This window comes from Oryza brachyantha, chromosome 1 (genome assembly GCF_000231095.2).
Source record: "Oryza brachyantha chromosome 1, ObraRS2, whole genome shotgun sequence".
NCBI classification, from domain to species: Eukaryota; Viridiplantae; Streptophyta; class Magnoliopsida; order Poales; family Poaceae; genus Oryza; species Oryza brachyantha.
In genome coordinates this window covers 29235796-29297671 of record NC_023163.2, presented here as the reverse complement: position 1 = coordinate 29297671, position 61876 = coordinate 29235796, and the positions used below count along the sequence as shown (strand labels likewise).

Here is a 61876-nt window from a genome sequence, read left to right as displayed (position 1 = left end):
TAGGTTTGTTTAAATTTATCTATATATTAATGTATATGTTTAATAATAGTTAAAACCATTCACGGTGCACCACCTTCAGTAGTGTGCCGTCAGTTCGGTGGGAGCATGACCAAACCTTAGAGCCACTTTGGGACAGGGCACACAATAGTTTGCTAGGCGTGTAGCCCCCCTGCCTAGCCAGGGAGCATATGTAGCAACGTGTCTAACTCAGAAACACGCGATGGCGCCGAAAACCGAAGACCTACTACCACCAGATGGTGCGTTAGCCAGCAACGTCCCTGCTGCGGGAAAAGGTACTACTAAAGAGGGGCCGGCCTCTGCAGTGCACGTCACCGCCCGACTCACCGTTCGCGGTCGCGGGCGCCGCCCATGCCGACGTGAGCTATGAGCTCTGTAGAGCGTAGACACCACGGAAGTTAGGCCCGTTTAGTTCCTAAAAATTTTTAGAACGTGGATTATATCGGCGCATACGGTTATATATTTAAAGTATTAAATGTAGTCTAATTATAATTTTAGATTTTGTCGGAACCGCGAGACAAATCTTTTGAGTCTAATTAATTCGTCATTAGCACATGTTGGTTACTGTAACACTTATGGCTAATCATGCACTAGTTAGGCTTAAAAGATTTATCTCACGATTTTCCCTATAACTGTGTAATTAGTTTTAATTTTTATCAATATTTAATGCTCAATTTTAATGTCCAAAGATTCGATGTGATGTTTTTGGAAAATGATTTTAGGAAATAAACAAGGCCTTATAGGATATGTGTCTCGATCCTGTTTAGTTATTCACGGTACGGCGTACTATGCGAGGAGTCTCACTACATCATGTCCGTCATTGATCATCGTGACGGAAAGAGTTGATGGACCGTGGAGCCTCACCATGCCACTTGTGTCTTCTGCAGGACGCGAGTACCTCAACAGAGGTTGGCGCAAGGGCATGACGTTGTGGAGGTCGTATCTCTGCCTCTGCTCACCCTGGCGTGGGCCCTACTGTCTACGAGTAGAGAAAGGAGAGAGAGGGAGGTGGCTGGAGTTGGCAAGGTAGAGGAGAAGGAGCGGTTTGGAGCTCACCCATTCTCCGTCATCAGAGCCATGCCGCACAATAGGAGATGTGTCGTGCCGCCTGAGCTCATCTCGACATCCGTCCGGCTGAAGCCGCGCCACCGGAGCTTCGTCTCGGCCGTGTTGTAGCCTCCGTCGCCCCAACCTTTGCCCACGGTTGCTGCCTTCGCCATTGGATCCGTGTAGAGAGAGATGGGAGAGGAGAGAAGGGGTGGGATTTGTTTTTTCTGGTTGGAAATGTGTTAGGGTAAAATATTATACTACTTCATAAATTGAAAAACCGTGAGAACTAAAGTATAATATGTTAGGGGCTGATATAAAATTTTAAAACCACTTCTAGAGCCATCTGCTTTTGTGAGTAAAACAAGTTCCGGATATATGGTCTCATTTGACATGATACTCTGAGGCCATTGGTCTCATTGGTAGCAGCATCTTTCACTGTGAATGCCCGCCTCCACCAGGCGTCGGTGCGTGACAGGTGAAAGGCGAAGAAAGCAATTCACGGAAAACGAAAGGAGTGAAGAATGAAAGAAAGAGAGAGGAGAGCGCGCTCGGCTCAACGCCGGCGTCCCTGCTCTGCTCATCCGCCACCGATGTACTACTGTACTGATGTGCAGCACCCCACGATCGATCGAGCAATAAAATACACTAGATTTTGCTGACAATGCCTGGACGAGCTGTCCGTTCCCGGCCCCCGGTGAAGGCTGCATCCTGCCTTCGCCATGACAAAACGTAAATTAAAGCTAGCTTTTACTATGCTACAGTGCTCAAGACAGATTTATGTTACCTCCGTCTCATAATGTGTATATTAACACGGTTTACGTTCAATCTTTGATCGTCTCCCTTATTTAAAAAAATTAACGTTGGATACGGAATTTAGAAATACAGTTATATTGGTATTTGGACGGAGGTAGTATCGTGCTAGCTCGTACTCGTAGACAGAAGACTTGTCCCGTGGCACCCAAGCCTCTTCCTACGTTCCTTCGTGATCCTCCGAGCTATGAGGTGAGATCAATGCAGCTTATTCTGTCCCGGGCACTGGCGTACTATCTTTATTCAAAGAGTATAGTAATTTTATAGTCATGAATAGATACTGAAAGTGTAAAATTTAGTATCTTTAGTAACTAGTTATCAACAGATGTCAAAATTTTACAATGAAATTATGGTACCTCCTGGTAACTTCTCAAGAACCGTAAAATTGCTCTCGTTCAAAATCAAGTGCGGCTCTATTATTCAAATTTAAATTAGACTGCTTACTATAGAACAGAGACGGAGGTAATACTTACTCCCTCCGTCCCTCCCTGAAAAAATCAATCTTTCGATTTCCGTATCGAGTGTTTGACCATCTATCTTATTTGGAAATTTTTTATTTTTTTAAAATTAGTCACAAATAAAGTACTATTCATATTTTATCATTTAATAAAAACAAAATTTTTAATCGTAATTTTATTTTAAATAAGACAAGAGTCAAACATTGTATCTAAAAAACTGAAAAATTGATTTGTTTTGAGAAAAGGGAGTATGTGCAAGGCAGCAAATATAGATGGCGATTTTCACTCTCATCTTTCCACTTCTGCTCCATAGAAAGTAAGATAAATTATTTTTCGCTTACAAATCACCTCTTCGATGGCAATCTATCGTCACACGCATGAGCAGAACGTAGATGACGACGGCGACAAATGGGCAAACAACACGTACCATCGGCGCTCGTGTTCTGCATTGACGTAAAACGAAGGCGTTTGAGTCTGACGTGTGAAGGTGGCAGCCTGTGCGCCTGGCTTGGGTCGACCGGCCGGTGGCGCAGCCGATCGGTCACTCCGTAGGATCACGTTGCCACGGCGGCCATCGCGCGCGGTTGCAATCTTGCAGAGACGCACGCGTGCTAGCTAGCGCGCGCCCCCCGCCCCTGCGCCGCGGTCGCGCGCGTGGCTGTCGCCGCACGCAGCACGTTTTGACCGGAGGCGTCACGGCGCACGCGCTCGGCGAACCGAGCGGAGCGGAGCCGCCGGCCGGGACACATACGGTGCGCATGCTACGCCGCGGCTGGAAGTCGTACCGTACCAGGCCAGGCCAGCCGATTCGCCTGGTCGGCGTATGGGCCGTGAACTTTGCGGCCTCCTGGAGGATGGACTCACGAATCACGATGGGTTTGGTGTTCCTTTTGGGCTGGCTGAGAAAATGAATAATAGAAGTCTACATTTGGTTCTACCACTATTGCTCGAGTTTGATTTTAATCCATCAATCGTAAAACAACGATGGAACCACTCCCTCAACTATTAAAATCAGCTCGCTTTGACTCATAGGTGATGGCTCGCTTTGACTCACAGGTGATTTGTGGATGGTTTTTTTCTACGTGATACATTGATCTTTATCCATGTGGCACCTATATGGAAACTTACATGGCGTGCAGTTAGCAACAAGATTAAGAAAACCTAGTGGACTCCGCATATAACTGATTCTATTTCATTTTCCCCCACATATATCTTCTCTCCTCACGGATCGATACATCTTTCTCTCGCTTGCGCTAACTCTCTCACATACTTACATACTCATGTGGAACTCTCCTTCTACGCGCGCGGCACATGAGCCAACTAGAGCACCAGGCGACAATGACATACGTAAAGTGGTAGAACTGAGTAACCATGAAGGCTACGGTAGACTCGAGAAGCTAAACGCAATAACAGTCTCATGCTTTCTTGATCTTGTTAGGAAACGATAGGCAAATGGAGACAGTAGTGATTAAATACTAAGTATTATACATGCCCTTACGGGTTATCAGGATTTTCCAGGGGTTAACCGTTTAAACCGGTGACTTGTTTAGAACAAGGGAGTTTCCAAATTGTTTTGGAATTTGAATTGTTTTTCTCGTGAAACGCCCTTTTTTAAACAATCGTGAGCTTTGCTGTCTGTTGCTTAACTTTACTGAATCATACTTGGCTAGTTGACTACACCTTTAAAAAAAAATTTGGAGCTCACATTGCGAAGCTCAAGCCTCTTGGACCATATATAGATACATATATACTGCTTTGATTGCCTACAGCTCCGTGTTGACCTGGGAGGTGACACCGCGCGCAAATTTCTCATCTTATTTCCAGCCATGTCCGACGGGCAGGGCACCACGAGAGCGTTCTTCCTCCTCCTTGCCGGCCGGTACACCGTCACGAAATGCCTTCATCGCTCTCAATCTCAAATCCGGCGACGAGTAACATGGCGTGCAGGCCTCAGCTTGCCAGCTTTCGCACATACCAATTTCACCGGTGATGAGACGAGACGGTTGGGTTGCCTACACCGGCGAATGCCACGCGATGTTGACACACCCGCGAGTGCCATGCAAGCATGGAACGCGCGGGCAAAGCTTAAGCTAGCTAGCTAGCAACCAACCGGGACAGGACAGGACGTACGTCTCCATCTATATCCAACAACTCTTGTCAGTCTCTCCTGCGTTTATTATTTACAGCGCGATTCAATCAGCAACAGGATCGATCCATCGATCGATTAACAATCTGACAGCGTGTGTCTAACATGTGTCCATTGCATAATTGCATTGTGGAGATTAAAGCGTTGGCTTGGTCATGGTGGCATGTAGGAATGGTGGTGGTGGTCGTCGTCGTCGTGTGGCGGCCAGCGCACCCCTTCCCTGGGGCACGGCGGCGGCAGCGGCAGCGGCGACGGCTGCGCCAGGTACGTCGGGTACCGCTGCCCCGGCATCAGCACGGACAGGTCCGCCGCCTGCAGCACCGTCTCCACCTGAAAACATTTCAGAGCAGTAAACACCTCAAGACCACGTCGATCGATCGCGTGTACACAGCGCAATCACGCAAAAATGGATGGTGCAACAAACGCGCGCGCGGCAATTAACAGTACCATGGGCGGGCTCCGGAGCTTGCCGGGAGAGAGGCCGTGCCGGCGGCGGGCGGGGCGGAGGGCGGCGCCGGCGAGGGAGCCGTCCGGCGGGAACACGTGGGGCTTGATGAGGTGCTCGAAGATGGCCATGAGGAGGAACATGGAGATGAGGATGGCCGTGGCCGCGAACCCGAAGGAGATGGCGTCCATCGACGTGCCGAAGTCCCTGAGCGTCGTCGACGCCTCGCCGCCCGCGTCAGCCGCCGCGGCGACCGGCGACGGCTCCCCTGGCCAGGGCCTCGACCTCTGCCCAAACCCGCTCATGGCTGCCTGCCTCCGCTTCTTGGCCGCTCGCAACCAAGACGTCTCCTCTCTGCACACCATGTATATATGCATGTATTCCTCGTCAGGAAACTGTGACAAATTCAGGGGCTACAATTAAACGTTGACATCTTTTGAATTGCAGCTAGCTACTTCATGCATGACAGATGGATGACTCATGAAGAATCAAGAATCACATGAGAGAACAGGTTGGTGAGCTGTGTACACTTGTAAACCGGCACACCAACTTTATTTCAGCATCTTCACTAGGAAAGCTGAAAAAGCAACGCGAAAGGGTGGAGAAACAACAGGAGGGAGGAACAGAAGAAAAACACAGCCCAAACAGCTCATTCAGAAGCGCCAAGCATGCACATTGCATGCAAAAAAGAGGCTGCACACACCTTGAAGAGTTCAGGTTTAAGCACCGGGCACTCCTGCAGCTGTCGACCTCCCTGAATTTGAATGCAGAAACTAGCAGCCGTCTTGCTTTGCATCAGCTGATGGAATCATGGGGCCTCGCCGCAGTTTGTGACCTGTTGACGAACGCCAAGAACGGGAGCACACACAGGAAGATCTCAGCTGGGCTGCTCTCTAGTTAAAGACGGTCGCCGAATCAAAAGTGAGATCTCAGCTGATTTTGTGGTGGCAATGTGGAGCGAAGGAGAGAAAACTACAGGAAAAGCTTGGAGTAACAAAAAGGAGTGCTGAGAGAAAGGCTGCCACACTTGGCACACCTATAGAAATAAACTAGCAGATGGATGATAGGGGAGAGTGGATGGGAATGCAAAGGCTGCAAGATTGGTACAAAAAATAATCTTGGAATCATGTTTGGGCACATCAAAAGAGTGGCTCCCCACTCCCATGCATGCAGCCTCACACTGTAGCAGCAGCCCACATGATCCTCACAATTCAAAGAGGCTATAGCCAAGGCCAATCCAAAGGGAAAAGCAAAAGAAATGCGCAATGCAAGAGGGAAAAGCAGCTCGTGGAAAGGAGGGAAGTTTTGTGAGGCCTTTGTGCAGGGACCAATCAGCCTCTGATGGGCATCACGGTGCAATGTCAGTTAACTGGCTGCTCACAAGAAGTTTAGCCATTTCTAGTACAGCACCTTCGCATGTGAATTGTGATGCGATGTGTGTGTGTTTGCGCTCCTCGATGATTAGGATCAGCAGATGAATGCAATGCAAGCTTAATTACGCTGTTAAGCACATGCGTATAAAGGAAATAGACTCTCTCTCTTTTTTTTTTCTTGCGAAACAAAGGAAATGGACCTTGGTACTACTGTTTTAGTAGTGTTTTTGCTTCTAAGTCAGACTATTCTTCTGCTTGTTGTACCTGTGACAGGGAAGAAGAAAGATGATTATATCATGGCAAGTGTGTGACTGTAGACGATGCGAGGCCCCTACTGCCGGACGGCCGTGGATCGTCTGTGCCCACACAAAAATAAGATATTTGGCAAAGACGACATGCCGTTGCCTGTTCTTGTTGCATGTCCATATATGCTCGCCTCTCTGATATGTCTAAGTGCGACAGTGTGGTGATGAAGAGAGATAGCGTGAGACAAGTCATTTTGTTCTCCTTTGTACGCATCGCTGTGTACAGATAACTCCGTAAGAAATGGCCGCTTGTCTTTTCAGGAAAATGGGCAGCATGCATCAGCCACCTATTGACGCACGTACTAAGTGGAAATTAGGGTCTACCGTCAGCGGTAATACGCGAATACTGTTGTACGGAATTATCCTGCAAGTGTTTGTCAAAACGATTCAGGTTTCTCTTTTCAAAAATGAATCTCTTTTACAACGATTCAGGATAAATTCAGAAGAACTGGCTTGTCACAAGTGGCAGAAAAGATGGAGAATCCAATCCAGCAACATGCTGATAACAATGTGTGTGGAGGCAATGGAATGCTGGCCTCAATGCTTAACCTACAAAAAATTTGTGTAGCTGATCTAGAGAATACTACTAATAGCCATTAGGTTACAGTTCCCATGGTGAACACTAGGACATTAGGAGTAAGAAATGTAAGATACTGATCCTCAGTTCACATTTGTGTGTGCAGTAAAATCCCCTCTTAGGTGCTACTAAGATCCCCTTAGGAAACTACAGAGTTAACTAACCTTCCAAAAGTTGCGTGTCAGCATCAGTAGACTGACTAGTTTAAGCTCTTTTTTTCTTCTTTCTGTTACTGATAGTCTGGAACAGAAAAACTGCATGTGTATTCTGGTTTCTGAATTTCTGACCAGATGATGTTCAGAGGCATGGGCCTTCATTTTACCTAGGCAATACTAAGTTACTAACCTAGTTACTACTAGTAGTAAAAATTAGTAACTGATGATTACACATATGAATAAATTAACTCCTTTCTCAGGTAGTCCTCAACGCGTCATGTATGGAATATGGATTATCTTTGTCCTGGACTCCTTCCCCAAATCATCTTGTCTCCTTGCCTTGAGCAAGCATCAATCCGAGCTAAAGAGAAGGCTATTAAAATCACTAATGCTTGCTTCCAAAGTAAGTACTTGGTACCTGTGAGTTGGGAGCCAACTAATAAAGTGGCATCTAACATTACTTAATTCTGAGCATCATCGCCAGTGGCTGGCAAGGAGGAGAGCATCAACGAGGGCCATGAATTGTTATTAGCTTCACTTTTTTTTTTCATCCCCACAACATATAATTCTGTGCATTTTGTTTACAAACTATAATTCACACTTCCATTCTTGGTATGCATAGAACCCACATGAGTGCTAGAGAGGCAAGGACATACTTAGGAAGGAGAGAAAGGGGCCAAATTATGAAAAGGAAATTAATCTTAATTTGGACTTCTTGCTCCTGCTTTAAGTTGCAGCGTTGCCCCAACTGAAGCTGTCATCCAAAGGAAAACAAAGATGAAAAGCATGAAGTAGTAGTAGAAAGCAGAACACAAGCTAAGAAAACTAATCACCTAGCTATGACCATTATTCTGAAGAAAAAGAAAAGCGAATGTTCGCAGTAGACGAGATCGGTTTAACAATGACAATGCGACGCATGAAAGATTAGTGGGGTGATAGGAAAAGCATAGACCACATGAAACCAGCCCAAAATAGAGAATACCTTGAAAGGTTAACCAGACTGCATGAAAGATAATTGTAATACCGAATGATCCGTACGGCGCAGCTGCATACTGTTAGATAATCGCATCGCTATTTGGCGAGGTCTATCATTGTAAAGCGTACATCGAAGGAGGAGCAGTTGATGATAGCTAGGCAACCTAAAAAGAGGAAATGAGAAAAAAGGCCTTTTTTTTCCCGAACTGAAGACCACATGCTTGTGGAGGGGCTCACATGTCCCCTTCTTCCTCAGCTCAGAGGAAGAAGACCAATGAGATGAAATAGGGTGTGCGCTGGTGCAATCTGGCTCAGATCAGAACATCGGCACCAACGCCCTTGTTGCAAATATAAACGAGATCCGAATCTAAGGAAAAGAAAATTTTACAGAGAAATGTAAAGGAGCAAACCTATCCATGCCTAGCATCATCTTCTTTTCGCTTCACTTACGTTTATAAACCAAAGTTTAAATTTTAACTTTAAATTTAAAGTTTTTTTATCGTAGTTTATTTTTCACCATTTGATCTTATATATATCTCAAAGAACATGCATATAAAAGTTTTATTTATAAATTATTTTTTATTTATAAATATGTTATTTGTTTTTTCTAAAAAAACCAAATAATCACCCCCTATAGCTGAGATGATAAGCCAATATATTGAGTATTATAAATATACGTGGAGTAAAGATTAAAAAAAATGATGATATCGACTCTCATTTGAAAGCTAGCTTCACGTGTGCTCTAAAATAAATACATTCAATAAATAAGAGCACGTATAATAGTATACTATAAACTGATGTGAAAGAGTAAGGTAATACTCTCTCTATCCTATAATATAAAGCACAAGTACTACTAACACAAAACCAAGAAAGAGTTATAATTACATTATTGTTTAGATCAACTAGGTGCATATAATGTGGCTGGGCGTTTTAATGGTGAAAGTTTTAAAATAAACCAAATTTAGAGAAAATATATGTGCTAGTTAATGCATGATTGCATGCACACCTTATATTATGAGATATAGAAGAAAAGTAGCTATGTCTTATGTCTTATATTATGGGATGGGGGAGTAAAAAGGAAGTGGTGTTAGATCTAATGCAATAGTTAGCTCACCACATGCTCGAAGAAAACATATTAAATGCATAGGTGAGAGAAAATGATAGGAGATTAAAAAATAGAGCCAATTCGATAGTTATTAATCTATTTATATGTGTTGATTATAGTGTAAATTTATAGCTAGTAAGTTGGCTATACTATTAAAAGTGAGGTGAAGGAAGGAGTGGGTGGAAAAAGTGAGGTAAGCTCTCAGAGCATCTTCAAGAGAATGGCTAAATTTTAACTATCTAAATCGAAATTTAGTTATTTATTTTAGTTTTGGCAACTCGAATTCTGAGAGCATCTTCAAGAGACTCTTCATCCCTACTCTCTGAATCCTGGCAAGTGGAAGATGACAAGGGGTCCCACCCACGTGGGACCTAGGGATAACAATTTTGCTAATGGGGGAATGAGTTGCCAGATTTGGTTATTGAAGACTCAAGTTTAGTCATTCAAATGGCATGGCAAGTCAAATAGTCACTGTCTTGGAGGATATTTATTGTGTAAAATTATCAAATTTAAGTATGGCAAATGAGATGGTAATTCTCTTAGAGATGCTCTCATACAAGAGCTAAATATACTATAAGAAAAATATATTAAATGCATAGGTGAGAGAAGAGATAGGAAATAAAAATATAGCCAACCTTTATAGCATACATAACATATGTTTGTATTCTAATATGAGCTTATAATAGCTCATAAATTAGTTTTAATATTAAAATTGCTCCTAAAGTGAGTGTAATAAGATAAAGTGTAAGTACAATATATAGCATGCTACAAGCCAACAATAAGCCTATGCAAAAGAGACAAAATAGAAATGGCGGGTGTTGGCTCTCATGCTACATTCTAGCTCTACACATGTTCTATGATGGATACATTAAATATATAAGTGGAAGAAAATGATTGAAAAATATTGAAGAGTTATTATATATGTTAGCTCTAATAAACTTATAGCTAATAATTTGCTCTACTATTAAACTTGCTGTAATGATGTGGGCAACAAGAATTGACACAAGAGATTTGTGTTTAGGTGGAGGAGAGAAAAAAAAAAGAAAAACAGGCTATATTTTGTAGCTATCTGCGGAACTCCAACAATTTGTATGAGACATATAGGTGAGTCATGTATTTATGTTATATATACTTATTTTACCTATGTATTTATGTTATATATACTTATTTTACCTATGGTATGAGTTGACTATTAGATTGACTATAGATTTATGTCATATATATTTATTCTAACAATTTGTATCACCTTTATTTTGCTGCTTCTGCTTATGTTTATAAACAAAAATTTGAGTTTTCAATTTTAAATTTGGAGTTAATTTTAAGGGGTTTTCCATTGTAATTTATTTTATAGCCTTTGATCTTAGAGATATATATATATATAATTTATTTATATATATATATACACATAAAAGTTTTACTCGCCAACTATTTTTTATAAATATACCATTTTGTTTTTTTTCTAAACAGACAAATGTTTGGATGAAATAATTAGCTCTAGTGTTAAACTTTGTTCTAACACGAACGAGAAGTTACGAATACCATAGCATTACCTGCTAGCAGTAGACCATAGTAACTGGTACATGACTTGACTTCACCCGAAAAAGGAAAAAGTTAGTACATGGCATTGCATTCAGAACCACGGGCCTAGAAGGCTTCGTTGCCACCATATATGCATGGACTGATGGCCTGATGCTGTCACTCCATGGTTCCCGTTGGGCCGATCGCTTCCTGCACGGAATTTCGCCCCGCTCTCTCGTGACGCCAACAACGTAGGAGTAGTAATGTACTCCGCAGTCCGTACTAGTACTGTAGTACTACGAGCTCCCCCGATCACCGACAGAAAAACAAGGAAACACAACAAATAAGACCCTGTTTGATAGCAGGGACTTTTTTTCCCATCACATCGAATGTTGGATACTAATTAAAAGTGTTAAATATAAACTATTAATAAAACTCACTTTATACTCTGGACTATTTTGCGAGACGAATTTATTGAGCCTAATTAGTCCATAATTAGTGAATATGATGCTATAGTAAATATTTGCTAATTGTGGCTTAATTAGGCTTAAAAATTTGTCTAATGAAATAGTCTTTATTTATACAATTAGTTTTGTTATCAGTCTATATTTAATACTCATAATTAACGTTCAAACATCCGATGTGACAAGAGACTAAAAAAGTCTCTAAATCCAAACAGCCTCTAAGTTTCATTTCAGGTGTTCATAATGCCCGTACACTCGAAGACTATCTATTATCGAAAAAATAATTAACTATAAGTATAAGCATATATTTAACTCCATGTAAGCAGGTTCCTTGACCACAACAAAGCCTAACCAGTTTAACTAGCTCCACTTCGTACAACAAATAAGTTGGTAACACATCATGCCCCAGGCCCCAGAAGTCCAGATGCGTTCATTCGATTTCCCTGGAGCCGAATCATCAAACCAACGTGGACGCTGATACATTCGATTCTCCTGTGTCCGAACACTGTGACGTGCAGTGCGCCCGTGGAAGCGAAACTGGACACTTCCACTGCCCCCAGTCCCCACCCACTCGACGTCCCATGATTTCGCTCCACAAACCCAACACCACCACCGCCACCACCGAGGACGCGTTCCGTGATTTGGATCTCGTCACGGCCACCGTCTTCGCCACTCGCGGACAGAAGCACAGCCGGTGATTCGGACCGGCTCATGTCGCGTGCAGGTCTCTCGCTCACCTCACCACGCTCTCTCGTGCTCGCGCGTGCAGGTCTCCGATTCGATCCGCTCCCGACGCGCGCGGCATCATCAACTCCACTTCTGACTTTCTCGCGACGCCTGCAGAATCCAAACGCGAACAACTCCACCGACCGCGGCCATCCTCCCATTCCCATATCAATAGCAATTATAGCAGCGCCTTGGTGTACAGGAGGGAGGTAGCGTCGTACAGAGATGGATGGCTACTGCAACCTCGTCTCGTCGCCTCGGGTTGCCAGCGGCGCCGTGGAGGAGAGCAAATGGGAGGGGGTGGCCGTCGGGGCGGCGGCGCTGGTGAGGAACCTGTCGTCGGCGTCCCAGAGGTTCAGGGCCGTGGAGAGGAGCAGGTCGACGTCCGGCGGCGGCGGCGGGCTGCAGGCCGTGGTGCGGAGGGCGTTCTCCATGAGGAGGCAGCCGTCCAGCTTCACGGACGGGTACTGGAGGATCCACGACGACATGGACGGCGACGCAGCTGGCGAGCATCAGGAACACGCGGCGTACGAGGAAGCGGAGCAGAAAAGAGTGGGCGAGCAGAATCACGCGACGAGCAAGAAGGACAGGACCACGAAGAAGAAAGGCAGGATCTTCAAGGCGTGCAGGAAGCTTCTTGGATTCTGATTAACCCATTGAGATCAAGGATATTAATCTCCTGGAGCAGAAAAAGAAACATGTTAGTACGAGCGAAGCGATGGTGAAAGTACTGTACTTGTTCTTGCATCCCTTTTTCTTTTTGGTCTCTCTGTTTTTGTCATGTTCTTCGTTTCGAGTAAATAAGACTTGATTTCATTAACAAGAACATGGGATGGTTCTGTTGCCTGCATGTGTGTTTGCGCCTTTGCGGTTTGCCTCACGCCCTCACGTGGCTAACTAGATCTTGACGAGTTCCAGTGGACTTCGCAGCATGCATGTGGCCTGGTGAGTCTACAGCATGTTTACACATGCGACCTGTATAGTTAAACATCTCTCTGAAGCGGTTTGCCGAACCCGGTGAAATGCAAGCAAAGTATGCCAACGATTTGAATCTTAATCTGAAATTTTGTGATTTTGGCATGTTTATAAAACGGTTTGTGAATGTGGATATGCTCGATAAGGGGTTACGCATGCAGTAGCGCACAGGATTTTCTTCTCTCTGTTCAGTGCAAATTAAAACAGGTACAACCAGCGCCAGCAGGGTCAATGCTGGCTGAAAATGTACAGTCCTCGGCATACCAAAAATACACCCTTATTTTTTAGATTATGCTTACGATTATTATAAGGTAAATTTTAAATTTTTAAATTTAAATTTAGAGTTGATTTTATGGTTTTCATTAATTTTTTATACCATTGACTTTATATCTTTATGAATACACATATAAAATTTTCATTCCTAAATCACTTTCGTTTATAATTAGGGTTAATTAGATCCATGTCATTATAAATTTGTTAGTTTTGAAATATGTCATTACTATTCAACTAATTGTAAAGATGCTATTATAATTTTAGAACTATTCCAAATATACCACTACATACCCTTTCTGTGTATTTTTTTAAAAAAATTGGACCATAATTTCCTTCTACTGTTTACTCGCCATTTGTATGTGCAAAGGACAATTTGGTTCAAAAATGACATATCTGAAATAGTACTAAAATTATAATGACATCCTTACAATTAATCAAATAGTAATGATATATTTTAAAAATAATAAATTTAATAATGGTATGAATCTGGTTTGCTTTTTCTTAAAAAAAGCAAACAATCCCCGTAGAACGGTCCGCCTGCTCGGTGGCCAGAACCTTGGCTTTGCTGGCCGCGTTACGGCCTACGTACTGACATGAGTCCCAAGTACGAGTCGGCGATGCGTCCAGTCGACGGATTTCCGGTGGAGCTGAAGGCCCCAAGGACTCCCCGCGCATGATCTCAGCTCTGCTTTGCAACTGGGTTCTTGAAGGACCATCAACAATGAGGTGTCATGTTCACGGCAGCAAGCTCTTGTGATCTGTCTGTGTACGTAATGGAGTATAGGCACGTAAGTACTGGTAGCTGCTGCTGTAAGCGAACGTGGTGCCAGCCGGCGACGCCGCCGCGACACTTGAGGATACGGTCGTTGGAGACGCCATTGTAATACGGCACGTCATCGCCGTGGAATGCTGAGGATATCTTACCCGAATGGAGTGCTGGTGTCACCTAGCTGCAGATGAACGCTCGGACGAGTAGGAGTGTGTGTCGGTGACTTACTTGATGTATCAACCAGGTCAGCCCGGCGAAGGTGGCAGATTCACGAAGAGCAAGAGCTGACACCAAAGGTTTTTGCACTCCATGTATCTACTCTGCTCTCTTTTGCTGAGATTGGCGGTGACATTGGATAGTGTTATCATCCTTGTTATTTTAAACAGGAGAAGCACGGGAAGGGATGTCGTGTGTCCACGGGGGAGTTATAAAAAGCCATGTCCTTGCACCGTGTTTGTGCCTCCACGCGCTGGGAGAAGACGATGAGGTTGAGCGTGCGTCCATATCCAGCACCATGTTCTTACCACCGCGTGCCAAGAGAAGCCACATTGGTTTTGCGTGCATCCTCTTCGACGAACTCTCTCTTCACCATCGCGCGATAAGTCATCGGCACAAACTGCCACAGACGTTGCTTGCTGAGATAACATGACTCAGTGACTTTTGGCGAAGTACCAGGCTTCACCCGTTAGAATCATGTGAGTGATAGCATGTGATACTAATTGATATTATTGATATCCGGTAACATCAATATCATCTGCTAGTAGCAGCGTGAAGGGACAAGGGCAGAGCCAATGCAGGCAGGCGCCGGCGCGCTAAGCCAATGAGGAGAAGCACGGATGGTTGGAGCCTGGGAGGGGTGGAGGCGGGGCATCATGGGGGAAGCCGGCGAAGTAGCATGAAGGGTGTCACGTTTGTTCATTAAAACAAAAGTGGTGTTATAGTTGTTTAATGCCCGTTATAAACTGTAATTGTTATGCCAGACTTGTTGAATGACTGTTATAAACTGTAATTTATCCAATTCGACAAGGAAAATAATTATCGCATCCAACTCGTGGCATGCCACTCTTCCGTGACCTTTGCAGACAAACAATGCAAGTTTGGTGCAGTGCTTTTTAGTACATCTATGTCAAACTATTATGAGTGAGACATGAAAAGTTTAGATTTATTGTGATCAAAGCAAAAACCTGCTGTCATGAATGTACTATGTTTGGGTTTGGCTTATTCATGAAAAAACAAACAGTATATTTGCAAATAAAAATATTATGTGAATAAAACTTTTATATATGTGTTTTTCGCGATCTAAAAGTCAAGACTGGAAATAAACTATTAAGGAAAAACCTAAAATCTAATCCAAATTTAATGTTAAAAATTTAAATTTTAGTTTATAAGTATAAGCAAAAGCGAAAAAATGAGAATTTTTTTTTTGAGGAACAATGAGAAGGTGAGTTAATGCTTACCATTAGTCATCGGCCTCTTGCTCTGTAAATTCCTCTGTTCAAGTATTGGCATTTGGCAAGACGTGCCATTACGTTTGCAACACATTGCCACATTGGCATAGGGCAAGAAAGGCAACCGGTGAATTCAAAGATGAAACGTATTGCTTGTGTAGTTGTGTTCATAGGAGAAGCGTACGAAGGGAGGAGAAAGAAACAAAAAAGAAAAAAAAAACATGGTAGTGACACTTTGACATCAAATGTGCATGAGTGAGCACCGAGCAATTTTGGATCTCATCCGACGAGCTTTTCTGTGATCTTTTCGCTTTATCGCCGTTGATTCTCAACAGTGTCACCTGTTCTGTAACGTGAGCCAGGCCTGCATCTGTGGTTGTTCTCTGATCTTTACCTACAAACTACAAAGCACAGCGCCGAAGAAAATTACCAGCTCACAATTGATTCCAGTGGGGCTCCAATCTGGAACCTGACACGTGATGAAAACGACTCTGCGTCTGAAAGCAGTAACAGCGGTGACATCTCAAAACAGACACCATTATCATAAGTACTGCACCAGCTACTGTACATGCATTCAGACATTTCCAAAAGTAAAAGCAAAAGTAAACATCACATCTAAGCTAATTGTTGGATATACAAGATTACAGCCGGGACCAGAGAGAGTGAACGCTGGGGTAGAAAGCGACCATCACCGGACAATGCTAGCTAGTAGCAAATCAAGCAGTGCAAATTTACCATCTTTCCCCAGTTCCCCTTACCAGCCGCAAAACTTTAGCTCGATCTAGGTGTCATGCGAGCCTAAGGAGGCCTGAGAGAATAGAGAACGAGTTGCGAATTTCTGGTTCTGTACAAGCTTGCGATTCACCGTGTACTGGTGAGATATAAGCAGCAAAAGAAATGGTGATGCCTTACTTTTCAGCCAGAGTGGATGCAGATTGAGAAGAATTCCCACCTGCTGACCTGCACAGGTCCTCACCCACTCTTTTTACTTATGTTTATGTTTATATTTATAAACCAAATGTTAAATTTTTAATGTTAAATTTAGAGTTAAATTTAATGTTTTTATTATAATTTATTTTTTAGTTTTAGTTTTTAGATAACTCAGAACACATGTATAAAAATTTTACTCATATATTATTTTTATGGTAAATATGTTATTTCGCTTATTTATTCCCAAAGGATGAGCACTCTCCGACTCTCGCCATGGACAACTTCGCCTTCACGGCTTCACGAGCTGGTCCCCGAAGGCGCCCGTGCGGCTACTTGGCCGTTCTCCGTGGCAGAAAAAAAAATGAGAGAGATCGTTGCCACGTCTCGCCGTTCGCAAAGGCAGAAGAGTCCAAGATTGCAGATAAGGTGGGCTAATCTGTACAGAGATCCTCGGCCAGAGCGTACAGTAGTAACCATGTTGACATCAAGGTTGATCTCCTCTTGCACTTCGGAACGCAGTACAGTGCCTGCGATTACTGACCTGCTCTTCGCATGCATGCATGCACGAATAAATACGTTACCAAGTTTGTACCCTCGCAACTTAGGACATGAGCAATTCAGAACACATCAAGTTTGATTGTTGCGGCGAAGCTCCGAACCGTGCATCGCGGCGGTGGTGTGAATCAGGGTGTCAAGGGCCAGTGAAAGCTTCATGGCGAGGTGACAACCTCCCCCGTCGATCACTCTCATGGAGCTAAAGAACAGGGCGACGATGATAGCACAGCGCGCTGGAGGGATGGATCATGCTCAATTCTCTTTTCTAGCTCGAGAAATCCTGTGTCCGGCAGAAAATACATATCCTTGTGACCACTCGGTGGATTGAAGCATCGTGCACGGCCTTACGCATTGGGTTCCCGTGCGTATGCTAGGGACTCCACGCTACGTATGCTGCAGTATGCCCCGGAAGAGGCAAACCCCCCTTCATTTATTATACACACGCTGCGTAACAACCACCCAAAAGTGGCAATATAACGTCCGTGCTGCGAACCCAGTGAAAAAACGTACGCGTTGACGAGTCCGGCGATCGTTTGGTGCGAACCGGGAGACGGGGTCTGGCGCGAGTCGGCGCTGACCGGCCCAGGCGAACCGGGGGTACGAAGACGCGAGGGGGGTAATACCCGGTGGGCCCCGCGGTGCAGCGACACGGCCGCCACGCGAGAACCCTAACCACAATACCTAACCGCCCCGCGTGTGCCACGGCCCGCGGCTTTTGCCTACGAGACGCAGAGAAACCGCGGTTCTCCGCGACCTCGCCTCCTCTCTCTCTTCTCACCGCTCCCCTCCTCCTCCTCCCCCCTCCTCGAGCAGGGGGGCGGGGCGGCGGCATCCCGATGCTTACTCCTCGCGGCGGCGTGCCTCCCGCGGCCTCGTTCGATCCCCCGGAAGCGGCCTGGGCGGGTGGGTGGAGGCCGCGGCGCGGTGGGGGGATTTTTTTTTTCTTCAGCTGCCTGCTCGAGCTCGCAAACATTGCGGCCAGGTCGGTGGGTAGGTTTTGGTTCGTTTGATGATTGACTGATTGTGGTGTTCTGGTTGGTGATTGGATTCTGTGTTACGCTTCCGCCGGTGCTTGTTGATTCTGTGGAGATGGTGCGTAGGGTTTGGGATTTTGGACGGGATGCTCGATTGGGGTCGGGAATTTTGGGTTTGCTTGGTGCGCCTTCGATCATTTGACTCGAGTTAAGTTTCAGCGTTCGCGCCTAGCATTTTCCAGTGCTGGGGTTGCGATTTTGCGTTCGATTTGATTCCGATTTGTCGCCTTTTTTTCGAGATGTGTCATACGGGTGGGCGCTTGTGGAAATTTGGGCGTTCTCCATTGTGCTGGGATTGGGAATTCATCTTATTCCGTATTAGGGTTCGTCCGCTGTTCGGTTGCGTCTGTAGCATATGTATTGACTTCATGACCTGGTTTCAGTGTCACCCGTGTTTCCCCTCTCAATTCCCGCCCCGCGACTAGAGCTACTGTTAGCGAGTCGGAGGGTTCCATGATTTGTTCGGATCCAATGCGCGTTTGTTTCTATTTTAGTCTTGCTGATTTCATGCTTTTGGCTGTCCCCATTTGCGGGGATTCCGATTGGCAGCTCAGCTAGGGCGTCTGATCTTTCAAATTATCTGACGCACGCGTGATTTTTACGTTACTGGTGTTTCGTTGTGCCCAGATTTTTTGCTAGGTATCTCGGTCCGTTTGGGGATTAATCATTAGGTTAGTCATCAGGGTTGAATTTGTCATTACTGCACTCAGTTTGTCATTCCACCTTAGGGTTCCTTCTTCGTAGGTGCTGATTTCTGTGTGTTGAATTTATGGTGCTTCAATTAACCAAATGAGCGTTATTTAGCTGCTCATTTTGCGGTTAGAGCCCAAAGTTTTAATTTTCTGATCAAACTATAGGATTTGATGTTTGTTGGATCAGTATTGCATACTTGATTGATGATTATACAGTGATTGATGATTATAGTGCTTATACTTTAGCTGGATTGGCTATTGATACAACTCTGTGTGACTTAAATCGTGATTATGTTTATTTACATGGTTCATATTTTCTTAGGATCTAAAACTTTGTGCTTTCATTTCTTACATGTTAAGACAGGTGCTGGAAAGGTGATGCCCCATGTTCTCAGTACTTGTTAGGTGTATTGATGGCCAGAAGGCAGCCCTCGGTTTAGGTAACTTATGTTCATGTTTTGGTGAACATTTGACCTGTTTGTTTTGGTAGTTTTGAGATCCTTGGATTGCTAGTTGCCAGACCACTTTTTATTGACAAATGTGATTTACTAGTTTGATCAAGTGTGAATTTTCGTAGGGTTTGAGTATATTGAACCAAAAATCTCTCAATCCTTGATGTAGTTAATATGATCTTTTTTGGCAATCGAACCTTGTCTGAGGTTTGCATTCATGGCTTAATGGATGAAGGGCAAATATTTGATCCTGATAATCATAAAAGCGTAGTAAACAAGTGGAGTCATAGATGATAACGAAAGACTAACACATGAAACCTTCTGTTTTTGTTATCAAGAGATGGGTTTCTATCCTTTTAACTCTGTGTTAACTTAAATGCTAAATGCTAGTTTTTTTAAATAGAGTTCATAAATCCTTCCTAGGAATCTGATGGACAATGCTAAAGTGATAATTGGCATGAAAATACAGGTTAATCAACTTATTTTATTGTCCTAACCGGCTGTCAAAGATCCTTAGTTGCATTCAATTTCATAAAATGCAATTGTAAATAAACACTTTTGAAAGTTCCATGTAGTATCATATTAAGGCCGCGTTCGGTAAGGGAGGGGGTAAGTTAACTTACCTAGCGCGGAAAACGGAGTAATAGATTAATACATGATTAATTAATTATTAATTATTAAAACATATAAAATAGAATAATATGATTTTTTAAAACAACTTTCCTATAGAAAATGTTCGCAAAAAATACACCGTTTAGCAATTCGGAAAGTGTGCGCGCGGAAAACGAGAGAGCTAAGTTAACTTACCCATGCTGGCGATCGCGGCCTAAGTGCCTATGTAATTAGTGGTCAATGATCAAGTGCATAACTCAGTATGAAGATGCTCTATCACGTATAGTTGATCATTATAAATAAAGTGTTTAGGTCTGGATGATATACACTGTTTCCTACACCCTCATTGACACTACTTTTCTGTCCTAATATATATAGGAGTGTGAAAAGAGTAGTAGTATATGTGTACATATCACTCTGCCTTATGCCATAAGGACCTTATGACTGCTCAGTACTACCAGAAACAGAAAGAAAGAGGCACAAAAGCCACCTTTCAGTAGTGTTTGTAAATACTGCAGACTAGTGTTGTGAATTGTGAATCCATATTTCTAACACTTAAAAGAATGTGTACATCGGTTGTTTTGAACTAGGACTAACATCTTTGGCTTTGTTGAATATCGAATCTCTAAAGGTCGGTCTTGTTCACATAATTAGTTTGATTAAATCGCACATTCTAATGTCCATGGTCAGCAGGAGGAAAAAGGTTCATTTATAGTATATATTGGTGCCATGCCCATGCACTGCAACGAGATATGGCAGAAAAAGTTCCATTTTGTTGTATATATAGAGTACCTGGCCCAGTTGCAATAGGATCTTTAGAATATAAGATGGACAGATGGTTTCACAGGTTTAAGTTTTTTCTTCACATAGTGAGTCCCGAGACACCATTTTTTGGGTGGGGTGGTTTTTTAGTGGGAAAAGTACGATGGTTGGGAGTAGTAGGATGACTCCTCTTTTAAAAGAGAGAAAAGTCTAATTCGGGTGTTGCTTCAGTCAGTGTTCACCTTGCCTTAAGTCAGTATTCACCTGTCTTTTATCTCTTATTAACTGTCTCCTATTGTCAAGTTGATATGATACTGCAACTTCTGTATTAAACATGCAGGCTGCCACTTTCTAGTATATGACTGTCTTCCATGGTGTTAAGACACGACATGGAAGTATCGATTATTGGTTTTTCATCCCACTCTTCATGCAGCATTTGATTGATGATGAGGTAAAGGAAATCAGCAATGAAGTTTGAACCGGTTAGTCGAATCTGTCTTTAGTCAACTACCTTTAACAAATATGTGCTACTATTGTTACAATCTGTTAATATTCAGTTAATATAGTCTTTTAATGTTGATAGATAGACCTTATCCATTTTTTCATATTCATTTGCTTACGAGCGTGCACCTGAACCTGTATATATCCTGATAGTAAGGAAGTGTTCATTGCCACGAGTTGCCACACTTGCAGTTAGCTAAGTTTGACCATGTTATGTACGTGTTTGGTTGGTAGCCACAATTCTAGCAAGATTTTCTGTTGCAATTTAGGTCCCAAATGTCAATGATTCTAAAAAGTGTGGCATAACTATCGTTTCTTGGCTAAAGTGTGCCTCGGATTTTGATGACCTCAATTTTGACAAGCTTGGCAAATCTAGACAACATATGAACCAAACAGCACATATAATTCCGTACTGCTCCATAGTATTTATGTAGGATTGTGTTAGTTCAAACTTAAAAGCTTAGCAAAAATCTTTGTTGTTGCATGCAGAATTTAAGATGATTAACACATTGAGGTGAGTGCTTCCAACTTCCAAGGAGGATAGATTAACATCATATCACTGGTCGGAAAGACAATATCTCAACCTGAAGGTCCATAGAGGCCTTAGGTTCTACTCCCCACTCTCCCTCAGTATTTACATTTCACACATTATGTACAGTCACCCAACAGTTGCCATGTGTCCAAATTTGCCTGCACCGCCAACAGATGATCCTATCTCATCCTTGCACCTCCCTGCAGCGCTTACATCCATTCTGCTGCCACCATTGCCACCTCCGCCACCATGACCCTTTCCTCTGCGTGGACTAGCACACTTCCGGCAGATGAATTTTTCAGGGACGTCATCAAGATCACTAATCCCTGAACACCTGGTGTGCTGCCAAACTCCACAAACATCGCATGCCATCATCCTCTCGCCATCATCGTCCTTGGCACCACATGTGCAGTCCACCGTCCAGTTCTCCAAACCTCTCTCCATCCTGAACTGCACAATTCTTCGATTGTCCCCAGTGCACCTTCCTCTTACCCGCACAAGCTGGTTTGAGCCAAGCACATGCTTCACAAGGGTTGTGTCACTGAAATTTGGGAAGTCAGGGAGCTGTTCAACCTGAAAGCTTTGGAACATGAGGTATGTTTCTTGGAAGGCCCTTGTAGCCTGTATTTTCAGTTCAGCAAGGGTAGCACTTGCTGGTAAAAGCACAAGTTCCACCGGTGGTGCAGTGTAGTCTTTTGGGTGATCAAGCAGTTCAATTGAACATCTCACGGAGAGCAGGAATGGGTTCAAAGGAGCCCGTGGGGTGTGCTCATCGTAATGTTTGATGAACTGCTTGCAGTCGAGAATCTTTGCTGCCGCACTGTGCGATGATGCAGCTATAACCTCTGGCTGTGAAGATAACATGATTTCTGGGTTCAGCAGAGCGTTATAGAGGAACTTCAGATCATGCAGAAGATGATCAACAGAGGGCCCAAACACAGTAGTGTTAACTGGTGACTGACTGGAGTAATCTTCAAGCCTGCTTATCAGCAGATATAGGAGGTCATGATAGCTTATAACAAAGTTAAGCCAAATTGGAGCAACATATTGGACAAGACTTACCTGTATTCTATTGCGCTCGTCTCAGCATTGCAGCGGACAGCAATGATATGGCCGTCGTCCATCAGTTTTCCACCCAGTCCTCGAAGGGAAGAGTCAAGTAGCTCCTGTGAATCAACAGCCTTCGATGAAGCTCCCCTAAGAGCACGCCATGATACCCACTGTCCAGTTTGAACAGCCCGTAGGACCTTAAGCATTGCAGCTTCTGCCCGATCAACATCATCTTTTGTCCACTTGCATAGCACATTAGATGCAACCTCTTTGTGTTCATCAGTTGTGGGTTTTGATATCTCATTCTTGCGTGCTTGATGAAGCAGGTGCATTATGAACCGGAAGAGGTCCCGGACAGTCACAAGCTGGCGGTCAGCGAGTGCCCAATACAGAGCTATCGTGTTCTGTAGAGGGGTCCGAATGGGCTGTCGATGTGAGAAGTACAGCGACAGTTGTATACTGGAAAGCATATCCACTGCCTCTTGGTAGGTATCAGAGCTTAGTCCAAAGCTACCAGCTCCAAACTTGTATCCCCATTCACCATACCAAGGATGGCCACTTGTGATGGCATGCAGAAGCCTGTATTCCATTCCGTGCTTCTTGGATATGTCCATGACAGTGACCTTCCTGCAATTAGGAAAGTGGTAGTTTCAGCGTTATAGACTGAACAAAAAACTCTCTTTTCTGTAGAACAGCACAGGAACCAAAACGCATTATTTTACCTCGTATGTAGCACCTTGCATAAGCGATCCCAGAAGCTCATTATATCACGCCCCGTAAGGCATTTAGAGCCACCTTCCCGGCCATTCACCCTCAGAAGATGGCCATAGCCATTTGCATGCACCACAGCGTGCAGCAAGTGAGTGTTGTCATCCAGATGAAGGTACCCGCACTCCTCCAGCTCCTCACCCTCCATGTCAAAGTTGCACAAGAGGCATCTGGAAAGCCATTGCATCCAGAGTTAGCATAAACCTATATTAGCATATATCACATTCTGACACGAGTGCCACTTAATTGTAATCTATTTGTGCAGGAACACTATCATAGTTACAACAGCCCACTGCATTAGGCACGGAGAAAGCAGCCATTTCTACACCTCTACCACACGGTATGAAACAAACTAGGCACGTTTATCATCCTTACGCCTGAAACCATCCCTAGTGTTACAGTAACTATATTTGAATTGTCTGAAACTAACGGTGCCCGTTCCTCCCACCTTGATTCTCCAGCGACCGTGGGAGTCCCGCAGCGGAGGCAGCAGCTATGGCGCCTGCCGCACACCTGGCTGTTGTCGTTCTCGATGATGAAATGGTACCGCTTCCCGCAGACAGGGTGACCACTCCATCCTGCAACCAAACAAATGGCATCGCGCAAGATTCCATTACTGCTTCTGTAGATTGATTTTTCTTTCTCTCTTTTTTTTTTTTGCTAAAGGATTGTGACGTCAATGAAATGCGAAGATTGTACATCAAAAGCAACAGCCCAACAATACTTGCGAAGGCCAACGCAGTCACGGAAGAAAACGAGAAGATTCAAGATAAATTACTGTTGGAAACAGACAAGACGCCAAATGCTCATTTCAGCCCATTATTTGCTAAAAAATCAGAACTTTTTTATGTCGTTAAATCTTGGGAGTTGCATTCCAAAACCGCGGAAAAACCATCTCAAATAATATACCAGAGACATTATCTCGAAAAAATAAAGGTAAAATAAAATAATATTTTCCATGCGAAAAATATTTTCCCAACAAAAAGAAAAAAAAGAAAAGAAAAGGAGAGGAAAGCTACTCACCTACGACTCTGCACTGGTCACAATACACAGATCGCGATCGGAGCACATCCTCCTCGACGACGTTGAGCTCCACGGCGGCGCCACCGCCCTCCTCGTCCCCCTCCTCGCCGACCCGCAGCGACACCCTCCACGTCAACAGATGCGGCGGTGCGGCCGCGGCCGCCGGCGAGAAGATGGAGGGGAGAGGCAGCAGCCGCGCGTACCTCGCAAGGAACCCCCTCACCGCCTCCCGGAACGTCCCGGCCGCACCGCCGTCCCCGGCCGGCGGGAACCCCTCGAAGTCCCTGGCCTCCACCCGCGTCCTCGCCCTCTTCAGCGGCCGGCTGTTCACCACCATCTCCCCGTCCCCCGCCGTCGGATCTCCTCAGATCTGCCTTCCTCCCTCGCCGCCGTCGCCGTCGTCGTCGAACCAGATCGGAACTCGGGTTAGGGTTTGCGGCGGCGGCGGCTACGAGATAAAGAAGGAGGGAGGTGATGGGGTCGATTCCTTCGAGGGGAAGCCTGGCCGCGTACGCCGGGTCCTCCAACACCGGCTCTCCGAGACGAATCCCGGGCCCACCTGACAGCCACCGGCGTGTGGTGGAATGGGCGTAGGTGCCCCGCGGCCGGATGGGTTCGTCAGGGTCGTGGCAGAGCGCTAACCAGGGTTAAGCGTTGTTGGGTGGGTGGTTGGGTTGGGTTGGGTTCGAGGGGGTCCTTTCCGGAAAGTGAGCGGGAGAAATGGGAGGGAATAAAGGCTCGGGGGTAGGATGGTCATTTCTCGCCCTCGGTTTTCGGAGGAGGACGACCACGGAAGATCGACGTGTCCTTCGTTTCGCCCAAATACCCGGAATGCCCCTCCCCTCCTGCACAATTGTATAAACTATTTCCTGCGCCGGTTACAGAAATTAAGAAATTATGCGAAAAATGATCGGAGGAAAGTTACGGTTACGGTTGATTGATGAAAGGATGTAATAAGAAAATTAAATGAAAAATAATTATGATTGATTAAAATGATAAATAGGTGAAGAAATAGCTCCACTATGACATACGGTGTTGGTAAAATAACTTCGTTTTGGGGCAGATGAAGTAAATAATCCACGTGAAACCGTCAGTATTTTTTTAATCTATGTTGATGTCTGATACTCCCCCAGATATGTAACTTATTTTACCAACTTGGTTCGTCAAACAAAATAGATATTCTATTTATCTATTTTTTTGAGATAGTATTTTAGTCCCTACCAATTAATTCATGTACTACCTTCTTCCGAAAGAAGGTTACACTTAGGCCAAAATTAAGTTCAGTTTGCCAAAATAATTTGCAAAAACATCACATTTAAAATACTAAACGTAGTCTAGTTATAAAATAAATTATAGATTCCACTAACAAATGCGAGACGAATCTTTTGAGCCTAATTAATCCATTATTAACATATGTAGATAATATAGCACTTATGGCTAATCATGCACTAATTAGGCTCAAAAGTTTTGTCTTACGATTTCTCCATAACTATACAGTTAGTTTTATTTTCATCAATGTTTAATACTCTATTTAGGTGTCCAAAAATTTGATGTGATGTTTTTGGAAAACTTTTTGGGAACTGAACGGGACTTATTTTGGAATAAGTTGGTACTAGTTTAGACTCTAACTACCATTGTTTTTTGTAGTGTAGACTCTAACTGCCCTTTTTTTACTAGCTTATTCCCCAAACATCATTTGTGAGACTTACTAATATTGTCTAGATTTATATAGATGTAGACATATATACAAACAATATATTGATCAAAATGTCTTATAATATAAAACAATCACCCTATCTTTTCGTTCTCCTTAACTTATAAGCCATCTGAATTTTTAGCATTAAAGTTATAGTTAATTTTAGGTTTTTTCCCCTAAGTTTATTTTTCAGCCATGACATTTAGATTACAAAGAATACGTACATAAAAACTTCATTTATAAATTATTTGTCATTTGGCACATATATGAAAGCCAAACAATCACTTGTTTATTCGCCAAATCATCATCTTCTATGCTATGATTTGTCTTTCACTACTTTCTCAGTTTTTACAAATGGTGTTATCCTTACTATATTTGAGATGGGGGAGTACATGCTATGAAAAACTTCTTTCATCGCCAAATAATAGTAATTTTTTTGCCTATCTTGATCCAAAACAAATTTATTGCAGCAATAATGTGGAAGTAGTAAACAAATACTTTGAAACTATAAATAAAATGGGAGAATTGCATTGGGATTTGGCAAAGAGGTCATCATTTGGCTTTTGCACGAGAAAAAACCAAATGATATATTTAATGAGAAATGATTTACGAATAAAATTTTTATATACATATTCTTACAATCTAAAAGTATATGCTGAAAAATAAAATACGGTGAAAAAACTCTAAAATCAGCTCTAAATTTAAGATTAAAAAATAAGAACTTGTTTTATAAGCATTATTAGGCGAAATAATGAGGCTTTACTTTTGTATAGCTAAGTGTGCCAGGAATGAAAAGTAATATTATTTTGGGATAGAGGGAATAATTTCACGCCAAACTTTATAATTTAATCTCATAGTGTAAAAAGATTTTTTTCTATGTACTTAAATTATGTAGAACATGAATAGGATAGGAACGAGACCGCACAGAAATGTATGGTACTACTAGCACATTGGCTGTCAGTAGCACACCGCTCGACTCCAGTACTCTGCAGCAACCAGAGCAGAACGGCAGAGGATCCCAGCAGAACGGCAACGAAGGAATCAAACGCTGAGGGGCAAATATGGAAACGCGGCCAAGCGAAGGACGAAACCGCCCCCCAAAACGCGAAGCCGGGGCGTCCAGTCGATCGCGCGAGGCGCGACCAAAACTTCCGGCTTTCCTTCCGGCCGGCCCGCGCTTCCCCCTCCACTCCTCCCCCCAATTCGCGCCTAAATGTGGAGGGACACGTGGCCGTCAGCCCGGGGTTGATAATACTAATAATAATAATTATATAATGCTAATCTAATTCCACGACGGCTCTCTCGCGTCGGATAATTATAATAGGCTTTTGTTGATCCGTCAGGATAGGGATTTGATGCCTTCTTTTTCTGGGACCGGGTTTGAGGGGACGGGAAATCGCCAGACGGCCGACGGGTAGAGAGAGGGGGGTGCGGCGTCTTCATTAATGACGTGGTGGTGGGGCCCACGCCTCGGAGTGGAGTAGGCCACGGCGGCAGCGTCTGGAACTCCGGATTCGGATCATCTAAACCGTTAATTACGCACTAATGATGATGGGTCACTGTCTCACCTGCCATGCCGATCTTGCCCCTGGGTTTTCAATCAGATGGCTAGCAGTTTTAGAAGGCGTTTAATTGCCAAAAATTTTTGGCAAAAACATCATACCGAACGTTTGATCGAACGTCGGAAGGGGTTTTTGGACCTAATGAAAAAACAAATTTTAGATTCTGCCTGAAAACCGCGAGACGAATCTTTTGAGTCTAATTATTCCGTCATTAGCACATGTTGGTTACTATAGCACTTATGGCTAATCATGTCCTAATTAGACTCAAAAGATTCGTCTCACGATTTCTCCATAATTGTGTAATTAGTTTTAATGTTCATGTATATTTAATGCTTCATTTAAGTGTCCAAAGATTCGATGTTATGCTTTTGGGAAAAAAAATTGGAAACTAAACAGGGCCTTAGGGCATTCCCAACCCAATGACTAGGATGGTGTCCATAGCATTAAATAAGTTGCCACGTAGGATGAAAAATGATGTGGCAAATGAATAAATAAGGAAAGAGAATAAAATCATGTCTTGCATGAGACATGGTTTTTACACAATATCCAAGATATCATGTGAGATAAGTAGCATTAAATTTAAGTGTGAAATAGTGATGTTTGCATTGGAAAAGTAGTGTCTAGTACTAGTTTCTTGATGATGGGAAGTTTATAGAAACCATATCTAGTATCATGGGTTGGGAATGTCCTTAAGTGTCCGTTGTCTTGTCACTCTTCTATAGATGGCGGGGTTGTCTGATGGTTTTACATGTAAAATACTACCTCGGTCTAATATAGAGGATTTTGACTATTCAATTATCATTTTTTTGACATTCGTCTTATTCAAAAATTTAGTGCAAATATACAAATTTATAAGTAATACTTAAACTACTTTTAATAATAAACAAAATAAATAATACTTTCAATTTTTTTAATAAGACGGGTAGTCAAAGATTATAAACAGAAAGTCAAAATCCCTTATAATCTGGGACGGAGGGAGTACTCTCCATCACCATGTTTTGCTATATCATCTAATATCGGGTTATCGCATCCCAGTTGTGCATATGATAGCCATATCAAGCCTTAAAAATGAATAATGTTTAGTAAACGTTAGAATATTTTTATAATTTATTTGAATATGGCAAGGTTATCACATGGATGCCACTAACATACCTCCACGTAGAGGTGGGAATTGGGCCGTGTTTTCATGGACTGGCCCAAGGCACGCTGGCCTGGTATGACAGAAAGCACGACATGGCCCAACGCGAATTGGGCTGGGCCGATTGCTCGAGCTTAGGCCTGAAACACAAGCACGTCGGGCGGCACGACACGACACGATTATTGGGTCGTGCTTGGGCCGGCACAGCCCAAAAGAGACACAAAATATTCACACCAGATCGATTTTCTTTCTGGTCCGTGCTTCCACTATAGGTCGATTTTGTTTAGGTCATTGGTCATGTCAACGACATATCCATGTGCGACACGACATGCCTATCTCACAGGCATTGTTGATCGGGTGATTTGTCTAGTTCAGTACTTCGACACGCCACAACATTGGTGGCTTAATGCTTTTGATGCATGGGCCACCATAATATGACATGACAATTTAGCAGCAGACCAGACAACCAGTATTGGGCCCGCACGGTCCAAACAGGCACGACATGCTTTTGGGCCGTGTTTGGGCCATGGCATCACCCACACGTGCCAGCACGACACGGCACGATGAGCAAGTCGGGCCGGGCCAACACGACTAATTTGGCACGAAGCACGATGGGTCGGGCCAGGCCTAGCATGGCACGACCTAAGTCCCACCTCTACCTCCACGGTAAACTCCACGGTAAACGCGGTTACCGCATTATCTGTTGATATTCTCAACCCTTTTGTGCTATATTCATTAATGAGAACTATGTTGATGATAATTTGTTAGATTTTTTATCTACTTCTGAGCACATGCTTGCTGAACTACTAACCAATATGACTTCTAAAAAATGTTTTATATATAAGTTTATCATCTAATCTTTATATATTTTCAGTAACAAAAGCGTAGATATATCTGTACTACGATTTTAATAAATTGAGTGTGATTGATAGATAGCCCTCCAAACCATACCCATGGTGTTATTCCATGGAATGAAATTCAACATGATATATTGAAAATTCTTCAAATATCCAATTGAGTTCTATTTGCTGTGAAGGAGGTTTGAGTTGATACCTCATTGTTTTAGTTTGTTGGTTTAAGCCTGTTAGAATGTTTTAGTTGATACCTCCATAAGAATTAACCTTAATATTTAGCCGATTGTGTTAGTTCAACACAATCTTAATTCATTTGGAAGTTCCTTCTGCATTGTTCTTTTTCTTAAGCTTGAGGGTTAATTACATCTCACGGCTGCATTCAGGCCTCATCTGAGAAATAAAGAAACTATAGAAGATTTTTACAAGAATTGAACTAACCACACAAAATCCGTACGTTCTAAACGAGCTTCCAGAAAGCAGAAGGATTCATGATTAACAATGCACGGATAGTAATAATAAAAAGTCTTAACAAGTGAAGCATCTGGGATAATGCTAAAGCCTTCCCATTTCCATTTTCCACAGATCGCATTCATGCATTCTACGTGGCTGGCTCCCTTTCTAAAGCATTTCAAACAATTGATCATTCATGCGTCGACTTGTCAAGAGTTGGAAAAAAAATAAAAATAATCTATCTCGTCGCCTGCTGCTTTTCACCATCGTAAACCAAAGATTAATGCTTGCGATGTAAACTTGATGGTTTATCACGTGGCGACGCTCCAGATTGCACCCTGTCCTTCGCCGCAGGCCTTGTGGATGTGCTTCATCCTGTCCACTGACTTGCAGACCCCACTGCACGACCAATCGAACGACGCCACGCACACGTTCCCGGCTCGCTTCTTCCACTCGCAATCTGTCAGTGGAAAGTGCAACGAACGATCAGAACGAAACAAAACGAAAAAAAAAACGATTCTTGTTTAATTTCTATATGAAAGCTGTTTTTAATTTCTATACGAAAAAAGAACTCGCATATTTTTTAAATAATTAAATGTTATTTTTTAATTTCTATATGAAAGTTGTTTTTAAAAATCATACTTCCTCCGTTCCAAAATATAAGACACAACCACGTTATATACAAAGACAAAAAAACATTTAATCATACCTTTAATTAGCACAAATCAGCCAATACATGCTATCTATTTTTGTTTTAGTTTATTATTTTACCAATGCATGTAGCAATATAATTAACACGCGCATTATATTTTGAAACATAGTAGTAAAGTGGTTGTGCATTATATTTTAGAACGGATCTAGTACTAATTAGTTTTTAAGTTTTTAACTAATATAATTAGCCGTATACTAATTCATCGTACCGTTTTTTGTGCACCCAGGGATTCAATTCTGAACTTATAGGAAGACATGATAACGAAAGGAATCAATGGCTGAGAAAGTGAGAAGTGAGATTTATACTGACCTGGAGGCGTGGCGCAGCACATGCTGCGGTCGTCGACGTGCTCGACCTCGAGCCCGATGAGCCACGCGCCGAGGGAGACGTCCTCGTTCGCGAACCTGTGCAGGATCGGCCTAGGGACGGGACACCCCAGGAGTCCATCGCATCGCATCACAGTTTTCAGACACGCGGCTCGGTTCATTTTCAGAGTGGATGCGTTAGAACCGATGGGCGTATGTACGTACTGGTTGATGGAGATGTAGGCGGCAAGATCCTTGGAAACGGCGTAGATTTGGCCCGTGGCGTGGCGGAAGTACTTGTTCCCCTCGTCCCCGAACTTCCAGTACTCCGGCTCGTGGTACTTCACTCCTCTGCAACAACAAAAAAGAAGCACCGAAAAAATCGTGTATATATCAGGTTATCAACGAAATCCCAGTGACCTCGGCAGAAGATTTTCGTTTTGCTCACTTCTGCGACAGAACAGGTCCGGACTTCATGCAGCCGACGTACACCCTCGGCCGGGTCCTGTACTTGGCCAGCCTACTCGTCAGCATCCCTGCAATGCAAATTTGTTCATTTCAAGGACTTTAAATTACTTAGTATTCATGGCGGGTGATTACATGGTTTTTTTAGGATATACTTATTAAAAATAATTTATAAATAAAACTTTTATATTTGTTCTTAGTAATATAAAAGTTAAGTCTGAAAAATAAGTTACGATAAAAACCCTAAACCTAACTCTAAGAGCAGGTACGATAGCTGGCTATAATAAGCTAGCTATAAGTATATTTTAAAGAGATAATAGGGGAGAGAAAAGAGAGATGAGCTACTAATTTATAATTTATAGCCAGCTACAGTACGGGCTCCTAGATAGTGTGTGTATGATACGTGAGACATGATAGTATTTGTTTTGTAGATAACTATTGTATGAATTGGAGCTAGTAGTTGGCTATACTATTGAACTTGCTCTAAATTAAAATTTTGACTCTGTATAATCAAAAGCAGAAAGATGGAAGCGACGATGTATTTGTGTTTGCATGTACCAAGGTTGACGTGGACGTCGTCGTCGACCTTGACGTAGAAGTCGGCGTCCCAGGTGGCGACGGCGGCGGTGAAGTAGATCCTTGTCTTGGAGGATAGCTCGTGGTAGCCCTCCACGTGATCCAGCCGCAGGAAGTCGTTGGTCTCCGCCTCCTCCGCGTCCACCGCGCGGTCCAGCGCCCCGTCGCCCGCCGCGCAGCTGCGCCCGATCACGAACCGGATCACGACCCCCTTCTCCTTCTCCAGCCTCCTCAGCTTCTCCCCTGCAAAAAAAAAAAACATACTGCAACATTACGCCTCTCGTCCATTGGCCAAGACCAGATTATACGCCAAACGATGTAATATTAGCGATTAAAAGTAGCTTATTGTTAAAATTTTTATACTTATGTTCTTAATGATTTAAATGTTAATGTTAAAAAGGAAGCTAAGTTGAAGAAAACTTTAAAACTGTGCCGTATAAAAATCTTGTAAATTTAACCTCTGGGGACCCAGGTGTCGCGGAGGGAGTCGCGGCGCTTCTTGCTGCTGAAGGCGGTGTTGATGCCGATCACGACGAAGGCCTTCTGCGGCACCATGGATGAGACGGCCGCGCCGGCGCCGGCGGCGCTGCTCCTCGCGCGCTCCACGGCTAGCTCTATCTCCAGGGAAGACACCGCCTTGTCCAGGGACCTAGGAGCTCACAGTGTTTCACCGTTGCGCTCACATGAGATACGTGTGTGTACGTGATTCGGATTCGTGCACGGCGTCGTTGATTCGAAGGACAGATGCTTACTGGATCGCGTGGTGAGTCCTCGACACATCGTTCATGATGTCCGTTGGATTGCTCTCGCCTAGCTTCTGACAGATTTTTTTTGCAGAGTTGTTTCAGATGAAAAAGAAGAGGTATTGTGTGTACGTGCCAAAGAAAGCAAGCTCATCAGTCGCCATGCATGCCACCATTGTTGTAGAAGCTACTGAAATTACACACCAGTTTGGAGTCTGTATATATACTCACAGCGCGTTTCATCTCGCAGCCAGAGGGGGTCTTGTAGTTGCTCACCGGCGGCGACGAGCCCGTCGGTAGTAGCAGCATCGGCGCCCGGCCGCTGAGCAGCAAGCCCACGAGGAAGCTCGCCACGCACAGCGCGACCACGGCCTTCCCCGGCAGCGGCGCCCTCGTCCTTGGCGGCTTCTTCTCCGGCTGCGGCTGCCGCTCCGGCGTCGTCAGCGCCTACAAGAAAGAAATTCACTTCAGCCATTCCGTATGATATTTCACCCCCAAAAATATATTAAACAATACTAACTACAGCTTAATCACTTGGCAGTGCCAATCACAGACCATCATTTTGCAAGAGCTCAATGGGAGATTGTCGCTAAGGGGTAGCTAGCTGGCTAGCTACCGGCACAGTACGTACGTAGCACTTGGATTTCTGTGCTAGAACGCGAAGAGCAGCCGGAGGCCGACGCGATTTATTTGCCGGCGAGCGAGCAAAACGCGCCGGTTATCTGCCAGCCACGGCCGCTTGCGCTTGCACCGCGCGGGGTTCGGTTCGGTTTGGGCGGCCATTTCGTGTGAGGCGCCTCATGCTGAGCGTGTGAAAGATGCCATGAGAGAGCTGGTGCATGACAACAACGAATTTACGTGTGCCGATCGTACGTCGGTTCCACTTCCACCGGCGTATGGACCAATCATGGATCGATCTAGCCCAGAGAATGCAGAGGAATTGGGGGTAAAGTTACAGCATAGTTAACTGCTTTCGGCTGGGATCTACGCGTTGCGTGCATCAGGTTATGACTGCATGTCAAGAAAACCAATCATGGCTTGTCGTAATAATAGACATGGCTCAGGCGACATAGGGAGAATAAGTTAACTAATCTAGTACATTTAATTATAAATTATTAAAAAAATATAATATAAATTAATATGATTTTTTAAACAACTTTTCTATAGAATTTTTTTTAAAAAAATATAGCGTCTAACGGTTCGAGAAGCATACGCGCAGAAAACGAGAAGAGATAAGTTAACTAAGGCCAATCTCAATGAGAGTTTCATGGACAATAAATAAGGTGTAATTTGATAATATGACAGTATTAATGAAGAGAGATGAAATGAGTTTTATGGAGATAAAACCTTCTATACACTGTTACATAAACAACTTGTGCCTTGCATATAACTTAGAAAAAAAACAATAGATAAAACTATGCATTGAGAGAGTATGTTTTATCCTAGTTTCAAACTTTTTAGATGACATGTCACTCTAGATAATTATGTCTATGAAACTTGCATTAAGAATGGCCTAAGAGATGGTGGCGAAACGGTCTCAGTTACATATGATAGTTCGCTACAGTTTACAAAGCTCAGGCTTCACTCCAGGCCACGGTGCAAGTAACGTTCACATTCCTATATACTTTCTCGTCAAAAATCAAAACAAAAATGAATCCACGTGACAGCTCGCCATCAACTCTCTACTAACACGCCGTACTCCTTAGTTGGCATTTGAATGAATCATGTAACTCATAAAACCGTAATTCATATTGCACCGAAGTACACGAGGATATGGAAAGGGTGGGACAACCTTGATAAATAATTCTTGGAGCCTGCTTGATCACGGTCCTGTGCTGCCCAGCATATCAATTTGGAGACCTCCAGTTACCTTGAGAAGCTGTGATGAACTGATAAGTGTATCAGAAAGAAACAAGCCCTGAGTGCTTGCAAAAGGAATATATTTTCCATCTTCCTTGAGTCGGTGAAAGCATACCCACAAAATCCAACAATATAATTTTCCACTGAATTTTTGTCTTCAACAGATACTTCTCTTGTTGAAGGATTCCATTGTCAGGTTAGCTGTGAAGGCTGGGATGGAATTCATTTTTCTTATGAAAATATCGACCTGAAAAGGTAAAGTTACATCAGATTCAGAGGCATTAAAACCAACAAGAGGTCCAACACAAAATTAAAAACAGCTCCATAATTTGCTGCTGATCCAGACCAAATGTTTGTCCCAGAAAATGTGTAAGGCATTCTAATTACTTAGAAACATCTCGTTACTGTTGAGCAGTGAGCACCCCAAGAGATATGCCTTAAATAAAATGTGAGATGTACACCTACCTTGGCTGCGCACAACCCACATGGATGTAGGGATTGATATCCATTATGTAAAAAAAGAAGGGGTGAATGTACACCTATCTAGTCACTGCGGTTTATCTATTGCATCCTAACACAAGTAACCAAGACACCAAACAGACTATGATGTTTATGCAACACACCACTTAGACATGGAAATTTTGAGAACACAAATAACCATCATATTAAACAAGATTAAATAACATTATTTCCACACTTTCCTTCTTTAGACTCAATATATATTATATACTCTAAAAGAAGGTTGCGGAGGTGGCAGTGAATCTGCCACCCCACTTACTCGTTATGATAATTGCAAAATAGCCCTTGAACTTCTTAATATTAAGAAACAATCAAATCCAAAAAGATAGCTACATATAAAACCAAATTAAGTTGAATATTTCCTAAAGAAAAAAGATGGGCAACACATTTCATGGAAATGCATTTTTATTTATTTTAGGCAATATTATAATATATTTTCTTGTCCGTAGCAAAGCACGGGGTTAAGCTAGTAATCTGTAACATTAACAATGTTTTGTTATTTGATCGATGCTTCAGAAAAAAGAAATGCAGTCAAATGATACCAATAAATTGAATACCTGCTGAGGAATCTCATGTTGAGAAGTGTAGTCATTGACCTGTACATACATTAATAACATCAAATAATATCCCCTTAAATTATAGAAATGATCATTTCAGCAATGTAATAAACCTACCACAATATTGGTGCTTCCAGATTCATAGTCAAACTCAAGCTTCTCATCATCACTTTGGGCGTAAACTGATTGCAGAATAAAACGTGTTACAGGGATCCCATTTGACTGTTGCTGATCATTCATCACAATCTAAAACCATAAAATTGAAAAGATTACGTTATATAGTATTGATGTTAAACAGGACATGAGAACAAAATCAAACAAAATTTTGAAGCTAGAAAATGGTGAGCATGGTTATCTGAAACAAGCATTACAAATGCACTGCCAGCAATTGAAGGCAATCAGAAATTTCCATCCAAACAGACAGGCAGCGTGATCGAGAGGTTTAAAACTAACCATCTCCACAAAACTAATACTGATGTACTATTCTTTAAACCTTACCTTTAAACACCAGGATCTGGCTCAACATCCTTTCTCAAGATCCCACTAGCTTATTTTAATTTGGGTTCAAGAGGTTCACAACTGGATGAAATCGCAAGACATTGACTTGGCATACTAATGCATACAGGGATTCCTAAGATGCCAATATGAATGCCTCAGCTCTATAAAAAAGAGGTAGGGAATGCATGGATAGCAGTAATAAATAGAGACTTGACCTGCTGTAGGTGTTATATTAACTATTTACCTTATAACCAAAGAGTGAGCAGCAAGCCTTTCGGAAAACTGAGATTCTCTCTGCAAATACTGCCTTATATCTGTTTCAAACTAAGTGTAAGGTCATTTCTAACAAATCGGTATTAAAGAAGCTTATAACATAAACAATATAAAGCAGATACCTTTCTTCACGTTTCTCTAGGGTGGCAATTTGATTTTTAAGCTGTGCTAGCTTTTCAGCAATATTTGCATCAACCACGGTTCCAACATCTGCAGTAAAACAAATATTCTGTTTAAACTTTAGTGTTTAGATCTGAGGATTCTCACATCTTGCTAGACTATGCAACTAATGGCAAAATAAAACAATTATCAGAAATTGTTGAATAATAAAAAAAAAGATGAGGAAATAAGGTGACTACTGATTAATGCATGCTACAGGCTACAACCCTTAAAATAATAACTCTATGACAGTTTCAAACCATCAAATGCTAAGCAAACAACAAACCAAAAAACCCAAAAATGTGAACATTATCACTAGGACATAGAGGTGAATAAAACTACTCACCAGTTTGTCCTTTTAGTTCTTCAACTGCTTGTAGCCTCTCTTTTGTTTTCTTCAATTCAGCTTGCAATGCCTCTATAGTCTGCTTTGCTTCATTGTCCACTGCAAGAGTATTTACCATACGCAATACTTTTGTGCTAGAGGCAGAGTAATCCCCATGACCCAACTGTCAAATATAGCAAGAACATTCAAGATACATAAGCATGGTTTTAATCAAAACCTAAATTAGTATTGTTTACAGCATCATTTCTGACACTTGTGAAAAACAACTGTGTTGAAAGAAGATTTGTTCGCTTGAGACTCCAAAAATGCATCACTGCACTAGTAGCAAATGGTAACTCTCAACATATGAACACAACAGAAACTAAGCACAAAAACATTCACCCATGCTTCATTTGAAGTTCCAAGGAATTTAATGGCGCCAATAATGCTTCTCACAGGAAGCAGGATGATAGAAGCATCCCATCCAGTAGCTCACACCATCTCATCTATACTCCTATAAAGAGTAGCGGTGGCGGTGGTGGGTGGTGGTGAATCTGCCACCTACCCCACCATCAACTCCCTCCTATTTTTTGAAAGAAAAAATAACTGAAACATATACCACTTTTGTTAACTCTACTTTAATAACATGCTAATGATATTTTTTAACAAAATTCAGTTGCAACGCATGGGCTATATGCTAGTAAGAGAAGATAGATGATACACATGCTACCTTATTATTACACTCTATAAATGGAGCCAAAGTTCTGATAGCTTGCTTGCGAATGAATAAATAAATAAAGGTTGCCTGGCTAGGAACAATTGATCCAAACTCAAGATATTCCACAGACAGATACTAAGCAGTACAAAGCAAAGAGGGATCATGATAAAAATGTGACATTAGGATGTCTTTTCGAATGAAACTACTCTAAATAACAGAATGAGCATATGTAGATACCATTTTGATAGTTTATCTCAGCCCTTACCTTTGACTCAAGTAAAGCCACCTGTGAGCGTAATTGATCTCCATCTCGCTCTAATGATTTTGCTTTTCTTGATTCAATGCTCAATTTTTCATTCATCAAATTGAGCTCAGTGTGCTGTTGATTAATTAACTCTCTTTGGTCACGTATGGTGTCCTCCAGTTCCCTTACTACCTTTTCCATTCGAGATAGATCTGATTCCATATTCTGCATTGTCACCTCAGAATAAATATTCCACATTCCATAATGAAAAGTAGTAAAAGCACAAAACCGTCAATTTTATTTAAAAAATCACAAACCTTTGATGATGCATCATCTCCATCCCTAGATTTTGACATCGCATGGTCCTTTCTTAATCTATCCCTTTCTTCACTTACAACAGCAAGCTGTTCAGGAAACAAACCGCAAATCGAATGACAACATGAAGTCTTCGCATATCAAAGAACTAGCAAGGTGCCCCGAACATATTGCGTGACTAGCATCGTTATAAATTGTATCTATATAGGGTCTCGTCTTGATAATAATTATTTTTTAATTGTTAGTTCCAATTTAAATTTTTCTAAATTATATTTTTGCATGGAACCTCATTTACCTGTATTCTAAATTGAATTTGTACATAAACTCTTTTTTGCACAATATTTAACTCTTTTTTGCATAATATTTAATTTGTAATCAAATTTTAGATATTTCTAAATTGTATTTATATGTTGACTCTTTCTTATAATTTTACTTATTTTTAACAGGAATTTTAGATGCTTCCAAACTGTATTTATAGATGGACTCTTCCCTCAATATTAATTATTTTGAAATTTTTAATCCGAAATTTGGATTTTTTCTAAACTGTATTTACACATGGAGTCGTTTTTATTATTTTTCTTTATTTTAAATTCCGAAATTGTATTTCTAATCGGATTCTTTTTAACCAGAATTTTAGATGTTTCCAAACTATATTTATAGATGGACTCAGAGGGTTTTTCTAAACTGTATTTACACATGGACTCCTTTTTATTATTATTTTCTTTATTTTTAATTCTGAAATTGTATTTCTAATCAGATATTTGATTAATGTGGGATTATTTTCTAACCCATGAGAGTGAATGTGGTGGCTTTTTTTTTCCTATTACTTTATATATATAATAGATGAGTTATCAATGTAATTAGAGAGGAAGAGTTATCATAGCATGTAAACAACATATGAACAAGTGTATGGTGCCACAAGTGGATCTGTGAAACAGCATTGTGCTGAAGGGGAAAAAGAACTAGAAATTGACATCACAGTAGTAATTCTAAAAATAGCAATAAACAACATTACCAGAAGTTCAAGCCGCTTGACCTCCCTAGTAGAGCTTTCAGCCCTCTCTTTGGCAAGGGTTGCTTCACCTTCTGCCCGTTGCTTGCTAAGATCAGCGAATTCCAAAGCAACCTTTAATTCTTTCAACTGTGATGTTACCTCACCAACTTTATTTAAATTTGTCAATGCTTGCCTGTTAAAAATTCAAATAACCATATAAATCTTACATAAATAATGAAGCACATATAATTGAGTGCAGTCCTATAGCAGACACATGAAGTTGAAACTGTAACCAATACAATGGACACGCACTTCTGCAAATCTGAGATCTTTTGAGGTATATCACCAAAAGAAGATACATCAGGTATGTTGCTGAGCAATCTTGTGCATGTTGCTAATTCAAGTTCCAACTTCTGTGCTTTAGCTTCAATTTCCTGCAGCTTAGATAGTTCCTTTTCTACTCTCTCCCTGCGCCCCTGCTCCTCCAATAATTTTTCTTTAAGCAACTCAGCATTCGTGTGGGTAGACTTCAGCCTTCTAGCTTCATCAACTTCTTTTTCCTAAATGTACAGAACCATACAGGTAAAAATGTCATTGATTTTGGACAATAGTTCATCACAGACAGCCTACATAACAATAGATAAGAAACAAAACTTCAGGTATGCCTATAAAACTGAAAATGAGCGAAGGGAGGTGTGGTTGTGTTAACACCAAAATTTGGTAAAATTCCTTATTGGATTCGGATAAGGAAAGGTGCAATCACAGATGGAAATTTTATCCGGAGGAGTTCGAATCCAACAGGGAATCGTAAAGACCAAGGCATGGCGGTATAATTTTATCTATTAATTAGAGTTAGTTTAGGATTTTTCCTTTATCTCTAAGAGAGTTAGAGTCCGATTGAGACTTGTTTGTTTTCTTTTTATCTATTAGGAAACTGTGTCGTATTCAATAGGAATTAGAGATAGAGTCCAAATAGAGTTTGTTATTTCTTTTTATCTATTAGGAGTCGTGTGTCATGTCCGACATGGATTACTATCCACCCGTGGATATAAATATGCACTTCTAGCACTATTCATAGTACTGTTTGTCCTGTCAATCACTTCCCACCCAAATTTCTTCCCATCTTACCCTCGACCATTCTTCCGCCCCCCAACTATCCCTCATTTATTGAGCATTGAAGTCTTCTCCTTAATGTTAATCTCTGCTGAACAACCTAGAAATGCTTATATTTTGGAACAGAGGGAGTACTTAGTGCTAACAATGTTGCAGTGTCAGGGGATACAACTTCATTAGGACACCTGGCACAGTAATAATACTATGCAGGTAACTACTGCTAATAATGATGTAAGCTTATGATATCAGCAAGACACTGATAGGTTACATAAGACTCCACCAGTCATCAATAGCTGGTACTTCCTTATTAAGCAACATGTATTCAAAGAAGCATTGTACAGAAGTGTGTGAAAAAAGCAAGAAAATTCAACCATTCAGAGAGCATCAGCTAAAACCTATCTGGGAGAGATCAAATTTATAACTCACATGATTCCGGAGCTCCTCCTGCAAAAGCTTTATCAACTTCTTATCATCTGATGGAGTACGTTGATCAGATAAAACACTGCAATTCAATAGCTTGTGTTCCATCTCATTCTTTTCGCGAACACTCTGGCAAAGAGCCAAAGACCAGGAAAAACTAAATGAATATGGATGTAACACCAGGATATCAAAAAGAGAATGTAGATGAGATGGAGGATCCAATGAGATCTCCCATTCTTAACAGGGAGAGAACAAAAATATTTACTATACAGAATAAATATGCAAAGTGAAAAATGTCCTGATAAGCATGCAAACTAGAGACAAGCTGACCTCATCTAGTTGCTTTTTCAAGTCATCCAACTGTTCATTCAACAACTTTGCTTCATCCTCAGAGTTTTGTGCCTTGAGTCTCATTCTTTCAACCTATCATCAGACATTTTCAAATAGATAAGCCAATATCTAGTAACAAATCATTGTTCACAGGAGTTTGACAATACAGACCTCAGCATTTAGTTTAGAAACAGATAATTTTGTGTCATCCTGCAAATATGAAAGTTCCTTCTTAAGGGCTTTCTTCTCCCTTTCTGATTTTTCAGACAAACGCTGCAAATTCCCCTCCAACTCCTTGACTGACTCCTTTGCAGATGTTGACAATGATTCAGCAGCAATTCGAGAATCAATCTCTTTTTGCAGCTGCGCCTGCAGCACCAAGGCCTTCATTAGTCATGCCAATGATAAGGAGAGATATGATAAAACAAAAACAATGAACTGAATGTTTGCCTCATCACTTATATGTCAATCAGTGTTCCTATGTGTGTGTCCAGACCCACACAATGTCACTGAATGGAGCAGAAAGGCAAGTTGCCAGCAATATGATGATATGACAGTCACGTGTCAAAGGAGAATTGCATACCTCAAGTTCCCCTATCTTCTTGATTTGATCACGGTAACGCTCATGAAAGTCACCCACTTCCTTTAACAGTCGCTCTTGCAGTGCACTTTCCCGACCTTTCGTTGCTGCCAGTTCTTGCTCAACATAATTCAATTTGTCCTGGCATGCTGTCCTCTCATCCTCTGGAGTAATAAATAATAGTTTACATTACCTTTGAGTATGTGCATACAATTGCTTCAAATATAATAATGCTAAAATCTATTTCTAACAGTGAATTGCTTAGGGCAGTGAATCTGAATCACTGCTATATGTCATTCCTATTTTGCACAGCTGGCAAATTGAACTAACACAACTTGGAAGATGCTATTGTTTGCTGCACGAAGTGTGTGCATGCTTCCAGTGACAAATAAATGTATCTTGCCCAACAGATATAGCAAATTAAATATCGGAAGGCATGCATATGAAAACAACAACATACCACTCTTGGATAATCGTTCCTCTAGAGCATCGAGTGTGGCTCGATATTCCTGAACTTGCTTCTCTGCAGTGTCCAGTGCCACCATAAATTCCGATTTCACCTACGAGAATTACACACCAGAAAAACAATTGTCTATATCAATCTGGTACACCGGTATAAGCAACAATCACAGGCATTTCCTTAGTCCTTAGAGATCGACCAATCATCATCTATAGTTAGGGTGCTTCAGAGATATATTCAGTAAGACTGCTTCGAAGAGATATTGATGTTGCATGCGTGGAATCAATGGATCTAAGCATAGCAAATGTCTGGCTGCCTGGAGCTAAATGGCACCTCGCGGTTGGAGACTTGGTGTAACACTTAAATTAGTTGACACTCCATGATTCCGCCGACCACCGGACTAGACCGTAGCAATAGAATAAAAGGACATGGGGATCTCACCATTTGACGGCAGTGATACGTGCAGACCATGTCATCCATGGGCTCCCCAGGGACGCCAGCGGCTACGAGGGCGGTGGGATGGTCGTAAACCACAAGGCGGCGGTCAGAAACGGGGCTCCGGACGTTGGCGGCGGCGGCGACGAGGTCGAGGTCGATGTCGGCGTCTACGTCGGAGTTGGCACGACGCTTCCGCTGCGGTGGAGTCCGGAGGATCATCTCGCTGGCTTCTGTTTGGTTACTTGTATGATCCCAACCTGGTCCGTATCCTCTAGACTGGTTGCTCTCAACCTGGTTAAAGTCATACAATTGGTTATATTTGGTTGTCTGTATGAGTTTATCCTAGATGACCTAAGATCTCTGGATGCTGTATCCAGAAGATGGTGTTTGGTTGGATGATTTTGACCTGAATTCAGTCACCTCTTGTGTTGAGTGGTAAGGTTACCGCATGAATCATTCCAATGAAAATTTATGTGAAGTGCTTACTGTTGTGCAGTGAATAAATTTTCAAATTAATTTTAATTTGAAAAAGTCTTTATATAATTAATAAAATGAACTTCTTATATATTTTTCGAACTCATAGGTGAGGACTGTACCTCAACACTTGTTGCATAACTTTCTTATATGATAAAATAGAAACATGAACAAATATCACAAATTAGAATGTGTGGAGCTGTACAGTAATTAGAATGTGTGGAGCTGTACTCAGCCAAAAGTACAGTTTGATATAAGCGAGGGAGTAATGAAACAACATTAATCCTTAAAACAGAGACAATACCTAAAATACAAAGTCCTATGACCAATTATCAAGCAATCTGTAAGTTATGGCTTAAAAGGTGAGAATTGAAATCTCATGTGTTGAAAAAGGAAATGATACAACGTTACATACTTCTAGTACAGTAATCAAATGACAGATGATGTTCAGAATGAGATCTGACTACCTAAAAGGCTAAAACAAATCAACATCTCTTCACTCCCACTCAAATATTTTGCTGATCTACGCAGATTATGTATAACTAAATAATAAGATAGAGACAATTTACAATAATATGCCCAGCAGTTGACAGGAACATAAAGTAGCTATCTTCGGATATTTGTTTGGTAATGCGTTTTGATTTAAATTGTTCTTAACTTCCACACCCTGGAATGTGGAAACCTGTCATCTTTTCTAACCAATCAAAAGTTTATATTAAATTCTAGTCGTCAACTGTCAAAGTAAAAATGATACCATACTTTTGGTACTTTGCCTACAGAACCCGTCAAACAGACCTACATTGTTGCAGTTAAAATTGGGCAATGTAATCAAATGAATGTTTGGTCTTTGGAATTTCCCAACAAAATAAACAGGGAAACTAATGTTTATATCTCACCAATACTTGGCTGCAAAGGATTTCAACAGACGGAGGGCGACCAGCGGGACAGACGGAGGTCGACGGGCGGAGGAGGGCGACTGCAGGAGAAGGGGGCGGCGGAGGGCGACGGCCAGAGGAGGGCAGGGCGGAGGATTGCGAGCAGCGGAGGAGGTCAGGGCGGAGGAGGACGACGGCCGGAGGAGGGCGGGGCGGAGGATGGCGAGCGGCAGAGGAGGGCGACGAGGGGAGGAGGGCGCGACGGGCGGAGGAGAGCGACCGGCGGAGGACGGCGCGGCGAGCGCAGCGAGGACAACCCGAGCGCGCGCAGGAGGCCCCAAACCCTAGCGAAGCAGCGAGGGGGAGAGAAGTGAGGCCGAGGGAGATGACCGAATGCGTCTTGGGCTGCACGGGCGGGTGCAGCGGGACCGTTTCTGCTCAGCCTAGCTAAGGAGTTTTTTTTTTTTCCATATGCTGGACCTAGCTCTCATCCCGTCCGCTCTAAAAAAAAAACTATTTTTCTACATGATAGACACAAGCCAAGCCTTGTACAGGTAACTAAACATGTCCTAAGACTGCTTCGAAGAGATTTTGATGTCGCATGGATCTAAGAAGAGCAAATTTCTGGCTGCCTGGAGCTAAATAGGACCTCGCGGTTAGAGACTTGGGATAACACTTAAATTAGTTGTCACTCCATGATTTCGCCGACTACCGTGGAGCTAAATGGGACCTCGCGGTTAGAGACTTAGGGTAACACTTAAATTAGTTGTCACTCCATGATTTCGCCGGCTACCGGACTAGACCGTAACAATAGAAGATAAGGACATAAGGATCTCACCATCTGACGGCAGTGATACGTGTAAACCATGTTATCAATGGCCTCACCAGAGACACCAGCGGCTACGAGGGCGGTGGGACGGTTGTAAACCACGAGGCGCCGGTCGGAAACGGGGCTCCGGACGCTGGCGGTGGCGGCGACAAGGTCGAGGTTGAGGTTGGCGTCTACGTCGGAGTCGGCGTGATGCTTCCGCTACGGTGGAGTCCGAAGAATCATCTCGCTGGCTTCCGCCGGAGGGCGGGGCACTCGTGGGTTCTAGAAGCCTTCTAGGGGCTAGGGTTCTAGCGCAGGGAGATCGGAGAGGTTAAAAGGGGAAGACTGGAACGAGGTAAAGAGAGAGAGATTTGATTTGAATCCACGCGGACGCTAGTTGGAGAAAGCCGGAATGGGATGTTCTGTCTTAGTGTCGTACTCCTGGTGCACATGTGGAATTCAAATTTGTCCAGAAAAAATTGTATTCGTGGAGTATTACTGTACCATCAATCTTCAAATTTCTACTACTATATATTTTTGCCTCTGACTAATTGTCACTCCATACGATCTTGTTTAAGAAAAATACTACGGATACAATCTTTCATTTCCTTTTGATATTTTACAATCAAGTGTAATGACACGGAGGACATAAGAGAAACATGACGACGTTTATGGACCTTAGAGCCCAATTAGAAGAGAAATATTTCATCGTATAAAAATCGTCGTATGTATAGGAGTGTTGTCTTGTTTAGTAAGAGACATTCAAGTCATATTTTCTTATCACTATCACTAATTTGTCTCTATAGTTGCTAGAAATATAGGAATGGAAAAAGTCTAGATCACCCCCTGAGGTTTGGCACCATGGGTAATCCACCCCCTGAGCTTTAAAACCGTCTAAACAACACTCTACACTTTACAAAACCGCTTAAAAAAACTCTGGCCTGTTTTGGGAGCGATTTAGTTTACCCCTGGGTGGTTTTTTTCAGACGACTATCGGGTGAGAGGACGCTCCCAAAAATCCTCTCCATGTCAGCCCTCACTAGTGCATGTCTACATAAACTAGACACAAATCCTGACATGGAAGTGAAAATAATAGTTCACAAGAAGGAAAAAATAAAAGCTGACAAGAAAAAAGCCCGAAAATTATGAAGCAACATGAAATTGAAAACTACTAGTGCAGCTCCTTCCCCTCTTTCTTTAATTATTAACTCTTACTAGTATAAAAAATACATGATCTTGAAATTGACAACTCTTCTTTAACCAAAATATAGAAAAATGACGATCCCAAACATAAGAGTGAAAGACAAAGAAAAAACTAAACGAAATATCCACACAGATTTATGGCAGTGGCATAGAACCAAGCAATAAACGAAATTCGTAAAGAACTAATCCCAATACAAAAACCATGACCAAGTTCAGCATGTATGTTCTGCAACGAATGTTTTGGAAATTTCTTAAACTGCTGCCAACAGAATTAAAACTAAGAAAGAGGTATTTTAACGGTACTAAAAAAGACCGGCAAGGAGTGTGAGGGAGAGGATTTTTTTGGCCAAGCAAAACCGCCCAGGTTTTTTTAAACGGTTTTGTAAAGTTTAGAGTGTTGTTTAGACGGCTTTAAAGCTCAAGGGGTGGGTTAACCAGGGTGCCAAATCTCAGGGGGTGATCTAGACTTTTTCCATATAGGAACAAAGAGAGTATATCCGTAGGTCATAAAGACAATTGATATATCTGTTAAAACGATGGGTTATTGTTTGGTTTTTTCAGTCAAATAATATATTTTAAAAAATATGAATAACATTTTTATATACATGTTCTTAGCGATTTAAATTTTCAACACTAATTTAGAGTTAAATTTGGAGGTTATTCACTGAAGTTTATTTTTCAGCCGCGTTTCTTATACGACTAAGAATACATATATAAAATTTTTATTCGTAAATTATTTTTCGTTTGCAAATATATCGTTTAGTTTTTTTATGCAACACCCAAACAATCACCCCCTACGTCTACATATGTAATCATTATTATTTAATTGTGCCAAACTCATTTAATCTATTAAACTTCAATACACATACACTATTAAACAATGATATTATATGGAATGGTGTCGGACATCCGCATTTGGTCGACTGGCTAGGATCAGCATTAGTCTTAGTGGTTGTTTGAGACAAGGGACTAAGGGGGTGTTTAGGACAAGGGACTACACTTTAGTCCCTTGTCCCAGGACACTTATTATAATTATTATAAATAGTAAATATAGACTATTAATAAAATACATCCATAATTTTGGACTAATTCGCGAGACGAATCTATTGAGACTAATTAATCCATAATTAGCCTATGTGATGTACAGTAAACATACTCTAATTATGGATTAATTAGGCTTAAAAAATTCGTCACGCAAATTAGCTCTCATTTCTATAATTAGTTTTATAATTAGTCTATGTTTAATATTTATAATAAGTGTCCAAACATCCGATGTGACACGAGGGTAAAAAATTTAGCCCCATCTAAACACCTCATAAACTTTAGTCCTCTGTCCCATCAAATATTTGGACGCTTATTATAAATAGTAAACATAGACTATTAGTAAAACCCATCCATAATCTTGGACTAATTCGTGAGACAAATCTATTGAGCCTAATTAATCCATGATTAGCCTATGTGATACTACAGTAAACATGCTCTAAATATGGATTAATTAGGCTTTATAAATCTGTCACACAAATCAGCTCATTTTTACAATTAGTTTTATAATTAGTCTACGTTTAATATTTATAATAAGAGTCCAAACATTCGACGTGACATGTGGCTAAAAAATTTAGCCCCATTTAAAGCCAACCCCTAACCCTTCATGTCATCTAGTTTCCGTAGCATTAAATACACTTCCACATAAGCAAAAATCTTATGTGGCAAGGGAGTTAACGAGGAGAAAGGAAAAAAAAGATGAAGAAACCATTTTCTGATGTAAGAAACTGAAAGTGCATCTAGTTCCTAAACGGAGTTTTGAATGATTAATCATAATGCTAGCCAAACATATGTGCGATATTGAGTTGTGATTGCAGAGAAGATAAGGGATAAATTCAATTGAAGGATTACGCGATCCTATTTAAAGCATGTGTGACCCAAAACGACAGTTCTATGGAGTTGAGCGCACTCGAAGACCGATTTTATTTTTCGTTTTGAGTCGTAGGAACTCCATATTATTAAGAGGGGTCACCGGAAGCTTAGCATGCATCCAAGAGGTTTAGGGTTAAGTCTGAGTTGAGTGGAGGTTTGTCGCTGCCTTTCCTAAGCAGCAGGGACCGGACGGTCCGCCCCCCTGGCCGGATAATCCGGTGGCAGGACGGTCCGGATCTTGGTCCGGCTCTTGCTTTGAGTGAGTGTTTAAGCGTCGACCGGACGGTCTGGCCCCCTGGCCGGATTCCAACAGTTAAATGATGTCTGCCAATCTATATAAGCCCCCTTTAGATCTAGCCATTGGTGAGGCTTTCCGTTCGAATTCACTAGTTGCTAGGGCAAATTTAGCATCTCTCAAGCCTCCCCACTAACCTATAAACACTTACTAGAGAGATTAATCGGTGGATCATGTCATAGGGAGAGTGTTTAGACTTGTGAGTGATTAAGTGTTCGTTCTTGGGCATTGATAGATACATGCAGAGTCAAGGTAGTCTATTACTTTTGAATATTGATCTCCTAGACGGATAGTCGTCGCTCTTGAGCCTCCGATTCTTGTGGATCGTTCAGGAGCAAGTTGTGAAGGTTGGTGTCTACCTCCGCAAGAAAATAGGTAAGATTGATAGTGGATTCTTGTGCTTATTTTTAGAGGGCTGCAGGGTGGTGGGGTTACAACCTAGGACTGGGCAAGACGTCTTGATCTTGACCTTGGTGGTCGATCAAGGGCTTGCTAGTCCTTAGGTGTGAATCTGGAAATCTGTGTTGGCCTTCTGCGAGAAAGCCAAGAGAGGGTAAGGATCGAAAGAGATACTGCTCGTAGGAGCGCCTCAACGGAGAGTAGGATCGAAAGATTCGAAATTCGAGATAATTCTCTCGTGTCTTTGTTCTTGTGATTCATGTGTTCTTTCTATTCCTGCGATCTTTCAGCGTTTATGTACACGATCACCTCACGTTCTCAGGAACATCACTGAAAAATAAGATTGCCAAGTCTGTATTTTTCACTGACCGGACGGTCCGGTGTTCTAACCAGGACGGTCTGACCAAAGTTCTCGGTCCAACCTGAGAGTACCAACCGGACGGTCCAGCCCCCTACTGACCGCTGCTATTTCGAAGAATTTTTCAGGATACCTACTTACCCCCTCTAGACTGTCTACCTGGGACTTCAACCATCTCTACATAAGAACCAATAACAAAGACAAGGTGATAGGTGGATAAATAGAGAGAAGAGAGATAATTGAATAAGAATTTGATTTGAAGGCACCACTCATTGAATACATAGTTTCTACCCATAGTATCTATATGATATGACAAGTATAGAAACTCCTTAATAGTTTCTGGATTGAAAATGACCTAAACACCCCTTACCTGAGTTACTGCGGTTGGATGTCAATCTCAACCGAGTGGCTGGGGCCAGGGGGCCTGGGGCCGGGCATCGGACCGAGCCATCGGACAGGAGAATCACTTATACGATGCTTTACCTTCTTAATATTTTTTTGGACTCAGTTATATAAAAATTGACTAGAATTCCAGCATTGATACCACCTTTTGTCCTTAGTGGTTATTCAATATGCACAGTGAGATCAATTGATTAAAGTTTAATTTGCCTCATCCTTAGTAGGCCATGCATTTCGTATCTATATCCTCCCCCGTTCCTAAATATTTGACGCCATTAACTTTTATATACACGTTTAGCTATTCATCTTATTCAAAAAATTTATATAATTGTTTATTATTTTTATATCATTTTATTCATTGTTAAATATACTTTTATGTATATATAAATTTATATATTTAAAAAAAGTTAAATATAACGAACGGTCAAACATATATCAAAAGAGTCAATGACATCAAATATTTAGAACGGACGTAGTATCATATATCATCACTAGTATATTTTTCATATATACAAAGAGGTAAAGAATCCCATCCATCGACTCACCGTGTTTTCTGGTGGCATGCTGATTCGTGTTCAAGACATGTTTAGTTCCCGTCAAAATGTACTAATAAGTAGCGTTGTGCGTGCTATATCGTATGATGCTCCAGACCATTTCAGTTTTTTAATTATTTTTTATTTTAAAAATATTACCAATATTGTGTTAGTTTATACCAACTGATTGTTAGGCAATACCGTTAAGGTATCAGCCTATCAGGTACTTATAACTCAGTATCAGTCGGTACTACGCGAGTATCAGTATATATCGACGTAATATTAGATCTGATAAAAATGAGATATTATATTTAGTAGACATAAGAATCATTTCATTCTAAAATGGAATGCTATACAATTGCAGCCTCCTAATATATCCATTGAACGCATGATTAATTTGCTAATACTGTTTATATGTTTTTTCCATGGTACCGTTAACTTTTATATTCATGTTTGATCATTCGCCTTATTAAAAAATATAAAATTATTAACTATTTTATTATAATTTGATTTATTATTATGTAAACTTTAAATATAAACATCTCTCTGTTTTACAATGTAAGATTTTATATTTTGGTCTAGGTTCATATGAATACTAATAAATATATATATATATATAAATATAAATTATATACATTTGAATTTAGACAAGGCTAGAAAGTCCTGTAACATGAAACAAATGTGGTATAATTTTATATACTTAGATAATTTTTTTAAATAAGATAAATATTTAAATTTAAACCTAAAAGTCGACGTCTTTTCAAACAGACACGGAGGAAGTAGCATATTAACAGAAATTCGGTCTGAAAGACTACTACTACGGGGTCTTTGGGAATACCCTACCATTCCAATATGTTTCGGAACACAGAAGGCAAGGCAACCGGTTCTCCGTTCCAAAACCCAACCAAAGCCCTCGCTCTCCCCGCCCCTTTCCTCATCCCCCGATTCCCCCGCCATGGCGCCCGGTGCCCTAGCCCGTCTCCTCGTCGGCCGCGCCGCGCCCACTCCTCTCCTCGCTCGCCCCTTCGCCGCGAAGGCCCGCGCGTCGCGCCGGCCGCAGGAGCCGGACTTCCCGTCGGAGGACGAGGACGACTCCGCCGGCGGCGAGGTAGCCGCGCCCACCGAAGGCATCAGCAAGCCTCTCGCCGAGGTCCTCAGGGAGCTCGGGAAGAGGGTCCCCGAGTCCCTCGTGAAGACGCGCGTCGACGATGGCTTCGCCATCAAGTACATCCCATGGTGAGCCTGCTCGATCACTTGCGATGGCTTATGGAATACTTCCTTTCCGTACACCGCTATATATGAATCATGATCGGCTTATTTTGGGATATTTCCGTTTAATTTGAACGTTTTGCGCGTATTTGCGGATTTTTATGTGTTTTATATCAATGTGCGGAGAGTATACTTGTAGAATCGCACAGCAGCTCGAAATGTTAGTTCGTTCGTGTAACAATTTGGGATTGGTGGATGGAGGGGGGAAAATTGGACCGCCTGACACATGCTTTGTTAGGATTGATAGGAAAAGAAGTGATAAAATTCTTTATTAAAATTGATTCCTGGGAGTGTCATCATTCATCCTGCTGGCGGGCATCTCTATCACCTGAAGGCGTGTTGTCATGAATATAGCATGCCTTTCAGTTTCGAAAACAGAAACAGAAGGAGACCCGCAACATTAGTTTGAAAGAAGAATGATACTCAGAGGTGATGGCGCCTGTTGTGTTGAGAGCAGCTAGATTAGATAGAGATACTAGAAGGTTTTGACTCTTGAGGGTTGAGACCGATTCATCTTCCTTTTTGTTCTTAATGGTAGCTACATGCACCACCATCTTTTCGCCTTTTCTCATGCTTATAAGCTAAAATTTGAATCTCCAACCTTAAATTGGAGTTGATTTTGAGTTTTTTTCACCGAAGTTTATTTTTTCCTAACTTTAGCTCTTAGATCGCTAAAACATAAAAATACATATATAAAATTTTTACTCACAAATTATTTTTCATTTGCAAATATGCTATTGGACTTTTCCATGAAACAGCCAAACAATCATCCCATGGGCATTTATAGACCTGTAGGCAGTAACAACTTCTCCAATAAGAAGGGATAAAACATATATTCTTAACTACCAGATCCATCTAGCTAACTGATAACCAATGAAATCCAATAGATGAGCCTATGGTTGGTAATGCCATGGGCTACAGTAACACAGCGTTGTCTGATTTGGTTACATGACACTCACGTAGTTAGCTGCGCCCATTCATATATCTGCGGTCTCACTTCTGATGCCTTTTGCAGGCACATTGTTAACAAAATTCTTAATGTGCATGCTCCAGGTTAGTTATTTTCTGGTGATTACTACAACCTCATTAACTTATCTTACGTAAAAAAACCTTATTAACTTGTCCTCCCGTAGATGGTTTAAGTTCAAAGTTTTGAGTAACCATATTTGCCATTTTACTTTTAATCTTTTGTAATCCATTTCAGAATGGTCTGGTGAGGTTCGCAGCATTGTTTATTCATCTGATGGAAAATCTGTATCTGTTGTTTACCGTGTGACTCTCCATGGAACTGATGCGGAGGTACCGACATTTCCCTTGGAAACTGTGTTTTATACAGATGACAGGATCTTTGCAACTAAATTACTAAATGTCCTTCTGAAACTAGAATATCTGGATGCGTCCTAAGCCTTCTAGCATGTTATCTATTGACAATCTACTGATAAGTTTCAAACTAAGTTTCATTATACTTTCAACTTGTGTTGCCACTACGATTACAACGGAAGAGAAGTAAAACAGAACACAATAACCTGCTTAAAGACAATCTGCTACATCCGCTATAGTCATGCCTATTGCATATCAGCATGCACCAGCTACCTATGTTAAGATTAATTGCAGTTACTTGGTTATTGTCGAAATATTTTGTCCTCATGTTGATATGGTTGCTGCCTTTAATGTATAATTTCTTGATGCTGAATTAGGATTGCATTCTATAGTTCATCAAAATTCACTAGGCATGTTTTGTAACTAGTTCGCAAATCATGGAGTGTGCATGCTGATACATAAACATACCAATGAAATTATATTCCAAATGGCAAGGCGAGGATCTTGGAGATCACTCAGCATTCCATTGTTAAATGCAAACTCATCTATTTTGGATCGAAACGGCTGGAACTAATATAAAACTTTTCTTTGGGTATATTTCTTTCAGATCTACAGAGAAGCCACTGGAACAGCTTCTGTTGATGATACAGGCTATGGAGATCCTGTGCAGAAGGCTGAAGCAATGGCTTTTCGCCGAGCTTGTGCCCGTCTTGGTCTTGGACTTCATCTCTATCATGAAGATATGTCATAAATGCTTAATTTTAATTATGTGCGGTGTGAAACTCTGGCATGTCTCGTGGTGCGCAGACCCCTGTCCTTGGGCTATCATTTTGTGCAGGATGCACTTTTCTTGTGCATGTTATGAATGGGCCAGCATATGAAGCCAAGTGTTTTAGTTTGTCGCATAGTTGGTTAAATGTAAGCTACTAATGCAAACTATTAGTTATTATGAACCATGTTGTTCCAAGACATATGGCCCCATTTCGTATCAAGAAATTCCTGGTTCTTGCTGGAATTAATTATTTCCTATGAAACTCCTGCGTTCGAAAAGACACATTGCTATTTATTACACTGATTTTGATGGGAGTTGATTCCTGTGCTGCTTTGTGATCTATAACATTCTTTTACTCAATATTGCTAGCTGAGAGGAAACTTTAAGTCATTGCTCCCATATTAATGGTTTTTCAGGGCAATCAGGCAAGTTTCTTTGGTACAATTGTGTTTAATTAAATTTCAATCCACTGGAATTTCGATGACGCAACAATCCTTCGGTATATATTTTCCACCTTCTTTTCTCTTGTTAGGTCGAATTATTTATAATATATATTTTATCTGAGCTTGTTTTAAGGAATTTTGAGTCATTTTGACTCCCAAAATCTTCATGTCATAATATTATGACTGATGTGCTGTACTAGGTTATCATTTGTTACAAAAGAATAGTCTAAACTAACCTTAATTACAAACATAATGGTTATTGCCATCTTCATAATTCATAGAATTAGACAGGCAAACTGTTGGTTTATATAGGTGTAGTAAAACCTATGTGCTATTTTACCATAATAATCTAAGGAAATATGCTACTTGGCCATATCTTAGGGTATGATTATGAACTCAGGCTCTGTTTGGAATTGCGGTGGACTATGATAATCTCATTTGGTGCTACTGCTTTTAGACATATCTGTGTTTCATAATTGGCTTTTTGTTTTTTTTAAATCTTTGTGGCAACATAATGCTACTGTGCCTATAAATTTGGAACAGATAGGAGACATAATTGTTGAATAATCAGTCCCATCCTTTTGCTTATTATAAGCATAAGAGAAATGGTAATTAATGATTTATATGTAAATTTTAGATAAAACTTTTATATACCTGTTCTTAACGATCTAAAAGCAAAAGCTGGAAAGTAAATTGCAATGAAAAAAACACCAGAATCAACTCTAAATTTAACTTTTAAAATTCAAATTTTGGCTTATAGGCATAAGCTAAAATATGAGGGGGGGGGGGGGTGTATTATGCTCTGACCTTAATTTGATATGTAAAACAAACCATTATTCCCACAACTAAAAAAAAACACTAGCACAGCGCAACACAGAAACTTCAAAGCACACCTCAAGAGAGACTTGGTACTAGGAACAACTGAAGGGATATCTTTGATTGTAATTGGTGCATCACTAATCACTAATATATAGGATGGAGGTCCAAAGGAACTGCCTTAGCTGAGAATGATCCTAACACATACTTTTCGCAGCAGTAACTCGTATTGTTTAATTTCTAAGACAAAATTAAGTAAAAGATCAATGGATAAGAAATTGTCATCATGGTGGGTAGATTTTACATAACATTATACAATAAACTACATCAGGAAATATACTAGACAGGAATGCAGGAGGAATAGTAAACAGTTGTGCTTGTCCTAAAAGTGCCACAGTACTACTTATTATTACAATAACCATGTCCGATAATAGTACATTAAAAGCATTAAGGTTTCTCTCTGCACACACAGAGAGAGGGAAGAGGAGAGAAAGAAGGGATCCTGGAGACCTGGACCTAACCATGGTAGTGACACTGGGGGAGCAATGAACATCTAGATGAGTGGCCGACCCAAGACAATAAAATATATCTATGGGTCCATTGGGGTTAATGAAATACACAGCAGTGTCTGGCATTTCCAAAGCCTTCTTTGGAGTACCATCACTATGTTAGAAATGACAGGAGGTAGCACTAAGTGCCAAAAACAAACATTAGCACTCCTCTGAACCTGTCTCTGACAAGGGGCACAGGCTCTCCTTAGAGCCTTGACCACCTAGATGCAAGTTATCAACTGGAAGATAAAAAGGAATGTTAGTTGGTGCACCTAATAGTTGCTTACTAAAGGTTAAAGGTTGGTTACACAAGTTAACTCATGATGTTAGATAAGTTACTGAGGGGCTAATTTGCATGGAAAAGAGGTTTAGACTGGTTACATGTCAAGTTGATTTCCTCTAGGTAACACGAAGACTAGAACATTAGGGTCTGCTAAATGGTTTGTGCTTCATCCAGAAGCATGTGGTCTATGCTAAATACAATATAGATTCCACTGATGAAATTTTGAAGTGGCATTCTTGCTCGATCAGTTGTTTAGATGTCACTTTTGTCCAATTGGCTTGTATCAGCATGAACCCTCCCTGGGTTAATGCTTGATTGTTAGGGTTACTTTTGCCCATAGCCTTCTGCTAGGGCCTAAATTAATCCATGAAGTCCTTCCTTGGACTGCGGTTAAATTGGTTGATTTGTCTCTGTTAGTACAACCCCATCCATGGGGCGTCAAGCTTTGAGCCCATCCTGGGGCTGAAGCTAATCTCCAATCACCACATGACCATGTGGGGGTATGGAGTGTGCACTTTGAGCTGATGAGCATGAGGTCAACAATAGTGCCTTTTGGTGTTAGAGATGGATGCATGGACTCAACATGTGGGAAAGAAAAATGAGAGTGACGATGAGAAGGAGACCATGGTTAGGCCAAGGGTTGCTCTGGAGCAGCAGACACAGCAAAGTGCGAGGGGATGAGCCGGTAAGGATGAGTAGCTTGAGTTGGAGTTGGCAAAGTAGGAGCCGTGAGTGCCATAGTCATGCCTGTTTAATGGGGACACACACTGTGAATGTATTAGTGCCACTACTGAGCAAAAAGAAACAATGTAAATATATTATGAGAAAATGGTAGTTTTCTTAGCAAAAAAGTGTGAAAAAAGTAACCATACTGTGTGTCATTCTCATTGCATGACCACTAGTTAGGATTCTTTATGCACCTGATGGACTTGCAAATGCATAAAAGACAACTAATTTGTCCTTAGAAATGTACTGGGAAAACTGAAATTTTATATCAAAATGCGACCTAGGAGCTGATTTGTTTTTCTATATTCATGCAACGTAACCTCTGAATTATTTTTTGTCAAGCAAAGAGAAAAAATACTGTACTTTAGAAAGCTCTATGAAGTGCTATATCTACCTAGGATCATGCATGCACAGAGGATTTGAGTTGCAATGGCCAACAATTGAGGGTATTTTAAGTGCATATACAAAAGAGCTAGTAATACCTGCTTGGGCTTGAGGACTCGCTGCAAGTGACAATGGCCCTCCATATTGCTGTGCAAAGCCTGTTACAGCAGCAGCTGTAGAAGCCACAGTGGAGAAGTGAAACATCTGTGGGTATTGCAAGTTGTAGCCTTGTCCACTTGCATAGTTGGTTGTAGTGCTTCCTGACTGCCCAAACTGGAAATATGGATAAAAAGGGCTGCTTCCAGTCACCATGCCAGCTGCTGCTGCCGCCGCCGCCGCTCCATAAAATGGGTACTGGGCTCCTCCATAGATGTTGTAGTAGTTCTAATTAACAGCACAAGTAGAAGATAAGTCTAGTTCTAACTGACAGCACAAATAAAAGATAAGTCTTTTATGCTGTGATGTTTGTTCTTTGCGATAGAACGCCATAATGTTTGTTAGGAACTTTGTTGTAATATCAGTTTGCACTACATTCAAAACATGCCTATATGCAGGTTGAATCTGTTTATTTGCAAGAAATGTGTGCTAGCATCTGTATGTAAAAAGATGAATTAAGTGCTTGCACATTCTGTTGATTTTTCTTGCTTCTTGAAAATTTCCTTAAATAATATGAATTAACTCTGCTAATTTTATATTAAGGCGGCTAACGCCTAAGTGGTGAGTGGTGACCTTTAGCAATTGTTAAAGCAAAGACAACTACGTGGTTTAATTGCCATCTTAATATTCTGGATATGGCTGTTGCGATACATGATCTATGACAACTTCATACATGCATTCATTACTTCCATGCTGCTTCTGGTGATGAAAATATAAGGCTTAATCTAGTTTTTTGGTATCACAGTCACTATGCAGATCTATATACCTACTTTTAAAAGGGTGTTCTGTTGCATTATTCTAGAAAATATCTTACTATATCCAAACAAGTAACTTATTTTGTTTTTCTTATAACACTAGCTAGTATTTAAAGGGTGGTATCAAAATGCATGGTTTGGAACTGAGGGAGAGATAGAGGGGAGGGGGTACTATAGTACCGTTATTATAGTGGTATTCCACATACGTCAATATTTTTTACTAGTTCATACAAAGTATCAAAACAGTATTGAAAACAAGAAGTTATGTGCTTCCTATTTGACATCATCAAAATCATTTGCCTCTACAACAGATTAGATACGCGTGCCTGTTCCTATGATATGATATGCAGTGGATTAATCTGGGATAAAGCTGTTGGTGCACTAATTGCAAAATCCTGTACTGTGGACTACATTTGGGTCCATGGTTCAAAGCCCCATGTATAGCTTTGGATAGAGTTGCGGACCCAAGCATGTGCTCTCATAATTTTATTTGGCTAACAAAGGGGTCTAGCTGATGGAAGGATGGACCCAGTGTTTAACAGGTTTGGTCTGGACAAGCTAGGGCCCATGTCATGTGCACCTGTACCAGGTAAGATAGAAGTTGCTAGGACCATAAGGCACTATACTTGATGTAGGATCAGGATTTATAGTTTTTTTCTATAGAGGAATGGGCATTGTAGGGACTGAGCTCTTCATCTCATATGGGACAACTGCTTTGAGGGGGATTGGAAAGCAGCCTCATATAGTCATATTCATGAGCAGAAGCTGGACTCAGCAATTCAACATGATAATACCTGTTACACTTCCATAGTAAAAGGGGATGGTTTTGAAAGGATGCAAGCTTTAGGGCCTTTCAGTGTATATATATAGTCACTGAACATGGAGGACAGCTAGGCAGGTTACGGTTATTCTTAAGAGCTGCTGACTCATGTTTTTACTGAAGGAGTCGAGGTAAAAGAATAATGAGATTTCACAAGATTACATGCCAACTGACAGGTAAAAACTACTGGCAAAGGGAAATGTATAGTAGCAACAAAACAAAAACAGAGCTTTTGACAACATGTATGGTGAACTAACCTCTGGTATTTTAAATGATTCAGTACTATTGAATTTGCTAGTATTTTTTTTAAAGTAGATAAAATGTTTTGCTTTGATAGCTTTTCTTTTTGCATATTCTCATTATTATGTTTATATAGGGACACTATCTTGATGCTTTTTTTTTGGTGTGGACTTGTGTTACCTATGTGCTTTATGTTAGTAACATTTTAATGGGATCTGTATATGATTTACAGGTTTGACAAGCATATAACAAATTTAAGTGCCTGGTACATGCAGGATGTCAGTTTTTAAGTAGAACTTGCGCAGGATTTGCAATGAAGATGGATTTTATTCAGTGCGCAGGTGTATGGAGAGTTGGAGACCAACCCAGGTTGGCTTGAGAGCTTGCAGGTGCAGAGGCTGAAGATGGTCAGCATTTCTTGCCTTCTTTGGTCACTATGTTATAATAGTATAGTATATATTCCTCCTCTGGCGCCTTTTATTTTTGTGCAATGTCTTGTTTTGCTTAGACGTCTATTTGCTACTATTTTGTATGCAACATTTATCTTATGTTGATTATTATGGAAAATGCATACTACAAAACCAGTTTCTGGTACACCTATACAGCATTAACTCAATGGCATTTAAACTCAAAAGTGGTATGCTTAATATTTGTTCCTCCCCACCCACCCATACACCAAAAAGAAAAACAAAACATGGATGTAAGTGAAATAACAAGAATATCAACATCCTATGGTACTTGCTGAAAATGCAAGAGGAACTTACTGTGGGATAACTGTAGTCTGGAGAATAGGGAGAGTACCTGCAGCAGTGAAAAGAGAAGAAAGTATATAAATTTTGTATCAATTATTATGATTATGAAATTATCTACTGGACCAAGCATGTTAGTTAATAGCTTGCGGCAAAGGGAGGCGTGCTTGCAGTGCCAGCCCCTTCATGTGCCACTGGATCAGCATGCACTGCCAGTGCCAGCCTGCCAGAGAGAGAGAGAGAGAGGCTTGGGGGTGCAAGGTAAAAAGCTTCCATGCCATTCACCATTGACCAAGGCAGCATGTCATAATGCACATGTCATGCATGTGATAAGCCCCGTCATAGTTGTTCCTTGGGCACTTTAAGGGAGAAGGGGAGAGAGAGAGACAGAGAACGTACCCATAGACATGGTAAGGGAGGCCTTGTGGGATAGCATAATGGGGGAAGGTGGCGTGAGAAGGAAAAGCTGCGCCCAGACCACCTTGGATCCCTGCCTGCTGGCTAAAGGACTTCATCACCCTAAAGCTCCTAGCCCCTCCTGTAGCAACATCATCAAGAAAATTAGTGCAAAGATTACCCACATTGCTTGCTAACATTTTCAGCAAAAAGACACTAGAAAGCAGGCATGCACTTGTTCTGATGCGCCACTGATGAATTTATTCATTCAGAGACAGTCATGCCATTCTTCGGTCTCTGAATGACAAGACGACATAATAGAAGTAAAAGATTCTTAGAATCTGTCCTGATTAATTTAAGGTTAAGGGTTGATCTGTATAGTTTTATCTGAGCCTAAGTTTTATAATTAGTACAACGCATTATCCAAAACATGGCACTTATTTCAAGGATAACTAACATCTTTGTACTGCTAATGTTGTTCGTTCTCCACTCCTTATTATCCTCTTTTCCCGTAACTATAATCCAAGATGGTACCTTTTCGAGGCTATGGAGTTATTTTTTTTCTGCTAGATGAAGGGCACTCCCTGTGAAATGCGTTTCTCTCCTTAGGGAAAATTAGTTAGCAGTAACATAAACTAATGCACTTGAACTGTTTACAGTTTACTCTTAGAAAATGCAACGCAAGATCCTCATCTAACTCTTAAGGCTTAGCCAATTAGCAAAGTTAGGCAAACTTGTATCGTGTTATTTAAGCTCTTATTTATTCTAATGGCAGGAAGGAACCTTTCTGCGCATAAAATCATAACGGAAGTTTGTGATCATGAAACTATATGTGGGAATCATAGAAAATGCTAGAGCTAGTGCATATATAATTATTATCACTTTTCTTTTTCAAGAGCTTTTGGTGTTAGGCTGTTTTCAACTCATAAGAAGCTGTCACCGAAGGTTTTCAATCAAGCTAGCTAACTGTTTGTACTATGTTGCTTTGTGTAGCTGGTGAGATAATGGCGAATGTCTAACCATGCTGTGGGGTTGGAGGCCTAGATCTCTGAACCCCAAGGGAAGCAAGATTGCAGTTAGCCCTTCTCCCGTCGATCACCGGCGCGGGATCAACACAAGCCCTCATCGCGGCATCCGGGTCCCGGAAGGTAACCTACAGTACGAATTTGTGGTGCATAATTTAACAGAAACCAAGCATTCTTTGCATATTGCAGCAAACCAAAAAGTTTGAGGGAAAAACTCGTGGTGCAGAACTAAAAAGTTTGCAAAGTAAACTGCTGCAAATAAGTGCATGCAAAGGAAAGACAACTGTAAATGATCATACAAATCCATAGCCCTTGGATCTGCCAGTGTTCTTGTCAGTGATAACAACTGCTTCCAGAATCTCCCCAAACTGCTCGAAGTACTTCCTCATGGTCTCCTTCTGGGTCTCCCATGCCAGCCCTCCTACAAACACCTTGGTGTAGGTTGTGTCCCCAAATTGCCCTATCACACTCGGTGGACTCATGACACTAACTTCACCTCACCAGCAAGAAATCTAGCTCAGAAAAGGAACAAGAAAAACCAGCAGCTAAGGATCTGAATTGGGCTAGGACTTGTTAGAGGAAGATTAAGGGATGGAAGAGAAGAGAGGAGGGAAGGAAGGAGAGAGGGAGGAAAAGCTAAAGGTTAGAGGAAAAGGGGTAGGAGAGAGGGGGAAGGGAGGGTACAGAAGGGCAATATATACAGGTGTCTGCTATAATGCACCACTCTTGTCCTTTTGGTCCAAACCATATGCTCGTATAATAATACTACACACCGGGAGACATACCCACCCCCGCCAAAGCATCAGTAGAATGACGCAACTGTCCTTATTGGATGAACAGTAGTTACAGGGTGGCGTTGAGCTGTCCTTGTCTGGAGAGTGGCAAAAACGGAACGGAGTTTGGGAGGGATTCCGTCGGGAATTAGGGGAACTTGGGAGAATTTCGTAAGATGCTGTCTTTGTGGGCGTATCCTGATTTTGTGTGTTTAGATTGGAGGGTAGTCATTATAGATAATCAAGTGTAATTAGTCCAGTGCTATTAGCATTTTGAAAGCAATTATTAAATAGTTGTTTGATTCTTATATTCGGGCGGAACAGAGGTCAGA

General features: G+C 41.5%; 6 protein-coding genes and 2 long non-coding RNA genes across 10 annotated transcripts; 4 read left to right on the top strand and 4 right to left on the bottom strand.

Moving 5' to 3' along the window:
* Positions 1-3857: 3857 nt before the first annotated feature.
* On the bottom strand, positions 3858-6205 carry LOC102717020. Its single transcript, XM_040527911.1, has 3 exons — positions 5631-6205; positions 4930-5281; positions 3858-4812 (listed from the first exon to the last, which is right to left on the bottom strand). Exons 2-3 carry the CDS (start codon positions 5230-5232, stop codon positions 4636-4638), a joined length of 480 nt encoding a protein of 159 aa, XP_040383845.1. The 5' UTR covers positions 5233-5281; positions 5631-6205; the 3' UTR covers positions 3858-4635.
* Positions 6206-12253: 6048 nt separating this feature from the next.
* Positions 12254-12818, top strand: LOC102716738. The gene has a single exon (XM_006645050.3). The coding sequence runs from the start codon at positions 12351-12353 to the stop codon at positions 12771-12773; it is 423 nt and encodes a 140-aa protein (XP_006645113.1). The 5' UTR covers positions 12254-12350; the 3' UTR covers positions 12774-12818.
* Positions 12819-17803: 4985 nt separating this feature from the next.
* Positions 17804-21705, top strand: LOC107305380. 2 transcript variants are annotated; one of them, XR_001551529.2, is made up of 4 exons: positions 17804-18057; positions 19166-19241; positions 20968-21109; positions 21618-21705. It is a non-coding gene; the product is annotated as an uncharacterized LOC107305380 (long non-coding RNA). The 2 variants fall into 2 exon arrangements; XR_001551530.2 differs by having other exon boundaries at positions 19162-19241.
* Positions 21645-25376, bottom strand: LOC102716460 (PHD finger protein At1g33420). The gene is made up of 5 exons (XM_006645049.3): positions 24502-25376; positions 23927-24056; positions 23433-23648; positions 22723-23337; positions 21645-22639 (listed from the first exon to the last, which is right to left on the bottom strand). Exons 1-5 carry the CDS (start codon positions 24836-24838, stop codon positions 21787-21789), a joined length of 2151 nt encoding a protein of 716 aa, XP_006645112.1. The 5' UTR covers positions 24839-25376; the 3' UTR covers positions 21645-21786.
* Positions 22811-24617, top strand: LOC102716269. Its single transcript, XR_005810998.1, has 6 exons — positions 22811-22900; positions 23037-23195; positions 23744-23818; positions 23940-24042; positions 24145-24414; positions 24532-24617. It is a non-coding gene; the product is annotated as an uncharacterized LOC102716269 (long non-coding RNA).
* A 4842-nt stretch (positions 25377-30218) lies between the features above and the next one.
* Positions 30219-44398, bottom strand: LOC102715806 (mitotic spindle checkpoint protein MAD1). The gene is made up of 26 exons (XM_015835063.2): positions 44176-44398; positions 42809-43096; positions 42368-42467; positions 41911-42071; positions 41499-41696; positions 41328-41420; positions 41004-41126; positions 39777-40024; positions 39486-39657; positions 38473-38559; positions 38177-38380; positions 37215-37377; positions 36832-36919; positions 36681-36750; positions 36056-36184; positions 35939-35977; positions 35025-35109; positions 34873-34952; positions 33234-33449; positions 33012-33076; positions 32718-32908; positions 32242-32502; positions 31667-31754; positions 31444-31569; positions 31223-31332; positions 30219-30661 (listed from the first exon to the last, which is right to left on the bottom strand). The coding sequence occupies exons 2-26, from the start codon at positions 43022-43024 to the stop codon at positions 30513-30515; spliced, it is 3462 nt and encodes a 1153-aa protein (XP_015690549.1). The 5' UTR covers positions 43025-43096; positions 44176-44398; the 3' UTR covers positions 30219-30512.
* Positions 44399-50936: 6538 nt separating this feature from the next.
* On the top strand, positions 50937-53684 carry LOC102715528 (DNA repair RAD52-like protein 1, mitochondrial). Its single transcript, XM_006645046.2, has 4 exons — positions 50937-51302; positions 52351-52388; positions 52540-52634; positions 53263-53684. Exons 1-4 carry the CDS (start codon positions 51022-51024, stop codon positions 53404-53406), a joined length of 558 nt encoding a protein of 185 aa, XP_006645109.1. The 5' UTR covers positions 50937-51021; the 3' UTR covers positions 53407-53684.
* A 1379-nt stretch (positions 53685-55063) lies between these two features.
* On the bottom strand, positions 55064-61446 carry LOC102715069 (RNA-binding protein 24-B-like). Of its 2 annotated transcripts, none has more exons than XM_006645045.3 (6): positions 61071-61446; positions 60767-60899; positions 59750-59888; positions 59366-59402; positions 56729-57014; positions 55064-56287 (listed from the first exon to the last, which is right to left on the bottom strand). In XM_006645045.3, the coding sequence occupies exons 1-6, from the start codon at positions 61251-61253 to the stop codon at positions 56262-56264; spliced, it is 804 nt and encodes a 267-aa protein (XP_006645108.1). In that variant the 5' UTR covers positions 61254-61446; the 3' UTR covers positions 55064-56261. The 2 variants fall into 2 exon arrangements, with proteins under 2 accessions (XP_006645108.1, XP_006645107.1); XM_006645044.3 differs by having other exon boundaries at positions 55064-56267.
* Between the last annotated feature and the right edge of the window lie 430 nt (positions 61447-61876).

Excerpts from the sequence above, each read along its gene's own strand:
- LOC102715069 (XM_006645044.3), bottom strand. The coding sequence starts at position 61,253 with ATGAGTCCACCGAGTGTGATAGGGCAATTTGGGGACACAACCTACACC. Across the intron at positions 59,889-60,766 it reads GCCTCCAACCCCACAGCATG|GAGGGGCTAGGAGCTTTAGG; the intron begins GTTAGACATTCG and ends ATGTTGCTACAG. Across the intron at positions 57,015-59,365 it reads CAGACTACAGTTATCCCACA|AACTACTACAACATCTATGG; the intron begins GTAAGTTCCTCT and ends GCTGTTAATTAG.
- LOC102716460 (XM_006645049.3), bottom strand. The coding sequence starts at position 24,838 with ATGGTGGTGAACAGCCGGCCGCTGAAGAGGGCGAGGACGCGGGTGGAG. Across the intron at positions 23,649-23,926 it reads ACGGTCGCTGGAGAATCAAG|ATGCCTCTTGTGCAACTTTG; the intron begins GTGGGAGGAACG and ends ATGGCTTTCCAG. Across the intron at positions 22,640-22,722 it reads ACGAGCGCAATAGAATACAG|GCTTGAAGATTACTCCAGTC; the intron begins GTAAGTCTTGTC and ends GCTGATAAGCAG.
- LOC102716738 (XM_006645050.3), top strand. The coding sequence starts at position 12,351 with ATGGATGGCTACTGCAACCTCGTCTCGTCGCCTCGGGTTGCCAGCGGC.
- LOC102717020 (XM_040527911.1), bottom strand. The coding sequence starts at position 5,232 with ATGAGCGGGTTTGGGCAGAGGTCGAGGCCCTGGCCAGGGGAGCCGTCG. Across the intron at positions 4,813-4,929 it reads AGCTCCGGAGCCCGCCCATG|GTGGAGACGGTGCTGCAGGC; the intron begins GTACTGTTAATT and ends AAATGTTTTCAG.
- LOC102715528 (XM_006645046.2), top strand. The coding sequence starts at position 51,022 with ATGGCGCCCGGTGCCCTAGCCCGTCTCCTCGTCGGCCGCGCCGCGCCC. Across the intron at positions 51,303-52,350 it reads GCCATCAAGTACATCCCATG|GCACATTGTTAACAAAATTC; the intron begins GTGAGCCTGCTC and ends TGCCTTTTGCAG. Across the intron at positions 52,635-53,262 it reads TCCATGGAACTGATGCGGAG|ATCTACAGAGAAGCCACTGG; the intron begins GTACCGACATTT and ends TATTTCTTTCAG.
- LOC102715806 (XM_015835063.2), bottom strand. The coding sequence starts at position 43,024 with ATGATCCTCCGGACTCCACCGCAGCGGAAGCGTCGTGCCAACTCCGAC. Across the intron at positions 36,920-37,214 it reads AGAACTAAAAGGACAAACTG|ATGTTGGAACCGTGGTTGAT; the intron begins GTGAGTAGTTTT and ends GTTTTACTGCAG. Across the intron at positions 36,751-36,831 it reads CTAGAGAAACGTGAAGAAAG|ATATAAGGCAGTATTTGCAG; the intron begins GTATCTGCTTTA and ends AGTTTGAAACAG.